Below are 71,307 nucleotides of genomic sequence, written 5' to 3'. Positions count from 1 at the left end.
GGGAAGCACCAGGACATTTCCCATCCTGTATCTGTGGTCTTCTTGCTCGTCATTCATGCCTTTCTGTCCTCTGTTTCATTGGTTTTACTTCTCGTTTCCAGCCTGGCCTCTGCCAGTAGGTGATTCCACATTTTTCTAGCAGCCCATGGTTTGGCTGCCCCCATCTCATTCCCAGACACCAGGCCAAGCGGCCCAGCATGTGCAGGTGGGAATGTCTAGTCCCAGCTTCCCTGCCAAGTTCAAAAGGCAGCAGCTGCATCCACAGGGCCCAAGGCTGTGCAGCCAGTGCCTGTCACTGTCACTGCACTAATGAGAGTTTCCACTGGGTGGACCTGGGGGTGACAGCTTAGGGTGTGGAGGGGCTAGCGGCTGAAACTGGTGTGGCAACAGCACCTGTGGGAATCAGCTGGATCACTCACCAGCAAGGCTAATGCAGACCCCAGGGCATCAAGGGTTGCTGATCAAGGTGAAGCTTAGGGGCTTCCTGAACCCCTTTGGAACCCGAGGACTTGGGTTCAAATCCCAGCTTGACCACTTCCTAGCTTTTTGATCTTGAGCAAGTTAACCAGCTTCTTTGCCTCAGTTTTCTCATCTGCGAAGTGGGAATATTAATAACATCCACATGAAAAGGGTGGCCGTGAGGTTTAAATGACTTAGTCCATGTAAAGCATTTAGTTAGAGCTCAATAAACATTATCTGTTCTTTTCTGGTCCTCTGCCACCCCTTCCGTGCCCCATCACCCTTCTGCCTGCCAGCCCTCACAGATACTATTCAAAATAGTTGTTTCCCATCACCGGTCTTGCCTGACTGTCCTAAGATGCCTCTCCTTCTTCGTGTGCCTCCCCACGTTTCTAGAATTGAATTTGCAATCTGTACTCACAGGGCCACACAGATCATGTTCTCTGGGTTAAGGGATGTACCCATGGAAAACAAGAGGGAGAAAAGGCAGCCACTTCTCTAGGCTTGGCTTCCACAAAAACACCAATGTGATGAGGCTCTGGTATCTTGCCCAGTGGTTCAAAATGCCCAAGCAGCCCTCCTGCCTGGAGGGTGTGGGAGCAGGGGTGATATGTGAAATATTCAACAATTCAGAGGGGCCCTGACCAATCAGAGTGGACTCTGGCCACAGTGCTGGATCACGGGGTACTGGGGGCTGGGGTCTGTAGCTCTTGACCAATTGGCAAGGAAGTAGTTTAACAATCGACATTGCCGCACAGGTGTGTTCTGGGTCTATAGCATCTCCGCTGGTGGGAAGAGTCAATGAGGAGCCTGTGAGGAGTCTGGGTGGAAGGAAGGCAAGTCCTGTTCTCTCTCCATGACCACATGGTAGAAGGTTGAGAGAATTAAGTGGTCTTGAGGGGCTAGCAGGGTGGGCTGGTGTTAACAGTGTTGGCTTTGACATCAAACCATCCACTTATGAGTTTTGGCATCTTGAGCAAGTTTTTAACCTCTGAGAACCTTGGTTATCTAATCTGTGAAATGGGGACAATGAAACACACAGGGCTATTGCTAAGGATAAGTGTGATAGAAATCACCAGAATGCAGGTCCTAGCTGAGGAAGTGGGAGCAATCTCTGTTCCTCTTTAGTATGCCTTGGTGTTCTTTCCATTAGGTGGGACTCCTCCCAACTTTGGGGATCAACGAGGTACAAGTCTTTCTTCAAAGCACTCACACACCTGTGCAGCTCATGCTCGTTCTTTCATTCATGCAGTGGGGGTTTACTAAGTGCCTTCTCTGTGCCGGGCACAGTTCCAGCAGTTGGAGAGGCTTCAGGGAACACACCAGACAGGGCCCCTGTCCTCATGGAGCTTGCATTTTGGAAGGAGAAGCAAGCAATATGGCAGCCAAGCCTTTCCTCCTGCATCAAGCACTCAACAGTCCTGAGTCCTGGACGTGACTGACACAGGAGCAGCAACAATAAAACCTGCCAACCTGAAATCAAGGAAGAAAACCCTCAGAAGCCATAAATGAAAGCATGGCCTCCAACCAGAGGCCTGAGCTGGGCTGCTGTGGAAGAGGTGCCAGGGTTCAGGAACTGGGTCTGGGTCGGCACTTTCCAGCTGGGGCTGCACCTCAGCACCAGCTGGGGAGCTTCTGGAGATGCACAGGCCACACCCCAGACCAATCACATCAGAATCCCAGGGTGTGGGGTCCAGGTACCAGTGGGTTTTAAACTCCCCCAGTGGCTCCAATGTGCAGCTGAGCTGGCCAAGGTCTTTGGAGTGGGGCTGGGGATGAGCCTCCCATGTAGGGCAAGAGTCATGAAGGTCTCTGAGTAGGTGGAAGGAGACTGGAAAAACTCCACCCACCAGCTCAGCTAAAGGGGTAAAATGCTGGTCATCTACCTGCAGGGGCCACAGGGGACAAAGTGTCACTGTGAAAATTCAGAGCTCGTCTGTGCCTCCTGAGAGGGCCAGGAAAGTGGTCACACTGTAGTCTGTTGCCAGCGCCCCAAGAAAAGACATTAACCATAACCGCAGAGGGTGACCACTTCTGCCACCCAGGGCACAAGACACTGCTATGGAAAACAAGTCCCCACTGAACAGTCTAGAAGGGCAGGCAAACAATAAACAGGGGAGCAAATATGTCAGTGTTTCCCAATCCTGGCTGTGCACTAGAAGAAGTTTTTTTTTTTAAATACTTATGTCCTTCATTTGTTTCTGGAGGTATTGATTAAACTTGTCCCCATTGTGGCCTGGACATGGGGGTCTTTTATGAATTTTCTCAGGGTTGAGAACTACAAAATAAGTGAGATAATTCAGATGGTTTATAAGGACCACCTAGCAGGATAATGTGTATGTAATAGAGAGTGATTGGCTGAGAGAGACCTGGGACAGACTCCCCCGGAGGTGACGTTCAGTTTGAGACTTGAAGGATGAGGTAGGTGTGTCCTGCAAGGAGCTGGAGAAGAAGCTTTCCAGGCAGAGGGGACAGAATGTGCAAAGGCTGGAATGAGTCTGGAAAGTACTAGGAGAAGCAAAAAAGCCTGTGTGGCTGGTGTGTAGTGAGCCAGAGGGGAGGGGAGCATTCAAGACTACATAAGCCATGGTAAGATGCTTCGAATTCTCTTCCAAGGGTGAAGGAAAGCCACTGACAGGTTTAAACAGGGCAATTACATGAGCAGAATCCTAAAACTCACGGCTGCATGCATTTCATTGGCTCACACTTACCCCCACCCGACTTTTCTCTCTGCCCCATCCTTTATTTGCATTTTCACAATTACTCTGGGAAGAAGGTAGGTAGCTGTCTTCTCCATTTTATAGCCGAGAAGGCACCAGTGTTGAGTGACTCATCCATGTCCCCTGGGCTCTTGAATGGAAGGCTTCTGGGCCATCTGGTACCCGTCCCAGAGCTCTTGCCCAGAGATACTCCTGAGCACGAGAAGTCACAGTTGTTGTTACAGTGAGTCCCCTACATATGAAGCTTCAAGTTGCGAACTTTCAAAGATGCGAATGTGCGTTCGCGTGTCCAATTACGTAAGTTAGTTCACGTGTCTGGCGTACATTGTCACGTGTGTGCATCCTCTGCAAGTAGTTGTACTTTTGTGTATTGGGTTAGCCAAAATGTTCATTCGTTTTTTTCCGTCAGATGGCTCTAGTAGCACTTAGTTGTCTTTAAATTCATTTGAAACGATTTTGTTAGATTGTATGTGACAGCTGTCATATCAGCGTGCATTTAAAAAAAGACTTATCAAACTTGGTGAATTTTTGTGTAGCCATTTTAATATTGAAGAAAAAAAAGCAACATTTTTGGCATATTATTCTTTATTATTTCAAGAAAGGTAAAAATGCAACCAAAATGCAAAAAAAAAAAAAAAAAGATTTGTGTAATGTATGGAGAAGGTGCTGTGACTGATCGAACGGTCGTGTGAAAAGTGGCTTTCGAAGTTTCATGCTGGAGATTTCTCCTTGCTGAACAATGCTCCATGGTTGGGTAGACCAGCTGAAGTTGATAGTGATTGAGACACTAATTGAGAACAATCAATGTTATACCACGTGGGAGATAGCCAACACACTCAAAATATCCAAATCAAGTGTTGAAAATCATTTGCACCAGCTTGGTTATGTTCATTGCTTTGATGTTTGGGTTCCACATAAATTAAGCGAAAAAAACCTTCTGGACTGTATTTCCACATGCGATTCTCTACTTAAATGTAATGAAAACATTCCATTTTTAAAACAAATTGTGACAGGTGATGAAAAGTGGATACTGTACAACAATGTGGAATGGAAGAGATGGTGGGGCAAGTGAAATGAACCACCACCAACCACACCAAAGGCCGGTCTTCATCCAAAGAAGGTGATGTTGTGTATATGGTGGGACTGGAAGGGAGTCCTCTATTATGAGCTCCTTCTGGAAAACCAAACAATTAATTCCAAGTACTTCTCCCAATTAGACCAACTGAAAGCAACACTCGACGAAAAGAGTCCAGAATTAGTCAACAGAAAACTCATAATATTCCATCAGGATAACGCAAGACTGCATGTTTCTTTGATGACCAGGCAAAAACTGTTACAGCTTGGCTGGGAAGTTCTGATTCATCCACCATATTCAACAGACACTGCACCTTCGGATTTCCAAGTATTTCGGTCTTTACAAAATTCTCTTAATGGAAAAAAATTTCAATTCCCTGGAAGACTGTAAAAGGCACCTGGAACCGTTCTTTGCTCAAAAAGATAAAAAGTTTTGGGAAGATGGAATTATGAAGTTGCCTGAAAAACAGCAGAAAGTAGTGGAATAAAAGGGTGAATAGGTTGTTCAATAAAGTTCTTGGAGAAAATGAAAAATATGTCTTTTATTTTTACTTAAAAACCGAAGGCACTTTTTGGCCAACCCAATACTTTACTGTACAGTACTGTATAGAGTACAGTAGTACGGGTACCTTTATTTCAAGCTCAGGATGTCTGGAAGCAAGCGTAAAAGCAGTGGTATATAGCCGATTGTGTTCGTTGGGTACCTAGGCTAACTTTGTTGGACTTACGAACAAAGTGGACTTATGAATGTGCTCTCAGAATGGAACTCATTCATACGTAGGGGACTTACCATACATTGAGTTACATTCACTGCAACCCTGGCTGTGGGGATGGGAAAGCTCAATCTTGGCTTTCCTTGAGCAAAGCAGCTCACCCCAAAGTGGTCTTCTTTGCAACAACCAACTTTCCATAAGTGCTGAGTCAGGCATCCCATCACAAACACTGTCCTGCAGCTCTACCGTGACAACTTTGTTCCAGAAAATGAAGGCGCTTTGAAATAAATCAAAGGGGTGTTTTGCGGCACCAACCTCACCTTGACTTACCTCAATGTTCCGCCCTGGAGTCTGCAGTCCTTGTTGGCTGGGCCTGCCCTGCAGGGTCCACGTGGGCCACGGGGCCATCTCCCCACCACCTGGCTGTCAGCTCCTCATATTCTATTACTTCCCCAAGGATTGGCTGCTGACAGCTAGTGCTAGATCAGTTTTAGGGAAGCCTCTTTAATACTTGAACACGTTGTCATGGCTGGAGTATTTGGGGTTTTCTTGACACACGTCTTGGAACCCCTTGGGAATCCCATTTCCCACCCCAAGTTCTAGGGGGAGGTGGGATGGCTGAGGAAGTGGCAAGGAAGACGGAGAGAGGCCACAAAGGACCTTCAGTGTCCTTGCTGGGTGGTTCTGTTAGGCTTTCACTACAGCCAACTGGGGTGATTCTAAACACATGGGATGACCTGGGGTTGGAGAGCTCAATGCACTGTATGTGGAAACTGGTCCCACCACCTGGACCACTAAGGATGGAAATGAAACTCCTACCCTCGTTATGAAGCCCAAGGGCGACAAAAACATTGCTTCTAGACAGTAACCATGGAAACCTCTCATTGCTATGGATGGCCCACCACCAGAACAGCTCCTTGTTCTATGGCATAGAGTGCCCCCCTGTCTCCTCCCCTCCTGCCACTTCACTGCATTGCTCCAGGCCAGGGCTCAGGTCCCCAGGAAGAGCTATAACTTGGCTCTCCAAGGTTCACCCTGATTTTGGTGGGTGCCAAGGTAAAGAGCCCTGGAGAGGAGAAAACGAAAGGATGGGGATAAAGATGGGAAAAGATGATGACATCCGGAAGTGCTGGTGAGAGACAGGCAGGCTGGGGCAGGCTGTCAGTGTCATTGGGGATGCTATTAAGGGCATTCATGAGGCAGCATGCGTGTCTGGAGTCCCATCTGACTGGCATCATTCATTCCTGTTCCTGTTCCATTCATTCTGGAAGGGGAGCCTTAATTAGGCATGAAGAGATTTATCAAACAGCAGCCCCTTGGAGCTGGTAGTCTCTTTGCCATCTGGACGGATGGTTTCTACCCTGTGACAACAGCAGTGGGAATGATTTATGAGGTCCCACAGCTCCACCCCCTGGGCCTGGTAAAACCTGAATGGCTTTTGTCCTCTCCAAAAAAGAGCGAGATTTTGCCTGTGCTGATGGGCACATGAGCAGGGGTTCACAGTAAGGTTTGCCCGACTCTGTGAAGTTGATGCCCAGACCTGTGGCAGCCAGGACCTTGCCTAGGGTCAGTTTTCAGTTTACAGTGACTCAACTGCAAGGATGAACAGAAAAATCCCTAGAGTGGGGACCAGAAGACCTGGATGCAAATTCTTTTGGTGAGCTATGTGGCTTCATGTGGTTTTTGCCTCAGTCTTATGACTTATACAATGGGGATAATGATTTCTGCATCTTCCCAACTCACATGATTCTTTGGAAGTTCCTGTGACACTATAAGACACAAAATGACTTTCTTAATTATACAACCCTTGATAGGCATTGAGGATTTAATCCAACAAACATTTATTGAGCAATTGCTGTGTGCTATGCACCACCCCTGGTGCTGTGATGGACATGGATGAATAAAACACGGTCCCTGCCCTTGGCGAGCTTACAGTCTAAGAACGGTCATAAGACAAGTGCACAATAACTATAATACAAGGCAGAATATGGTAAGTGCCATGAGAAAGGTACAAATAAAGTGCTACGGTGGTTCAGCGGAGGGAGAGATCCCAGTGGTTGGTAGATCGGGAGGGGGCTTCATGAAAGATGTGGTTTCTGCATGGGCCTCGAAAGAACCAGAAGAGAGTGTTCCAGGGGATGAGAACAGCAAGACCAAAGGCACAGAGACAGGAAAACCGGGCATCCCTTCCAGGAATGACGGCTATTCTAGATGGACTGGTACAAGGTGTAAAGGAAGGATGGGGCTTTACTGGATGGTCTGTAATGTCAGGACGAAGACTTGCACATTATTTTAAAAGTTTGTGAATGGCTGGAGATTAAAAAAAAAAAAGTCTCTATGAATGTTTAGAATGGACTGGAGAACATGCAAGCATGCCCAGAGGAAATCTGGGAGAGGAGACTGCTGCTGAAATTGAGAGACCAGAAGGCAAGGATAGTGCAAGAGTAGCAAGGGAATGCATGGAGAAGAAATGAAGATGACTTTAGGGTCTCAGAATTGGGTGGTTGAGAGGATCATGGGTCTTCTAACAGTAAAAGGAGAGATTGTAGAGGAAGGGGAGGCAGAGATGATACACTTGGCTTCAGAGATGTTGAGTTTCTGGCGCTGCCGGAGCAGATGGGGTGAATGACCAAGGAGCAGTGTGCAATCGAGCCTGGAGCTCAGGGGAGGCGCTAGGCTGCAGGAAGTGGAGGATGGCTCCAAAGGAAAGCGGGAGGTTGCTGACGAGTGTGCAGGGATGTGATGGAAGGGGCCGACGAGAGGACGCCAAGGTGGGGAAGGTCTAAGTGTGGGGCAAGAAGGAGAGAGGGAAATAATGGTCGGATCTACATCAACTACTTTTTAGATTAAGGTAAGGGTGTCAATAAATAAATCATAAATACATAAATAAATAAATACATAAATAAACAACAAAGGGGCATTGGCAAAGGAGAAGAGTCACGAGAACGTGGCTTCCTGGGCACCAGGGGGACAGGGAACGTCCAGGAGGAGTCAGTGTAGAGCCAAGCAGTGCAAAAAGCTTGGTGATGAGAAAGGGCTTTTGACGTGGCAGCTGAGTCTCTGGTCCCAGGAGCATGGGGGCCACGAGGGGGTCGAGAGGAAAGGCGGTGCCAGCACCAGAAAGCCCCCCACCCCCAGGTCTGCTGGTGAAGGGACGAGCCACAGGAGCCAGGATGGGTGGAATGAGTGCCTGTTGGTGGAAAGAGAGGACAGAGGCGGCAGAGCGGCTGAGGACCGGTGAGAGGATGAATGTCGTTTCCTCAGAAGTGGGAGGAAGGAAGTGAAAGGGGAGGGGAGAGATCAAGAGATTTTGAGGAGAGACTGCATTTCAGATGATTCCATCTCTTCACGGAAGGAGGAGGCTAACGGTGGGAGTCATTTGGGGGTTTGAGGCGAATGGAGAAGATCTGAGGGGCTTCAGGGTGGGTGATGATGGGGTGACTGGGGATTGACTGATGGTCAAAAGGAGGTTGGCTGACTGACCACTTGCTCCCGGAGGCCTGTGGCCACTGTTATTACAAGGCAGCAGATCAGGGTACCGGGTACCAGGTACAGGCCGGGACTCCGTGGGGCTGCCCCAGACTAGCTGGGCTGCGTCAGAGGCTGCAGTGGAACCTCGGGCAAATTGAGCTCTAAATAGGAGAAAAGGACAGGCTGCCTGCTGATCATGGTGCCCAGATGGAGAGGGCGAGGGGGGAGGGGAAGCCGAGGTCTCTGGAACTCATGCCATCACAGGGCCAAAGTGTTTTGGCAGTACAGGACCTGCGGGTTGGGAATGGTGATTTGTGGATTGTCCTGGGTCCCCAGCCTTCTCTGGAGAGAACCCAGAGGCAGGTTTTAAGAGTTCCTTCCCTTTCCACTCCATCAATTTCAGTTTAAGGAACCAAGACCAAGAAGAGACAGAAAGAAAACCGTGTTTTCCAAAGAGCTCTGGCCCCTTTACTCCCCTGCAGGTGGGCACTGGCAGGTACGTGGAACGCAGGGCCAACTCCAAGACCTGACATCGGGTTCCTCTCTGCATTCACCACTGGAACCTTCTGGAACCCAAGGCCTTAGCTAATCCACTGAGGCCCCACTGGCAATTTTGCCTGTTCCCCAGGGCACTGCAAGCTTCAACAATGAAATGTCTTCCAAGGCCTCTGAGATCCTCATGATGAAAGGCCCTGGAGAAGTGTAAAATATGATATTAATTATTTCCACTTCTTGTGAGAAGTCCAAACCATTCTGTTCCCATAGAGCCTGATAGGGCTGTTGCTTTTTTAAATATTAATTTTATAATGCAAATCCCAAATCTCAGACTTCAAGCGTCAACAAGAAGAACAACAAGGGAAGAAACACGGAGACGTAGTATCGTGATCTTGGTTTGGAGCTGGAGCGTCCGCATGCAGGGTTAATAGGTTCTGAGCATCCTTCCACTGTCTCCACTGGCTTCCCGTCAGGCATTAATTTAGAGCAAATGTCCTGCTTGAATTGCCATTGATTAATTATGTCCAGTCTCATATGCTTGGGAGCAGATCTTGATCCCTTTTCTTAACCCCCTTCACCTTCAAGATAATGTTTTTTTACTTATCTTTCAAATATATTTTAAAACATTGTTATTTATCAGGCAAGGGAATGAATCTAACAAATCAAGCTGGCTAATACTTGTCTACATGTGACCTGTCATTCCAGCCCCTAAAATATCGGCATCAAGCCCAGGTTTCCCTGGGGAGATTATGTCCAGTATTTGGATACTACATTTGGCTTTGAGTTTTAAAAAAAGTCTTAACTCTTAATCTTAATAGGGGGGAAAAGGATTTTGCCAAATTCTAAAATCACTGCCTCTGTGAAAAGAGGGAGGTGGGGATGGACATTGGAACCTCTCCCCACAGAGCTGAAAACCTCAGTGTTGGAGCTCAGTGCCGGTGAGTGTGACGATCAGGGTAGGAAAGTGACAAGAAGGTGACATTGACACAGCAGTCTGGATGCAGAGACGCCCCCCCTTGGAGTGCACGATGCAGAAAGCAAACACAGTGGCTGTAGAGAAATGGAGCTCGACACTTAACATTCTTCCAGGCCTCACACTCTGGGGCTCCTGAGGCACCCAGAAAGGCAATCATATATATTTTAAAGGGATGACATTTATCTTTGTGGTGCCCTTTCAAGCTTTTGCAGCGGCTTCCCTGGAGGCAGAAGGGAATAGTACAGTCCCTCCTGTGACATTCTAACAGAGCAGGAAGGAGGTTAACCCTGAGGATGAAAGCCCAGGGTCCCTTCCTCCTTGATAACTCAAGTGGCTTTAAAGAACAACCACCACATTTTGGACACTTTTGCCTTATTCGGGGCTGGAGTGCTGACTCTTAGTAGGAAGCTGCGATTTTTCAAAAACACGATTTGGAACACCCTAGCAATCTAGTGTCATCTGCCTGCTCCGTCCCAGGTTCTTGGGGGTTCTTGCAAAGCCAGGATAGGACCTGTCCACCATGTCTTCTCCAGCCTTCTCTCCAGAGCTATGGAGGCCGGTCTGGAACAGGTGGGTCAACCGTGGTTGGTCCTGCGGGCAGTTCAACTCTAAGTTCATGGAACCAAGTCCTCAGCTCTGACGTGGTCTCTGCTCCTTGGTGACCTTGTGCTCCTTGGCTGGGCTGAATGTTCCAACCTCCCTCTTCCTGGAAACAGCACCATTTTAGACTTGGGTCAAGTTGTCCCCTCTGGTCTTGGCTCACCCAGAATCCACATTTCTCAGAGGCTTGGGGCAGCTGCCAACAGGTGGTTCTCCAATCATCCATGAGCCCAAAGATCCCTCCAACTTGGGAGGCGGTGTGTCATGGGACTGACTTCTCTTCCTGTCTAGTCCTTCTGCCTCCAAAGATGCACTGAGTCTCGATCTGACCCAGGTGGGTTCTCCACACCTTCTTCCTGTGGCTTATCTGCCTAATGCTAGATGAACACCACACAGTTATAAATACTCAGGTCAATATATATATGCAGGTATAGATATATATATTCTGGTCACTGTTTTACACTTGAACAAAGAAAACCACTAGCCTGCTTGTTCTAGAGTTTGTGCCACCCCGACTCCCATCTGCCTGTGGTGTAGCTGGCAGGAAATGTGAGCCACTGAGTCCCACGGGGCGCTCACCTTACGTGGCCCCGTCGCACTGGCCGACAGTCAGTTTCAAAGCCCCCTGCTCGTGCAGGCTCTTCAGGGCCTTGAACTCCAAGGGCATGGTATGGGGGCCGGCCTGGGAAGTGTAGCCGTACTTGAGGCTGTCATAATAGTGGTACTTGACGGGGTTCTGGTTCTGATCTAGCGGAAAGGGCCAGAAGCCATAGAGGTAGATCTGGTTGCAGAAACGCGTGGCCAAGGTGTACATCAAGAGGCCCGTGGTGGGTCTTTTGATGTGAACTTTGTTAGTCAGCCAGTATCTGGGGGAAAAAAAAAAAAAGTGAAACAAAGAAACAAAAAAGAAACCTGAGTTTGCGAATTATCCTTTCCAGGAAGGGGAAGATTCTGTCCTGGGCCGCAGCCTGCCTCCTGCGAGCTGCAGACATGAGGCTGAGAGATGAAAGGGGCTTGCCCAAGTTCACCTAGGTAGAAAGGGCAGGACCTTGACTTGAGCTCAGGCTGGTTGAAATCTAAAGCAGGGGCTGGCAAACTTTTTCTGTAAAGGGCCAGGTGGCAACAATTGTTGGCTTTGCAGCCATACTCCTGGCCTCTGCCGTTGTAGCACGAGAGCGCCACGGACAGCACACACGGGTGTGGCTGCGCCATAGTTTGCCGACCCTGATAAAGGGCCGCCTCTTGCATGGTGCCCACCGCCTATTGCCACCCCTGACTTTGGCAGGGGTTGACCTCCTTGTCTCCTAAGCATCATCAGATTTCTTTCCCATCCCTGCCCACAGGCCCCACCCCCCACCCCCTTCCGCCTCTGATGCAGGCTGCCCATCTCTGAGCGTATGTGGCTCCCCTGGAGGGCAAAGCAAGCAGCAAACAGCGGCCTGCCCTGTGAGGCTGGGTTCTGCAAAGGAATCTGTCGGGAGTATGAGAGGAAACACGGGGCAGGGGCAGGGCGGGGAGAGCAGAGCTTTAGGCTAAGGGCTTCCTGTGTTGAGTGAGGTGCTGAGCTACCTTTGTACATAGAGGGCCTTGGTTTACCTTAATCGAGAAAGAAGTGAGGAAGAAACCATCTTCATTTCGCAGGCTAAGCAACAGAGGTTGAGAGGGGATTTCGGTGACAGTTCTGTCTACAACTACCTGTGTGCCTTTAAGCAAGTTGCTTCTCCCTGCTGGACCCACTTTTTCACATTTATGCAATGATGGGGCACAGACCAAGGGATCGCCAAGACAGCCTCCAAGTTCCACCACAATCCAGAAGTGTCTCCAGAAGTGGGAAAATAGACACTCTCTTTGCCATCATTTTTGTTTTCCATCATGGTTTTTCTCCTGCTTGGATTTAGAACCCACTGGGATGCGTGGTCCAACCTCTTTATTTCTAGTAAAACCTTCCACTTACCCAATGCTGAACCCTTTTAAATGTAATGCGTTTGCCTTGGTGGAAAGCCGTACTTCCCTATTACAAACTCCTTACTACTGTGTCTACACCAGACAGTGTCCATGGTTTTCTGTACTCAAACACACTCTGTGGGCCCCCATCCCACGAGCTCCCATTTGCCACTGTGAAAAACACCCACTCCCAATCGGAAGCACAGGCCAATGAAGTTCCCCACGGCACCTCGGCACAGTGAGGTCCGAGACTATAAAGTCACACATATCAGTTAAATTCATGCCAGAAGGTAAAACGATGCTGGACAGAACACTTACATATTGCTGAAAGTTACAACCGTTTTACATTATTAACAGTGCTTCTAGCTCAAAGTTTGGGGGCAGCTTCTCTAGAAGCCCAAGTATACCCTTCCTTTTGCAAGAGGATCCTTCTGCAGCTCCAAAATAGGAACACCCAAACATTTCAGAGACTCAAGCTTAAATCCTTTAGCTATTGAGGGAGGCATTAGCCTTTGTATCAGACAGGGTTATAGATTCCTAATAACCCATATAATTTCAGTAAATCATATACTCTTGGATATAATAAAATTTATTTCAAGGCTCCCTCCCACCCCATCCTTTCTGTCAGGCCAGGGTGATCTGAATTTCCCCCCTAACATTGATGATGGAGTCTGTGGTCCCCAACAGCCAGAATCAGAGTGAACATGATTCTTCTGGGCACTGCAGGTGGCCCCCTTTCACAACTGCTGTTGTTTCATAAGCCTGTCAGTTGAAGGCCCCTTTCTTTGTACCCTCTCCTTTTTCATCTTGTCTGAGCCAAGAAACTTCCCTGCAGCTGAATTTTCCAACCTGGAATCAGACAGAGGGGTAGAGGCAGAGGACAGAAGAATGGCTCTAGTAACTGCAAACACAATAAAAAAATAATAGGAAAAGAGTTGGTGGACATACCATGGAACTTCATCATTTCTGTCCTGCATGGTTGAGAAGTTTCATCCCAGCTGATATGTAAGAGGCATGGTGCTGGCTCAGGGGGATGCTTGATGCTGAGACTGGGGCTTATTAGATAGGGAGCCCTTCCTTAGACTACCTCAATACTCTATACGCTCAGTGGGGTGAGCTGAGCTTGGGAGGACCCTGGGGGTTGAAGGCAGGGAGAGTGCATGGAGGAGAAGAATCCAGAAGAGCAGCAGCTGACCCTTACCAAGTGCTTATCCACCTCGGCTTAACTACATCTAATAATGGGGAGCTCACCCCCTCTTGAGCTAGTCCATTGCACTTTCAGCTTTAACTCAATGGTTCTCAACCTAGGCTGCCCCCTGGAATCGCCTGGAGCTTTAAGAGGACCCATCCTGGGTCCCACATCCAGGTGCAGCCTGGACGCTGGGATTTTTAAAACCTCCCCCAGTAATTCAAATGTGCAGTCAAGGCTAAGAAGCCCTGCTCTAACTGGTAGGTGGTTCTGCCAAAAGAACCTAAGAATGAGACTTACTTAGAGAAAAGAGGGGGAAAAAGTAAGCATAAGGGATAGTCATCGAGTTTTAAAGACAATTGGGCCTGGAGAACTCATCTAGCTCAGCGGCCTGGCAGGGGATATAGCTGAGCGAGCTGGGAGTTGGGACATGTGTGTAAGGAAAACTGACACTGGCCTCTGTGTTGCCAAGGCAATAGGAAGTGGTGGGGACTGTGGCATCTAAAGGGGTAGCTGGTTTTATTGTTGTCTTGTATGGTCATGTCAAATTTTCTGATTTTTTCAAAGGTATCAGAAATCTGGATTTTAACACAAATTCTCCAAATTTTTAAATGTTGGCAGCTACTTAAAAAAATTTTTTTAAATCCGGTGAGTCCCTATTGGGTGAGTTAACAGACCATATTTATGGGTAATCCACGGTTCTCCTGGATTGAACTTGTCCTCTTCTTTCAATTTACAGAGGAAAAAGTGAGAATCCAGGGTGACTTGCCTGAGAAGAGGCAAACCTCTCACGCAGCTGGTTAGATAGAGCTTGGATAAAATGCAGCCTCCCCACTCCTGGTTCTTGGGCTTCTTTCACTCCATGGTGATTCTGGGGGGTGGGGGCATTGTCAGGGCTGGGGATGAGCTGGCTGCAGCTGCTGTTGACACTATCCAGGGACACACGAGCCACGGGCTGTGTCCCCTCATGAGAGCATCTCAAAGACAGTTCACTTCCTGAGAAATTCAAGCCCTAACAATGGCCACATGACAGATTAGGGATTTGCGGTTTGTTTATTTTCTGATTGCAAGGGCTTAGCAGGGTAAGGCTTTCAGAAATAAATTTCTTTTCAAGCCATCGATGCTCTGCCCAGAGAGAGGCAGGGAAGAATTGAATCAGTGGGGAAACGTCCAAGTAGCTCATAGGTGGGTCTGAGTTTACCCAGACGCGTGCAGTGCCCTCCCCGTAGATGTGCCTTTCCCCTACATGTCCTCTTGGTGAACTCTTTTTTTTTTTCCCCTCAAACTGAGCACGTGAATCACGTCTTCCTGGAAATGCTCCCTTTGTTCTACTCTCTTCTCAGCTCAAACTGAGTTAGTCATTCCCCCCTTATTATTATGAGTTTTGTTTCCATGGATCCTATTGTGCTTATCAACCCGAGCTGATCCTTCATTACTGTATGGGTTGGACTCCCCCTCAAAACTGTACTGTGATCTCCCCAAGAGCGGAGGCCATGCCTTACACTCCTTTGTGGGGTCATCAGAGGCACCTGGCTCTGTGTGTGGTGCAGCCAAGGCACTATGGCAGAGACAGCATCCCTCAACCAATCCTGCATGGGTTTGCCTATATCTCTCAGCATCCCTTGTAAATGAACTGGGGTCACATGACCAGTTCTGGCCAATAGACTGCAATAGGAAATGGTCCCTACTGGACCAACTGTTCCCCGAGAGCTTACTCCTGCCTTGGAGAACCTCAGTGCCTCCTGGAAAGATGATGTCAGCCTAAGATGAAAGAAGCCTACATCCTAGAATCACAGCTCCAACCAACCTGTATCACACTTTGGGAGGATGAGAAATAAACTTCTGTTGTGCTAAATCACAAGGGTTTCAGGGATTGTTATTGTAGCATAAACTAGAATTGATTATCCTGGCTTCCATGGCACTTGGCAACGTTGAACTTAAATGGAATTGAAAAATGGGAAGAAGTAGAAAAGGAGAGAGGGGGAAGCTAGCAGTGCATGCAGCTTTGTGACTCTGGCCGGCTAGGACAGGAATAGAAACGCCCAGACTCTCAGATCTGCTGCCCAGAATCGCTCACTGGGAAAGGTGTTAACAGCAAAAGAGGCTCCAGAATGAATTGAGAGCTCAGTGGCAGGGAGGGACCCTCTCATTTCCGATTCTGCCTCTGTGGGTAAACAAGAGCTCCTGAGTGAGGTCTGACAGGGACACGGGGGCGCCGTTTAATGAGCAGCTTGTTCTAGAAGCTGACAGTTATGCGGGAACAAATCACTCTCCATTTCCTTTATCGCTCCTCAGTCGCCCTGGCCAATTTAGAGACTGTGTGCATGGCCGACTTGTAGACGATTTCTTTCCTTGAGATAACAGCTGGGTGTTAAAACACAAACTAATTAATTTTGCCTTCCTAAACGAGGTTAGCTGGGTGCACCCAGGATGCTGTATTGACAATGCACCTTTAATATCCCAGTCTGGAGGCTTTAATTAGAAGGCAAAGTAATCTCCAAAAAGGCAGTAATTATTTTTCAAATTCGTTACCCCAATTGCCAAGACGATTAAGTGCCATATTTTATGAGCATGGACGGCAATAAATGAAGATTGCCAAAATCATCACCAAAGCACACTTGTCCTTCTCCCTGGATTCCTGTGCTTGGTATGTGGCAAGCATGGTGGCTGCCATGGTTGGAAAAAGTGACCAAAGGGGCTTTCTCTAAGAAGCTGAAAGCACTTTGTGGGATATAGCTCATATCATCCTTAAGGAACAGGAATGCCTCACAGGTGGTCATTGAGGGATACTTGGTGATGCTTTGCACAGATCATCAGCAAAGCCAGAAACAGGGCTCTCAGACTCCTGGTCTCTCATCATCTACATCACCAGCCTGGGCTCTGGTCCAGGGGCCTCAAAGCCCATTGCTGTCTTTCCTTGGGAGCACGTTAGAGCTCTGGTGTCTTGGGGGGCATCTCAGGATGTAGCTTCCCAGCTTTGTGGAACTGGAGATTGGGGGGTTTGTTTCAGAATTTGGGGCTGGTGTGCAGAGCTGGTTAATCCCTGGGGATGCTTGAGGCTGATTCCTGGTCCCCAGACCTCCATGCTTACCCAAGCCAGTGCTCTCACTCAAGTAAGCCAGACTAGCCTCAAGTATTACCATGCCACCAAAAGCTCCCCCATGACTCCTGGGGTCCACAGGATAACATCCAGCAGCCTCAGCCCAACTTGTGAAACCCTTGAGATTTGGGCCTGAAATCCCTCCCATCACCTGGCATGCACAGCCACACTGCCACCAGGGACTTCTGGTTTCTTCCAGGACACCACCACCTCCTACTTCTCCTGGCTGGCAACTCCTTCTCAGCTTCCCTGAAGGAAGCCTTCTAGGACCTGCCTGGATGGTTTTGTGTCCTGTATGTTGTTCTTTTCCTATTCTAGCACTGATCATGCTATGCTCTAATGTTTACTTGTCTTCCTCCTCCCCTACAACTTAAACTTCTATGAGCAAGTGGGTTGACTTCTTGCTTCCATGTAACCCCAGATCCGAGCATAGCTCACCCACAGAGTGGGTGCTTCACAGATCTTTGTTTAATGAAGCAGTGAGTGAAGATTAGCAAGTAGGGGTTAATGTCTCCCTTCAGGGGCACTGGCAGGAGAGGTGGAAGGAGCCTGGCCTTACCCTAAACCCTTCTAGGCAGCCACTGGGCTCTCACATGTGAAAGGTGGGCTAACAGCATCCTAGACAGTATGTTGCCAAAAGAAAGAAGGAAAAACCATGATGCCGGTTACTTAAGGCGTTCCTCCTGCTACAGGCGGGGGTGGGGGTGGCCCCAGGGAGTCTAGAGACTGCAGCTCCCGCACAGGTATCGCTTCTGTCACCAGAGGCCCTGCAGGGACCCAGCAAGACCATTTCTTGGGGGTTTAAACCTCCTGGCTAGATTCTGGAATCTAAACTGAGGCCACTACAAACAGAAAAAAAAGTTATATTTAACCTCATTCATAATTAAAGGAATTCAATTTCACACAACGAGATGCCATTTTTCACTGGATTGGCAGAGATAATAGATGTTGATAATACATCATGTTAGGGAGGTTATGGGAAAACAGGTATTTTCAGTAATCATAGGTGGGAGTGTAAATTGGTACATACCTCTGTGGTGGGCAATTTGGCAATCTCTATGAAAACAATGCATATAGCATATATCCATCTCTCTTTTTTAGCAATGGCACATCTAAAAAGCAAGACTACATATATACATATGTGTGTAGATGCCAGTCCAGGACAACTGCTGTAATACTGATCATACCAGCAGAAGACTGGAAAAACCTGTGATGCCCACTGATGCCTTCTGCTAACAGAAATTATGGTCCAGACACAGTGGAGTGTTAGGCAGCTGTGAAGGAGAATGAGGTGTTGCATGTCGATATGGAATAATTTCCAGAATTTAGCAAAGTGCAGTACTTAAAACATGCTCCCTTAGGTTGAAAGTGGATATTTCTGGAAGGATGCACATAGAAAAACCAGTTTAATAGGCTGCTTCTGTGGAGGAGGGCTCACTTTTCACTTGAAATCCTTCCATACTATTTGGCTTTTTCTTTTGACTATGTCCATTGCTATTTAAAAAAAAATGGAGACAATCCATTAAAAATGACCAATGCCATCTGTGCTTTAACACCCCAGACCTTCCTCCCTTTCTTTAGGTAACACCACCATGCAATGCACTTCCACACTCCGTGTCCACTGGAGGAGACTGGGCCTCAACTCCTGTGACCGGCCCTGGAGATGTGCTCTGTGGACTCTGATAGGCATGTCTGGGAGGGGCCCCCTCCAGCCTGAGCTGGTCTCTCCCCTACCGCCCTGCACTCTGCTTCCTCTCACCCCCTGGACCTGCCCTCCGGCCTCAGGTTCTGCTCCCCTCTGACAGGCAGCAAGGCCTACTTTGCTGAGCCGCTGCTCCAGCCCTGGCAGGGGTGCCCGCTGGATCAGTGCCTTCCGAGGGCCTAGGCTCAGCACTCCTGATGCCTAATTAAGCATGAATTCACAGGCCTCCTGTGCCCTAGGCTTGTGGGCTGGGCGGCTGGCTACACAGGCCAGCCAGAGAGCTGCTTTCTTGCCCGAGGGCAGCCCTCTCTCTAGGTCCCAGCCTTCCGCATTGTGGTAACTGAATTAGAGCCATTCACTACCAGCTGCTGACCAGAGCTTCCCACTTCCTGCAGCCAAATTCAATTGCCTGGGTGTCCTTCCCCTCCATTGCTCACGCCCCTTGCCAACAGCCAGCCAGGGCACTGTGCCACCCTGAGGGCCGGCAGAGCCAGAAGCTCCTGGAAGCCAGGTTGGGTCAGGGGCAGTGAGTGTCAAAGGGCAGCACTTCTGCTCAGTGTCTCTGCCCCACGCTGCCCACTTCCCTGCAATATCCAGGACCGATAACTGCCACAGATGGCAGGAATCTTGAGAGTACATGGTGGGTAGAGATCCTCATAGCACAGGTGTGTTGAATCAAAGGCTCTCTGCGGGGGGCGGGTACTATCTAGCCCAACTGTTATAGGCTGAATTGCATCCCCTCGAAACTCATATGTTGAAGTCATAACTTCCAGTACTTCAGAATGTGACCTTTGGAGATAAGGGTCTTTACAGACATAACCAAGTTAAAATGAGGCTACTAGGGTGAGTTCTAATCCAATATAACTGATGTCCTTAAATCTGGAGACAGACAGGCACACAGGGAGAATGATGAAGATGGCCATCTACAAGCCAAAAAGAGAGGCCTGGAAGAGATTCTTCCCTCAGAGGCCCCAGAAGGATTTCTAGCCTCCAGAACTGTAGGGCAATACATTTCTGTTCTTTAGGCCACCCAGCCTGTGGTACTTTGTTACAGCAGCCCTAGCAAACTAACACCCTAACTGTATAATACGTATTTCCCTCTCCACAGCCCAGTAAGGGGCATCCCTTGCTGTCTGGACATCTCCAAGAATGCAGAATTCATCCGTTCCTAAGAGGCAACTATGCTCATTTCAGATGATCTTTATTTGTTGGAATGTTCTTCCCAGTGTCCGGAGGAAACTAGACTTACTCTAGATCCTTTCCCGACCCTAGTTCATACCTGGAGACTCACAGCCCAAATCTGCGAGCCCTTCAAGGGCAGGAGCCTTGATTTATTGATTTTTGTGTTCCCCCAGCACAGGCCTGGAACCCTTGAGGTGCTTGTAAGTATGTGCTGAATAAGAAAGATTGCTCTCATACTCCTTGGAGACTTCTCTTCCCAAATCCTTTCACCTTTTGAATTTCTTTGCCATTGTGGCCCCTCTCCAGCCTGGTACCCAAAACTGAATGTGGTTCTCCAACAAGGCCATTGCTGACCTCCCTGACTCTCAAAGATGTTACCCATCCATCCATTGCTGTGGATGTGTAATGCTAAGATCACATTATCCCTTTGAGCAACCACACATCTGCTGATGGTTGGTACTGTTTATCCCTCTTTACCTGTACAACTGTTAGGAACCCAAGTACAGAATCTTGCATTCATTCATATGAAATTTCTTCCTCTTAGATTGGCTCGTTGTTTCAGCCTGTCAAGAGAAATTTGGATTCAACTCTGAGGCCCCCAATATTGGGAATTCCCCAAAAGTCACATCACCTGTGAATTTGCTAAGCAGACAATTGATGCCTTCATGTAAGTCACTGGTAAAAATGGGGACAGTTGGCAGGACAGGATGCTGGTGGCCTGTTCTTAAAGATCTCCATGAAGTCAACATTAATCTAATCAATTAGTGTCTTTGGGGCATCAGTGGTCAACAGACAGTGGTCAGTCTATGTGTCAAGGATATGGGAAGGCGGGTGGCAGTGGGAAAAGCAGAGACTTTGAAGCCTCTACATGTGGATTCTAATCCCCGTCCTCCCATCTGAGTGATCTTGGGCAATTCTCTTCACATTCCTGAGCCTGTTTCCTTATGAGTAAAATGGGGATGGAAATAGTATCTATCTTATAAGGCTGTTCTGAGGTGTCCTGACCTTCCCGCTTGTTCTGCTTGGTGGGGAAGCTGCCCTGTGCTTGCGATAACGGTGCTGTACAGGTGGAGTCTTGACACGCTGCTATCCACTGCGGTCTCCTAACACCACGTCTTCAGTGCAGCAGCTCCCAGCCCCCTGAGCTCATAGCACCCCCAAATCCAGAACTGGGTGGGTGGGAATTTCTGCTGCATCTGGTGCATTGCATTAAAGTGAGACAATGTGGTTAAATTCATGGTTGTGACTCTTACTGGCTGGGTGACCTCATACAAATCACCCAACTTGTCTGGTCATCAAGTTCTTCATTTGTAAAATGAAGACACTAGGGTGCTCAAAGTCAATTCCCACTTGACATTCTGATCAACAAGCACAAGGATTCTAATTTCCTCACACTTGTTATTTTCCACTGTTTTGATAGTAGCCATCCTAGTGGGTGTGAAGTTGTAACGCATTGTTGTTTTGTCTTATATTTCCCTAGTGATTAGTGATGTTGAGCACCTTTTCATATGCTTATTGGCCACTTGTATATCTACTTTGGAGAAATGTCTATTCAAGTCCTTTGGCCATTGTTGAATTGGGTTGTTTGATTTTTGTTGCTGTTGTTGAGTTATAGGAGGTCTCTATATATTCTGGATATTAATCCCTTATTAGATAATATGATTTGCAAATATTTTCTCCTATTCTATGGGTAGCTTTTTAACTCTCTTGATATATTGTCTTTTTGGCACACGAAGAGTTTTAATTTTGATGAGGTCCATTTTTATCTATTTTGCTGTTTGTTGTTGTTGTTGTTACCTGTGCTTTTGGTGTCATACTTAAGAAACCATTGCCAAACCCAAGGTCATAAGGAGATTCCCTGTGTTTTCCTGTAAGAGTGAATTTCTTCTAAGTGAATTGTACCCTTTAAAATGGTTTCAATGGGCTATACTATCAAAAAAACAAAATAATGAGTGTTGGCCAGGATGTGGATAAATTGAATAACAAGTGTTGGATGAATGTGGAGAAACTGGAACTCTTGTACACTGTTGGTAGATTGTAAAATGGTGCTGCCACTATGGAAAACAGTACGGAGGCTCCTTAAAAAATTAAAAATAGAACTATGGTATTATCCAACAATTCCATTTCTGAGTGTATATCCAAAAGAATTGAAAGCAGGGTCTCAAAGAGCTATTCGCAGACCCATGTTCATAGCAGCACTATTCACAAGAGTCAAGAGGTAAAAGCAACCCAAATGTCCATTGATGGATGAATGGACAAACAAAACATGGCATACACATACAACAGTATATTATTCAGCCTTCAAAAGGAAGGAAATTCTGACACATGCTACAACACGGATGAAAATTGAGGACATTACATTAAGTGAAATGTCAGTCACAAAGAAGCAAATACTATATTACTTTACTTATATGAGGTATCTAAAGTAGCCAAAATCATAGAAACAGAAGTAGAATGGTGGTTACCAGGGGTTGGATATATGAGGAAAAGGAGACTTGTGTTTAATCAGTACAGAGTTTTGGATTTGCATGAAGAAAAAGTTCTGGAGATCTGTTTCACAACAATGTGAAAATACTTAACACTACTGAACTGTACAGTTAAAAATGGTTAAAATGGTAAATTTTATGTGGTGTATATTTTACCACAATAAAAAAAGTGTTTATCCTGTCCCACCCCATAAATGGGGTGTTTATTGGACAACAGATTTTTAATAAGGAAATAAGATTATTCTGCAAACTACAACCCATATTGGAACTTTGAGGTAAAGAACTCCTGACAGGTGAATTTGACTTGGTCCATTGTTCTGTAGACTCCTTTATTAAATGGAGCCTAAATAAATTTCCCTCCCAGTGATTTCACCCTCTGGTCCTACTTCTACCTCTGGAGTCTACAGGACAAGTCTAGTCCCTTGGTTGGTGGTTGGTGGCAGCTGCCATGATCACAGTAGTTATGACTGATTGTCTGTCTCCCCTGTGTTGGCACAGGACACACATTCTGTCGTAGGTATTGCTCCCCAGTATAAATAGAGAAAGCAGGGCACGGGAGACAAGCCACTTGGTCAAGGATGTTATACAACCAAGGGAGTAACGGAGCTGGGATGTGAACCCAGGTGTCCCTACCTCTAAAGCTCATGTTCTTGATGCTAGGCCAGATTGCCTCTTAGCCAGGTTCCTCCTCAGCCTTCTTCTCTATGACCCCTTGCTGTTTTCTCAGGAGCCTTTGTTCTGCATCCCTCACCAGCTCATTCTTCCTCTTGCAGTAAACACCAGTAAGTTCCCACCTGGTGGGAACAGAGGCAAGCCCTTCCTCTCAATACAGACATTGCCCACCTTCTCAGTGATGCCCTACTGGACCCAAACCCTACAGGGCCCAGTGTCCGCACAGAAGGAGGGGGCCATTGTCAGAAATCCATCCCAAGGCCCCTGAAGCCCTCATTCCTGCCCCCTCCCCTTGCTAAAAGGAGAACCCCTTCCCATCCGTCTCTCCTGCAGTATTTCCTCCCGGGAGTTGCTGCAAAGGAAGATGTTGCAATCTCAGGATTAACAGCCTGTTTGTTTAAAGGGCTTATTACTGATGCTTAATGCTATTTTGACAGGTGAAAGTGAGTCAATTATAGCTGGAAATAGCTCCGGCTGCATAGTTTCTTCCAGGTGGTTGCCCATTCCCTAGCCAAGGGACTTTTTTTCTCTTTACCAAAGGGCACTTCGTCTCTTTCCCTCATATCCTCTGACCTCCAAACCACATAAAGACTTTCCTCCTTCCAGGAAGGAACAATGTTAAAGGCATGGAGCCTAAATCCATGAGATGGGGGTTGCTGCAGCAGCCCCGCTCCGTGAGGGGGTGAAGTGGGTGCTAAAGGGAGGCTTGACAGGTCAACCTCCAGGATACAGAATGCAGCCCCAGCGAGCCTGGGTCCATACAGGTATCACTCTTCTCCATCAGCCACGAATGTGGCTGCCTCTCATTGAATGTCTCTCTAGGTCTTTCTTGAGGGCCATGGGTTTCTGTATTGATACCCATCCTAATTAGACCAGTGCTGGTTGCAGGCTTGGGTGCCTCGGGTCGGGGGTCACCTTTATGAAGACGGCAAGAGTCCTTTCTGGGTGGCTCAGAGGACTTCCTAGGGTCACACCAAGTTAGGCTAAGGCCCCAGTGAAGATCATTCCAATGTCCCCCAGAAATTGTCTTATGTCACCAGAGCAGGACTGTGAACTGCCAGGTGGTTGGATGGACCATTGGATGCAGGGCCAAGCTGGCAGTCAGGAGTGTCATGGGATGTATTTGTAACAGGTTACCTCACACTTAACATGCCCAAGAAAGAGCTCTCTTCCTCAACATGCCCAAACACACACAGACTTCTTCCAGACTCTCCCATCGCAGAGAATGGCACCACGGTCCACGCATATGCTCCAACTCTAACCCTGACAGTCATCCTGGATTTCTCTCTTTCTCTCACCCCTTGAGGTCCTTAAATAGAATCCATTAGCAAATCCTGCTGCCTCTACTCCAAATGTTCTAGCAAATCTGACCAAACTGTTGCATATCTACTACCACCATCCCAGTCTAAGCCACAGTGATTCCCAACCTGGACTCCTGCAACCGCTTCCCAACAGATATTCCTGCTTTCGTTTTTGCCCCCTTATGGTTTCTCCTCCACACAGTGGCTGTCCGAGGGTCATTCTCCACACAGCTCTCTGGGTGGGGGCAACAGATTGCTCAGAACTGGCACGCCACATGCCACACATTTGCCAACCTACTTCTCCAGGAAGGGGGGCTCAGAAAGGCCAGGTGACTTGCAGAGGTCAGACAACGAGTGAGTGGTGGAGCTGGGCTGCAAATGCACCTGGGAAAGGAAAACTGCCTCTCAAGCACCCCCCGCACCCCGTGGCTGCTCACCCGCGGACGGCGTGCAGCAGGCGCAGAGAGGGGTATGCAGTACGCACGTTGACGCGGTGCTTCAGGATGAGCTCGTTGACCCACTCGACCCGCTCCTTGCCGCCCCTGGCCATGAAGGCGGGGATCCACAGGATGCTGCCGTTGAGGCTGTGCAGCCGCTGCAGCAGCTTCTCCCGCCACGTGGCGTTGACCAAGTCCTCGAAGGCCCGCTGGATGACGGAGGGGTTCATGGTCACCAGGTCTGTCTTGAGCCCCACATCCCGGGCGTACTCCTGCACCGGGGCCAGGTTGCACCTGCCGGAGAAAAAGGCAGCGATGGTCCTTTTGGGAAAGCTGAGGCACTGCTGCTTATATTTAACTTTATCCCTCCTTTATCTCTCCTCGCATCCTCCTCATCCCCAAACAAAGACCCAGGGCATCTTCCTGAATTTACCAGGCTCTCCTGTCATCCCTGTTCCTTCTTCTCCTGACACACATATTTACTGGGCCCTTAGCACATACATAGAACCTTGCTGGGCACCGGGGTTATACAACGCCTGCCTTCTGGAGTTCAGGATCTCGTGGAGAAGAAAGGAAGCAAGTAAGTCAGCCCTCAGCCCACAAGATGACCATGCTATAGGCAGGTGTGACCTGGTCACATTAGGTGACAGAGTGAGGGCTCTGAAGACACACTCCTGGGTTCAGAATTCAGCTCTGATACTTTCTACCTGTGTGATTCTAGGTAACCTGATCAGCCTCTCTGTGCTTTCTGAGAGCTTCCTCCTGGCTAAGGATCAGCCACAACAGGTTTTTTTAGCTATGACGGAGTTCACAACAGCATCCCCTCCCAGGGATTAAGGCAGTCCCTAGACACCCAGTACTTAGAATGCTGCTGGACCACAGTGAGAGCTCAGTACATGTTAACTGTTATCATCATCCTCACAGGGAGGAGGAGCATCGGGTGGTCTTCCTGAGGTGGTGACCGTCACAGGAAGTCTGGAAGGATGGAAGAGCAGAAGCCCATTTGTGGATAAGGCACCTCAGGAGAGTGTTTCTCCAGCTTGCAAGAGCAGAAGAATCACCTCAGGCAGTGGTTAAAAATACAGAATCCCCAGGTCCCTCTCCTGGAGGTCCAGATCCAGCAGGTGAGCTGAGGAATTGATATTTAGTCTTATAACCAGGCAGCTTAGGAAACATCATGCTATGGCATTTTAGGCCCAATAAATGTATCACAGGGGCCTAGGGGCATGAAGCAGTGTGGGTATTTAGGGGAAGGCAGGTGATTTGCTCTGATGGGGGCATATTGTGTGGAGGAGATGGGGTGAGAGAGGCAAGCAAGGTGAGATAGCAAAGGGCCTGTGTGTCAGGGATGCTGCCACCTGGCAGCCAGTGGGGGTCTGCACACAGTGGCGCCATATGACTTTTGTCCTGAAAGACCACACAAGTCGGCCCCACAGACATGCAGATCTGTGAGAGCCATAGAGTAAAGGTCAAAGTACAGCCACACATTGTTGTAAGTGGCTCTCGCCGTGGTGTGTTAGGTCCCTCTGTTCCAAGTGCGTGTGGACCGTTGCGGATGTGAGTCCTGGGAGAGGCAGAGCACGCTGTGGCCGTGCCTCTCAAAGTGCGGTCCACTCATTGGCACAAGGGTATTAGAAATGCAGAGTCTCGGGCCCTACCCCAGACCTGATGACTCTGCATCTTGATAAGCTCAGGTGATTCATACGCTGGTTATGTTTGGAGACACTGGGCTAGAGCCTAACGGAAGGACTTCAGAGACCTCCAGCCCAACCGCCCAGGTTACAGATGATGAAACTGAGGCCCAGAAAGGGGAGTGACACACTCCAAGTCACGTGACAAATGGGCAGTAGAGCCAAGACTGGACTCCAGACATCATACCACTCATCTTGCTGTGCAAGTGTCAAATAAACAAAACAAAGCAAAACAAAAAACTGTTGGTTAGAATCTGCTGTGGCCCCTGGAAATCCTGGGGCCGGACTGGGTGGAGCACTGAAAACTCAATATGGAAACCAGGTCAGGAGGGTCGCCTTCAACATTGCCAGTCTCCCCAGGAGGTGATCAGACCCTGCCAGGGTCAGCTTTTGCCCTCTGACCATACCTTTAACGCCCTCCCCAACTACCCTCACCCCTTCTCTGGCTTCTAATCAGACAAACCTGCCACTTCCCTTCTCCTCTCCCCTCTCCCCTCCCTCCCCAATTTTTCAACTGGAGAGCTTTGAGAAACAGGACTGAACCACTGGGTACGCCAGGCACAGACAGAACCTGGCAAAGGACAACAAACTAAAACAAGCGTGGCTGCTGGGCTGCAGCAGCTCGTGCATCACAGTGGATGCAGGAGTCAGCACACCATCTAATCCCACGTCCTGAGGTCCAGGGAGCTCTGTGATAAGGCCGCTTCCCAAAGCCTGGGACAAGGCTCTCTTTGCGTCAAGAGAGTCCCGATAGAAACGTCAGATGCGGTTCTGCCAGTGCTGGGGCACTGTTTGGGATGAAACTCGAGGCTCTGTGTGCCCTACTTTTGACCAGGGGACAGCAAGGCCTTGTTTTTGTGTTGGGTTGGGGGTCAGGTTTCAGGGCCATGAGTAACTGTGTCCAACTGTGTCCCCAGGCGACTGAAAAATGAGAAATGAGAATGAGAGCTCATTCTCTCTTTGGAGAGAATGATGGTCAAGTACAAATCCAAGTTTCTCTGTCGCCCCCTCACTTCCTAGATTTTGTCTACAGGAGAATAAAGGTACAAGTAGAGTACACCTTAAAAGAGTTTTCCAAACTTGGGCCAAGAACTGGCCAGCCCAGGAGACTTTTTTAACCAACCTTTTGTACTGGTCTCTATCCAGGGGTCAGCAATCTTTTTCTGCAAAGGGCCAGATAATAAATATTTTAGGCTTGTGGGCTATATGCTCTCTCTGTTGCAATTCTTCAACTCTGTACAACTAATTCAACTCTACATTGCAGTGAGAAAGCAGCCACTGAGGATATGAGAATGAATGGGCATGGCTGTGTTTCAGTAAAACTTTATTGATAAAAACAGGTTATGGGCCATAGTCTGCCTGCCTCTGTTCTAGACCAACGGTTCTCAGTCTTGGCTGTACAAGATCCTTTTTGACCCACCTCCTAGAGAAATGGAAATAAAAACAAAAATAAACAAATGGGACCTAATGAAACTTAAAAGCTTCTGCACAGCAAAGGAAACCATAAACAAGACCAAAAGACAACCCTCAGAATGGGAGAAAATATTTGCAAACGAAGCAATTGACAAAGGATTTATCTCCAAAATATACAAGCAGCTCATGCAGCTCAATACCAAAAAAACAAACAACCCAATCCAAAAATGGGCAGAAGACCTAAATAGACATTTCTCCAAAGAAGATATACAGATTGCCAACAAACACATGAAAGGATGCTCAACATCACTAATCATTAGAGAAATGCAAATCAAACTACCATGAGGTATCACCTCACACCGGTCAGAATGGCCATCATCAAAAAATCTACAAACAATAAAAGCTGGAGAGGGTGTGGAGAAAAGAGAACCCTCTTGCATTGTTGGTGGGAATGTAAATTGATACAGTTACTATGGAGAACAGTATGGAGGTTCCTTAGAAAACTAAAAATAGAACTACCATATGACCCAGCAATCCCACTACTGGGCATATACCCTGAGAAAACCATAATTCAAAAAGAGTCATGTACCACAATGTTCATTGCAGCACTATTTACAATAGCCAGGACATGGAAGCAACCCAAGTGTCCATCGACAGAGGAATGGATAATGAAGATGTGGCACATATATACAATGGAATATTACTCAGCCATAAAAAGAAAGGAAATTGAGCTATTTGTAGTGAGGTGGATGGACTTAGAGACTGTCATACAGAGTGAAGTAAGTCAGAAAGAGAAAAACAAATACTGTATGCTAACACATATATATGGAATCTAAAAAAACCAAAAATGGTTCTGAAGAACCTAGGGGCAGGACAGGAATAAAGATGCAGACATAGAGAATGGACTTGAGGACATGGGGAGGGGGAAGTGTAAGCTGGGACGAAGTGAGAGAGTAGCATTGACATATATATGCTACCAAATGTAAAATAGATAGCTAGTGGGAAGCAGCCGCATAGCACAGGGAGATCAGCTCGGTGCTTTGTGACCACCTACAGGGGTGGGATAGGGAGGGTGGGAGGGAGACACAAGAGGGAGGAGATATGGGGATATATGTATACGTATAGCTGATTCACTTTGTTATACAGCAGAAACTAACACAACATTGTAAAGCAATTATACTCCAATAAAGATGTTTAAAAAAAAAAATCTTGGCTGTACACCAGAAGCCCTCAGGCTCCCTGGGCTACATGCCCCCACCCGTCAGACGGATTTAATTGGTCTGGGGTGCAGTCTGGACATGGGAACTTTCCAAGGCTACCGAGCAATTCTAATGGACAGTCAAGGTTGAGAAAGGGGACTAACCCAACTAGTCTTGTTTCAACCTTTTGGGACAACAGGCAATGCTCAACTTAAATATGCCTGTCACTTTGTGTCCAGGGCACCTACTGCGGTTACCTGATGACAAAGCTGTGTGTGTCAATCTCCTGCCCGCAGCCGCTGTTCAGCAAGACCCCGGAGTTGCCCACGATGGCACAGGTCCCGAAGTGCTTGTTCTTCAGTGGAGAGGTTCTGGGGAGCAGCTCATAGAGGTTCTGGGACACGTTCATTGTGCTGTCTCGGTCGAAGATGTAATGAATAATATCTCCGGGTTTCAGGGTCCCCTTGAGGACAGAAATGTCCTTTTCAGCATCCAAGAACTTTAAGATTTGCTTCCTATGAAAACCAAACACACATGAGGGAAGAAGTTTCCTGTTGCTACCTGCCCTTTGCCAACCCGGCTTTTCCTCTCCTTGGTCACCCTGCAGGGCTGATGCAGCCCAGCACACAGGGGCAGCTAGAGGTCAGATGCCCTCCGAGGATCTCTGGTTACACAGTTTTTAAAGTAAAATCTCCAGTTAGGATCCTCACCTTCCTAGGGGCAGGAATAAAACTTCCCTGGTAATTCTGAGAGGATTTCTATCCTTTTTCTGACCACATCTCATCCCGTCTATGTGTTTGACTGGAGAATCTCCAATCTCTGGTTCTGGGCAGAGATTGGCAACACGGCCCAGAGGCCGATCTGGTCTTCCTTCTAGGAGATAGGATACCTGCCCTGGGAAATGACTTCATCAGGACTGAATGTGAGCACATCATGAAGGGCCCTGGAAGGAAGGGTGACCTGCGATCCTGGTTTGCCTAGGAAAGCATGGTCTTAGACTGAAAGCCTTGTACCCCAGGGACAAACTGTACTTTAGTCGTGGGCAAACCCAGACCATGGTCGTCCTATGTCATACTCCCCTCTCTGAGTGGGATTCAGGGCCACCATCTGACAGGCAGTTCTGATTTAGGACCTGGAAACCGGAATGACAGGTGTCCCTCTTTCCTCAGGGGCCTATTTTCTTCCCTGGAAGCCTTCTCTGGGCACAGGGGCCTCCCAGGGGGCGAGGGGGTGTGTGGACACTGTGAGGTGTGTCAACCACTCCCCGTTTGCAGGACTGCGAACATGGCCTGCCGTCCGTGCACTGGTCCTTTCTGTGCTGTGTGCTCCCTGGCCCTCCTCACTGCTGTCTTGTTTGGAGTTTGTAAATATTGCTACCTCTCTGGTCCCACAGAGCAGCGTTGCTTTGTGTTGTTTCAGAACAAAGGTGACCAAAACACAGCTCTCTAGGCTTCAGCGTGACTTTGATTTAGGGGGAAAGCTCCAGAATCATCTAGCAAAGCACATAGATGGGATGGAATGTGGTCAGAAAAGGGATAGGAATCCTCTCAGAATCACCAGGGGAGTTTTATTCCTGCCCCCAGGAAGGTGAGGATCCTAACTGGAGGTTTCACTTTAAAAACTGTGTCAACTGCCCCAAAGATTTTTAGAAATGATTCAAGTCATCCAGAGAAGGAAATCTGGTACCCAGATCACCTGGAATTAATTTCATTTCCTGCAGCTAGTGAGCCCCCATCTAGAACAGACACAATGATGCTGTTGTTTTCCACCAAGCCCCAGAGGAACAGGACCTTCATACACTTTGCAAATGTGAGAACTTGCAAGGTGGCTGCCCCATTGCACAGATGGTAACACTGATCCCTGAGAGACTGTGTGATCTGACATGGTCACAACCTGTGGTGTATCCCAGCAGGATGCACATTCAATTATTTGGGGAACTATAAAGAATTCAGAAGCTCCAGGCTGACGCCTGAGAAATCCTGATTCTGAGTGTGGCCCGGGTCTCAGCACGCTTTCAAAGGCTCCACAGGGGACTCTAAGGTGGGTCCAGGTTTGGGAGCCTCTGGCGTCACCAAGGGGCACCTAGAATGCTTGACAGGGCACAATGCTCCTCTTCCACTGGTCTTGTCTTATTAATAATCTGGATCTCGTGCTTTCATGCAGGGGAAACCACTCTTGATGAATAATTTGTATCTCTTGATGGAAAACAGAGATACAACAGAAAACATCGTTTTTATTTATAGTGCTTTACCCGGGATTACACAACTTTACAAACTAATATGGTTTGGAAATTGCTGAAACCTTTGCAATTACTTACCCCCAGAGTATTTAAAAGCAAAGAGAGCCCCCAGAAAGCCCATAGATAAACTCCTCTGTGGATGGATTAATTTCTAACTAATTATGAGAAATTACTACTGATTATTAAACATCATTCCAAATCACTCAAAGAATCTTTATTATGAATAATTTTGGTGACTAATTGAAGGAAGATGAAGGAAATCCTTTTCCCCCCTGGGTGAAGGCACATTGTTCCTGCCGAGGTAGCTGTGTGTTTGCAGGATCCCCATGCCGGCCACAGTCTGGTCTTCTCCGAAAGGGGAAAATATCCTTTTCTCTACCCAGTGGTGGGAGAAGGAGTGAGTGGAGATTGAGGTGGGCTTGTGCTGGCAGGAGGATTTCACTCACAGGTGGTGTAGCGGGGTGAATAGTGGCCTCCCAAATATATGTTCACCTCCTAACCCTGGAACCTGTGAGGTGCTTTATTTGGAAAGAGCATCTTTGCAAATTTATTTAAATTAGGGATCTCGAGATCATCCTGATTACCGTGATGGGCCCTAAATCCAATGACAAGTGTCCTTATCAGAGATAGGAGAGGGGATACACAGACACAGAGCGAAAGGCTACGTGAAGACAGGGCAGAGACTGGAGTGACACGGCTACACGGCAGGGAATGCCTGGAGCCAGCAGAAGCTGGAAGGGGCAAGGGCAGATTCTCCCCTGCAGCCTTCAGAGGGAGCACTCAGAATTCTGGCCCCCAGAACTCTAGGGGAATACATTTCTCTTGTGTGAAGCTACTGAGTTGGTGGAAATTGGTTACAGCAGTCCGAGGGCTCGTGCTCCACAGGGCTGCTGACCAGGGGTGAGTAACGCAGGTTGGCAGCTGTTGGGGTGTAAGACGAAGGCCGAGGGCCCAACCAGGGGGGCCCTCAGAAGAGGCCCTGAATGAGGGGAGGCAGAATGGTGGTGACAGGAGTCAGCTCCTTCAGATGCTTTCTCAGCTGCTAGGGCTCCAATCTCACACCTCTCTACTCCCCACACTACCTCAGGCCCCAAATCCAAGCCTCAAGAACCCGGGGGTGGGGGCATTTTGACAGTGAGCCCACCTGAAGGGGGAAGCTCCCTGCTCTGTATGGTGACACTGTTGGTGGCTATGGTCAAGGCTGACTGCCATGCCCCAGCCCCCTGTTCTCAGCTTCCTCTCCGTGATGATGGGCTGGGAAGGCGGACTGTGATAGTCAAGGCTTTCCCGTCTGGTTCTGGTTACTGCACTGACCTCATCACCCCCATTCCCTCCTCCTGATGGGTGCTCCAGCAACACAGCACAAACACCAGACTTCAGGCAGCAGCTTGGCATGCCTGGCAAACTCCTAATTATCCTTCAAAACCCATTGCTCCCGGCAAGCCTTTCCTGGCCAGCCCACTTAGTTCCCTTACAAGATGGAGTACTCACCTCAGTATGATCTATCTCCACCTATTTATATGAGGCAACACAGCCTAATGTGTACCTCACACTGCCCTGCTCTATCTTTGTTACGTTTGTGCCGCCTGCCAGCATGTCTGATTCATGTCAGCGCCCCTGGCTCCCAGCACAATGTCTGCAAGTGAATGGTTGGGTTATACTGACCACTCTTTGCTGCGTCTATCACAGCTCTGTCAAAGTCAAGTGGCCAAAGTGCTGACATTGGAATCCCTTCCTTACAGCTCCCCATTCCCGCCACCCAACAATGACCGCACTGCTCTGGAAACATCAGTCTGCAAAGATCAGGACAAGAGTTGCTCTCTGGCTAAAACAGACCTCTCCCTTTGTGGTTAGGTGTCCCATCGGCTCCTGGGTCACCTGATGCCCAGTTGTAGCTTTTCTTCATGTCATCAGGGAGTGGCTGCCTACTCAAGCCACACGGGCTGTGGAAGGAGACAGCTCTCCAAAGACAAACGGGAGGACCATTGCCGCTGAAAGGGGATGGATGCCAGGCAAGGACTGCTGCTTTGGGGTCCTCTGGGAGAAGCCATCTGTGATCCCCGCCCCCCTGCCCCAGGCTCTCACTGCTGCTGACCCAAGAGCCTCACTCCCTCCAAACCCAGGACCTCAGCCAGTTGCTCCTGTCACTTCCCCGGCCTGAGTCGCCACACACATGTGCTGGGCTGCCGGGCTTGCCTGGGGTTTTTATTTCCAATTGATCTCTTAGAGATGAAACCTGCCTCAGCGGGAGGTAAACATTTTATTCCTATCCTGACTTCTTTAGATGATGGAGAGTGGCAATTTGCCAGCTTGTGCCGAAGAAGGCCAAGTCTGTCTCTTGTCCTAGAGGTAATTACCACTACCTGATCCTCAGAGAGAGCGTTTGGTTGTGTCTCCATTTGGCCGAGGCTGGTTGGATGTTGCGCTTAAAGCCTTCATTACTTCTGTCAACAACAGCCGGCGACGAGGAGCCATTTATTACAACTTCAGCTCTGGAAGGGGGGAAAAAAAAGAGGAAGAGGGGAGACATGATCTGTTAGCAAGCCAATGACAAGTCTAATAGTTTTGTTTTTGCACAAGCTTGAATGTAAACTTCTTCGGAGGAGCAAAATTGCAGTTATTACCTGAGAAGGGAAGGAAGTCTATTTATCTTCTAGAATGCACCAACTCTCTCCCTCAGGTATTACCTACATATATTCTGGGAGACAGGAAGGGGGTGATGAACTATCTTTCTCCCCACCCCCAGACCCCGATGTTTCCTCCCAGTGAAACCTAGCCGTCACTGTCGTAATAGTAATACTTCTTCAAGCCGCTTTTGTGAAACGCCGAAGAGCAGTTGCATTAACAACCAAGTATCATAAGATGGTTTACAAACTTAATAAAGAGGAAACAAGAACTCATATTGGGGCAATGGGATGTAGCTTTATCTCATTATCCCTCGTTTGTAAGATGCCACTTCAAACGTCTGTCTAGTTCCAGAGTTATCCGTGCTGTTTCTCTCTCCCACTAGACTGTAAGCAGGGGAGTTCCCTCACTCATTTCTATATTCCCCAATGGTCTAACATAGCAGGCGCTAAATAAATAAGTGTTTGTTGAATTTGAATTTGAATTTGAATTTGACCTTGGTGGTTGCCTGGATGGATGAAGTTGCTGGTTGGCTCTGAATGCCCGGGGCCAATCATAATTCTGGGTGCATACCATCTTTCCACCTGACTCAGGCATTACAGGACCCGCTTGAATTCAGACGTTTGAAATCTGTGCTAGTAGGTTTCTATGAAACTAGGTTACAATTACATCTCTAAAGGCAGTATAAGAGCCAGGCTGCCTCTGCCGGATGCACACAGATGCATGTGGGTCACATCGCAAGTTCCTTTTGTCTGTGCTGACAGCAGATTCTCTCAGTTAGAATGATAAGTGGATTTCTGATGCCAAATTCTGGAGCTTTAAAGAATTCAAACCAAACAACTATGTCCTCTGCATTTATCTTGGAACAGCCAAGTTAAAAAAGATGAAATCCTTTTAACAGGTCTAAACCCAATGCTCTATTTTGCTTTTTTGTAGGTAGAAAGGAATTTATTTGGGGGTGCACTTTCTCCCCACATACCTCCATTCCCAATATTCCTGACTCCTCTGGCTGATATTACTTGTCTGGGATTCAAAAATATGTAACTTTTGCAGAGAACAGAAAATTCAAGGGTTTTGAGTAAGGTGGATGTATTCCTCCAGCCTGCAGGCTTAAAGGGAACCTATGAAAGGAAACAAAAGACCTGACCCTTTGCAGTTTTTGCTGTTTTCATGAACAGAAGCAGAGGGTGTAGTGGAAAGATTTCACAAGCTGTGTGACTATGGGCAAATCACTTTATCTCTCTGAGCCTCAGTTTCCCCATTTATAGAAAGAAGGTATAGAAGAGGAAGATATCCTCCCCTGGATGGGGACTGGGCATGGTCCAACCACAGCCAGTGTCAAGCCTGAGTCTGTTGGCTTGCAAAGCATTTGCTCACTCTCCTGTATCAAGCTGTCTTCTGGCCAAAGACTGTCATTCGAGGAAACACTCTTAGAATTTAGAGCGTGCCTTCAGTAATCAAGGTTAACATTTCTGAATTGACTTCCTAAATATTTTTAAGAGGTCTCAGCAAAGTTCCTGAATGCTCTATTTTCCATCTTTACCTCCTGGACAAGCCATCTACCACAATGAAATTGGGTGAAAGTCCTGATTCCTTTCAGAGTCTCCATTATTCGGCAAAAATTCAAGTTATGAATAAGCTCATTGGTGGCTCAAGTGCCTCCAAGTGAGTGGGCTCTTTTTCAGAAAGAGACTCTTACCCATCTGAATTTTCTATCTCTGCAGCCTCTAGACCTTGGGCCATTTCACGGGCTCTTCTATCGACAGCTCCCCCCCAAAAGTGGTTAGGGAAATGCAAAGCCAAAGTGAAACGAAACAGATCTCTTTGCTAAGTAAGAAGGGCACCATCCAGCAAAGAGGAGAAGCAGATTAATAGCTGCCTTACAGCAAAAACAAATGAACACAAAATCTAATTTACAAACCTATTAGATTTGCTATGTAAGCTGTTCACAGCTGATCTGATTGTACCTCTGCCTCCAGAATTCCTGCAAGACAAAGGAAATGCATTATTTATAAACCCAGCTCTTCTTTGCAAAGCCCTCTTCAGTTGCCAGGAGATCTCACAGCCCGCCTTGGAGAACTACAGAGGGACAATGAAATCTCACCTAGGCCTCTCCAGAAATGGGCAACCTCCTGGCCCAGCCACAAACCCAGGCATTTTCAAGGAAGTAGACCTCCTAGATCCTCCCCGGCCTCTCACTTGAACATTGTTTCAATTCTCACCAAGGTTTCCACTTGAGAATTTCATTTGAGCTTTGAGACAAACTCCTTTGCCTCCTCTGGTTAATCCCATAGGCTAGCACGCTTGAGCCTGACTCAGCACCTGCTGTAGCATGACTCAGTATTTCCTTTAGCCTGACTCACCATTTGCCCCTGGTCTTCGCTGGCCGTCACTCACCTGTGGTAAGACATTGTCCATCATATTATCTCCAAACTTGAGACATCAGAAGTCCAACAGAGGCAGCAAGACTGACTCAACCAGTGCCTCCAACCAAATGTGAGAATGATTTGCTTTTTGGGGGCAGGAAAAATAATATTAAGTGGTGTCACTTTACCGGGGAGCAGGAGATGGGTGAGTAATGGGGTCCTTTGCTTCTTCCTCTGGAGGAAAAGTTTTTGGAGTAAAAGCATTCTAAGGCCCTTTCCAGCCCCACCATCTCTTCAGTTCTGTCAGATTCCATTCTGGTTGGCGGCCATGAAGTTTCACCCTGCTTTGCTAATCACACTGGGCCAGGGGAGAGATGAATCCATTTGCCCCTGGTACCCAGCCCACTTTGTGCTCTGTGTGTTTTTTTAAAAGTTGTATGTGAGACTAATTATTTTTATTAAGTTAAATAATGTTTTCACCACTGATTTATAGGATATGTGGTTTGAGGAGATATTTCTTCACACTTTTCTCATTTTTTTTTTGGAGAGCAATAATTTTTTTGTGATTCTATTTTATTTTTTGAATTAATTTTTATTGGAGTATAGTTGCTTTACAATGTTGTGTTAGTTTCTACTGTACAGCAAAGTGAATCAGCTATATGTATACATATATCCCCTCTTTTTTGGATTTCCTTCTCATTTAGGTGACCACAGAGCACTGAGTAGAGCTCCCTGTGCTATACAGTAGGTTCTCATTAGTTGTCTATTTTATACGTAGTATCAATAGTGTATATATGTCAATCCCAATCTCCCAATTCATCCCACCCCCCTTCCCCCCCTGGTGCCCATACCTTTGTTCTCTATGTCTGTATCTCTATTTCTGCTTTGCAAATAAGACCATCTATCATTTTTTAACATCTATCATTTTTTAAAAGTTCCATCTAGCCTTTCAGCCAAGGTGTTGGTACACTCCAAAGAAATAATTAAAATCACGGCAAAAGCTGTATATTTAAAGAATCCTGTGATTTAATAAGAACTCTTTGGGGGAAGTTAATGCCTAACTCCTCACTGGTTTTAAATCTGGATTTTTCTACCTGCTTTCTTTAGGATTCACATACTTGTAGTTATAACATTGTGTGTGTGTGTGCGCGCGTGTCTTTTCCTGATAGACTGAAATGTCCTTTCAACATTATTTGGCAACAGGAAATATTCTGCCTCATAGCTGGATGACCAGGCAACAGGAAGCGTGCTATGACTCACCCAGTGCCTCATCTCAGGTCTCCCTTCAGGTCTCAAATTTCATTACACCCAGTCTAATTCTTAATTACACAGAGTATCATTGGTTCTTCACATTTAAATCAATGCGTAATATCTCTTTTTCGTCTCTCTTCATTTACCCTTGGGATGGCGGCATTCTCACACTTCTAATTCAAGGGTCTGGGAATATCTGGCCATCTCTGGCCTGTAACCATAATCTACTTAGGTCAGCGCCCAAGGGCTTTCCTGGGCCCGCTGCTGTCCACATGACACTGACCTTTCACATGTCCTGACCCTGACCCCAGTCCTCAAAATCAGCACTCCTTGGGGGAGGGAAGACTTGCTGGGCCAGATATTAAGTCAAGTACAGTAATTAAAAGTGTGGTCATAGCTCAAGACTAATGAAAGGTTAATGGAACAAAAAAGATTGTCTAGAAATGCTACACATGAGAATTGATGTATGATTTTAAAAAATCATTATCAACGAGAAATTCAATAAATGGTTTGAAGTAGTTGATTAATAATCTGGAGGTGAGTTGGAGGGAAATCATGTAAGTGTTCCCTGACTTATAAATTTCCACTGGATTTAACTAGTGTTTCTCAGACTTTAGTAATTCTCATATTCCTATCAGCAGTTTGCCATATTTTATCACCCACACTACTATCTACTTAAGTTTTTAAATTGACTCATCTTTTAAAAACTTCTTAACCTACACAACGCCATCTGTGAAAATATGGGTTTGATATCATGATTATATACTCATTTGAAAAGAACACAAAACCATTACCACAAAAATATTTATCAATGGAATTCCTAAAATCATCTTACTTATTACCAAGGATACTTATAGCACCTCTGGGGAAGACTGAATTAAACAGTTAAATTTTTAAAGAAGGCAACCCAGACAAAATTGGTAAGAAAATGGAAGAGGATATTTATCAAATCTTGATGAGGTATGAGGAATATATGTGAAGGACTTTTAAAATTCAGAAGTGGAAGAAGAAATCCTAAGAGAAAATACAGACAGATTTAAAAAAATCTTCATAAAAATTTAAAATTCTGCTTAAACAAACAGGAAACCTCAACAAACTCTGTTCAGCTTCTTTCTTGAAATCTGAGAGGGCTCCAGGTGAGGTGATGCATCTGTGCATCTATCTGGTTTAATGCAACCAGGGGTTTGGAGAGGACTCAATGCTGAGCAACAACTTCCTCCTGCTTTCTCTTCCCCTGTCTCCAGGCCAGGTCCTGGGGAGCATCCAGTCCTGCTGACTTGGGCACCACAAACCATGCACTTTTTCATACCAATCCTTCCTCTAACTCTGGGTTTCCCCACCTCGGCACTATTGATATTTCAATGTTGGTGTTGGGGGTTGGGCAGCTATCTGTGCACTGTCGGGTGTTCTAGCTGCATCCCTCGCCTCTACCCACTTTATGCCAGGAGCAGTCCTCCCCACACCCCCAAATTGTGACAACTAAAAATGCCTCCAGACATTGCCAAATGTCCCCTGGGGCAGGGAGGCAAAATTGCCTCCATTTGAGAACCTCTGCTTTGACGTTTGTTTTCTACCTAATGCCTCTGAGAAGATGAATCTCCTCCATCAGCCAACCCATCCCATCACCTTCCTATACTAAACCCCAAGCCCAACACCTGTGCTTCCCCTCAAAACCATCTTAGTTTTCAATTCTCAGCCACCTTTTCCTTCTCTTCCTAAAGCATTCTATTACAGTATTTGTCACCTTTTCATATTTAATTATTTTGTGGAATCACAGATGGGAGACTTTAAAGAAATTTTGTCATTGACATAGTCTAAACTCCTCCTCTTATAGTTGAAGAAACCAAGGTCTAGAGATTTGGTTCTGGTTTCAGCTTCCTCAGCTGCTCGCCACACTAGAAGGGAAGCCCCTGGATGGTGTGCATTAACCATGTCTTTTATTTTCTTTATCTGATGCCTTGACATCTGGGATCTTGCTGACTGTGGAGGGACAGCTCCTCTCAGGGTTAGCAAATTCCTAGAGATAGTAAACAACTGGCCTGAGAGTGCACCTTTCAAATACAAATCAACTAATCTAGAGCCCATACCCCTGCCACCTCCCTTAGTGGGATCTTATTCTCTGGGCCACTATCCACCTGCCATAATCACCTGGAGCTAGGTACCAGACATCTATGCAACTATCTGGTTTAATATAACTAGGGGTTACAGTTGTCCCAGACAGGTAGGACAGCTCCTATGCCCCAGAGTCTGCTGAAGTTATCCAAACTAGCCAATCCTAAGCCTGCTTACCCTGCCTCACCCTTCCTCCCTATGGAAACCACAATAAAGGCTTTTGTCCACAGTTCCCCCGCCCCTCCCTCCTAAGTGACCTGGTGCTACTCCATGTGGCCCTGCATGATGTGGTGTGCCACCCCTCTTGGAATCTGGGAGTATAACAAACTACATTTTCAATGGTGGTCATCTCCTGATCTGTTGGCCTGACCATACCTAAATAATAATAAAACTTATATTAAAACAGGGGGACCCTGTTTTGTTCACCTTCCCAGCCTTGCATAGTACTTTGTCCAACTGGGGCTCAGTGAATCAAATCTAACTTCAGAGCTAAGTGGGACTTTTCTTCCAAAGTCTTCCCTGCAGTTTGCATGCTGTGTTCACACATATTACTTATACCTGTACAAGACATAGTTTCACCTCTCAGATACCCAGAGAACGGGGCAGACCGTCATTCAAAGAAACTCAGGTTGCAGATGTTTGGCTCAAAATGAATCACATGAATTGGCAAGGGATTTTTTTTTTCTAATTAGGTTTTGCCTCCATTGCTATTAAAATAAGGTTACATCCCTTGTGACTGGGGAATGCTGATACCTGCTTGGTTGAGTGACAGAGGAAGAGGATCAGGTGAGAAAAATTTGCTAAAGATAATTCATCAACTTCTGAAATCATAGAAACAAAGATGCTTAGGTCATCCAAATGAGAAAATATATGGGAAAGCTCTTTGCACACTATAACTAACTCTATAAAACAAGGTATAATATTAGTAATAATCACTGTCTGCTTGACCCTGCCCAATATTCTCAGCCATAGTGAGGGTGGAGGTTGACTACTCCAAAGCTCTACATTTTAAGATGTCAGTCTCCTTTCCACCATGAACATAATACTCTTTCCGAGCAGTAAACTAAGACAATAAATAAAGATAGCATGTTTAAACTCCTTTCCACCATGAACATGATACTCTTTCCGAGCAGTAAACTAAGACAATAAATAAAAATAGCATGTTTAAAAAAATAATAACAGGGACTTCCCTGGTGGTCCAGTGGTTAAGACTTTGCCTTCCAACGCAGGGGGTGCGGGTTCGATCCCTGGTCGGGGAGCTAACAGAAGCAATGTTGTAACAAATTCAATAAAGACTTTAAAAGTGGTCCACATCAAAAAAATCTTTAAAAAAATAATAACATGCATAGTTGGATTTGTTTTCAGTGAAAAGCAATTAGCAAACCTGAAAACTGCATTTCTGTTTAGCCTCTTCATCCAAGCCCAGTTGTTTTATAGGTAAGGTCATGTTTCAGTGTGCTGGGGTCTCATAGCTGTGTTAGAATCTCCCACATCCTTGGTTCCTCACTGAAGAGTCAGGCTCAGTAAGTGAACTTTCAAGAGCTGAAAGCTTTAATTAAGAGTCCGGACCCAACTTAAACAGTTGATTAGTCCTGAGAATAAAAGATTAAACTAAAACACAATTCATGAATTTGCAGATGATTCTTCCTTTACAGTTTTGGGAAGATACTGAACGTGTGCTTTCAACTTGTGCATATAAACCACTGGGGTTCCTGCCTGTTGATCCTCCAAGGGCACATTATGAGTATGTGGCCCCACAAACACATGGTAGGGAGAAAAGAAGGAAAAGGATGATTTGCAGTCATTCACGTGAACAGAGCAAGGGATTCCAACAGGGTTCAAGGGTCTTTTTTTAAAGACTTTTTCTTTTTTGTGGTAAAATATACATAACATAAAATTTCCATGTTATCCCTTTTTAAGGGTACGATTCAGTGGCATCCAATATATTCACAATATTGTGGAGCCATCACCAGCATTTATCTCTAGAATTTTTTCATCACCCCCAACAGAAACTCTATACCCACTAAACAATAACTTCCCAATCCCTCCTCCCTCAACCCCCTAGTACTCTATTCTATTCTATTCTTCTATCTCTGTGAATGTGCCTACTCTAGATATTTTTTGTAAGTGGAATCATACAATATTTGTCCTTTTATGCCTGGCTTCTTTGACTTAATAAAGTATTTCAGGGTTCATCCATGTAGTAGCATGTCGGAAGCCTGGCTTTGGATGTGCCATTCTCAGGAACTAGAATATCACAGAGACGGGGGAAGGAAAGTCCCTTCCAAAGTGTTTGTGTCTGGATCATTGAGCACCTGTGATTAGGACAGGGGCAGCGGTCCCACCAGCTGACAAGTGCTTGGGGCTTAAGAGCTCAGGGGCTCTCCTGCCCAGAGCATACTTGACTAGGAACTTCCTGAAATTTTTGCTGGCAAATTGAGCTTTGATGCCCATTTCCTCCTCCATTTGAAGAGCTGGTTGTACTTGGCCAAGTGCTCAGACGGGCAAGGGGGCACCTGGCTTGGTTGGTCCAGTGCAGATCCAGTCACAAGGCTGGCAATGAAAGTATCTTCAGTTTCCCTGGCACAATGAGAAATATGGTGCCCCATCCTTTGGACTGGGCCAGTTTGAACTCCTGAAAAGACTCTGTCACAGGGTCTTTTTCATTCACTCTGAGCAGAAGGTAGTTGCACAGAGTCCTTGCCCATAGGCTTGGGAATACGTTTCAGGTTGGTCACTGTGCAACCATCCCATACCACCTGGGCACCACCTCCACTAGTGGAGAACTTCCAAGCTTCCCAGTCATACTGGTCTAAGGCGTCTTCAGTGGATGCCGCTAGGTAGTCCTTGATGAAGGACTTGTACTCATTCACCAACTCATCAGAGTGATGTAATGGCTGGGGTCATCAGGAGACCCAAAGTTCAAGGTCACACTTTCCAAACTCTGTTAGATGCTGTTGCATCTGTGCCATTCACCAGCCTTTCCCATCACATTCCACAGCAACTCCAAGGCCCTGAATTCTTTAGGATATAAGTTGGCAAACTTTTCCTTAAAGGGCCAGACAGCAAGTATTTTGGGTGTTGTGGTCCAAGAGGAAAAATTGAAGATCTTATGCAGATGAAGATACTTAAACAACAAAAGAGAAAACAAATTTTGACAAAGTTCTTATTGATGAAATTAAAAATATAATAGTAATGATTGAGTATATTATTTTGGGTAGCAGGTCTATTAATAAGAAGAATGTAATTCTTTTTGGGGGATAAGACTTTAGTTAATTGAGTTTCAAAGTTAGTGTTTCTGTCATCATGGTAGAAAGGTGGCCTCATTCTTCTATACAGCCTTCCCTTGCTTCTCTGAAATACTGTTACCTTCCCTCTGGTGAACTCACTGGATTGTGTTACCTGAATTTCTCTTTTGGACTTATACTCTATCCACCCTAACAGTGTTGGAGAACTTGTCATATGGGGAAGCAAGTTAAGAGCACAAGCTCTGAGATAAGACTCCCAGTGTCTGCATTCTAGCTGAACTAATCATTAGCTGTGTGATCTTTGACTACTGCTAACCTAACTAGAAGCTTCCATTTGTTTCCTCATCTAAAAAAATGAGTAATAGTGTCTACTTCATGGAGTTATTATAAAGATTAAATGAGCTAATGAGTGCAGAGATTAAAACAGTGCACGACATATTATAAAGCACTTGGTATTAAAGTTATACTTATTTTGATTTTTTGCAACCCTTTAAAAATGTAAAATCACCTCGGCTGGAGAGCCACATGATAAAAGGTAGTTGCCCGGCTTTGACCTGTGAGCCATGCTTTGCTAATTCCTTCTCTAGGATGTTAGGAGCAAAATGCCCCTCCACAAAGCATCTTTGCCACATTTCTGATGACATCCTTCTGGTTGAGGTAGGCTTCTGCTGCCATGAGCACGGCTTTCCTGAAGTCACAGCTCCAACAGTGAGGATCACAAACTCCTGTATTGCCGGCTCGTTACCAGCGTGAGAACTACCCTGGATCACAATGAAAGCTGGAACCAGCCAGTCACTTCTGCACTGCCAGGCAGGACTCAGTGTGACGGTACAGGGGGCCCCCTCTCAGCAGCTTCAGCTTTACAGGCAGCAAACGACACTTCTGGTATGATGTTCGCACCAAATTTAGGTTTATTCCCAGTGCCACCCATGTCTGACACCAGTTTGTTACCCTCCTCCAGGTCCACTCACTCAGCTTCCAGCTCTTCAGGCCAGGTCTAACACCTTTGTTGATGTGCTCAACCATCTCTGAGATGCCTTTTCTTATTCAGCAAGTCTTATCATGGCACTGGGGCTCTTGGACCTCACAGACACTGAAACACTGCTGGGCACAGAGCTCCGAAGAGACCAGTGTAGGTTTCAGCCTTGACAATGGTGTTTCCATGACAATTGAGATCTCTGGCTTCTGTGGGTGTTGTAGGTGCTAACAGGAGGGTTACAGCAGCAAGCTCATGGGCTTCTGTCTTCTTATGCCCACCTCCCTGAATGCTCAGCTCCTTCTTCTGCCATCCCCTCTTCCTTCACATTAAATATTAGCTTGGTCTGATGTATCCGCTGGCTGTAATTTCAGCAAACTTTTGTTTGTTAATCAGCTTCCATCAGTGTACAAAAAGGTACCAGCTCACTCTTGGCTCTTCCCTCTGCTTGACCTCAGAAAACATTCATGAGAACGGAGGGCTTTGATTCCAGCCAATTTCCCCAGCCTCTTATACTAGTCATCTGCACATCAGAAAAGTAAACAAGCCACTTGGATGCCAAGCATTTCCCATAACACTTATTCCTGATCTTTTCTCTTTCTCATCATGACCAACAACCAGGAGAGAGACCATATAATTTATCATCCAGACCAAACACTTTCGCAGTAAACCGAAGCACCAACCAGAAATGATACATGAACTGAGATGACCAATTCATGTGGTACTGGTCCTCCTCCAATCTACACTCATTTTATAAAGGAGACAGACTTTATAATACAAAGACTTCTAAGAGAATGCTGCATTCCATATCCAGACCACTCAAAACCCCAGAAACCAAGGCAGTTAAAACTCAGAGGCGATACATATCTATGCAGTTGGTTGAACAGGAGCTGGTGAAAGCTGTCAGTAGAGAAGACTTCTCCAGTAAGTAGTTCATGGCTATAGAGCCTTTTCTGAGTCTCTCCCGCCCCCATTCTGAAGACCCTTCTTTACAGTGAACCAGCGTCCCTTGACCTGCCTCGGTGTCCTGGTCGCACCTGCAGCAAGGTTCTCCCTACACTCAGCTACCAATGCAGCTTCACCTAGCACCTAGCCCCTAGACTGGGGCCAAGCCTAGGACAGGGTCCTACTCATCTCTGCATTACCACGGAGGGGTGGAGGTCACGTATCTCCTGCACATCCAATGTGCTCCAAAGAGGACTGCTGAATGAATAGATGAGTCAAAAAAGCTGAAGCCATCCCTTCGCTGTAGAGAAGAGGATTCACCCTCTGCCGGGAGCGTGTCTCAGGGAGGAAGAAGGGAAACCCCAGCCTCACTCCCACCCCCACTGCCCACCTACCCACACCTGCCAGGAGTGCTCCAGATCCAGGCCTTTGCACTGGCTGTTCCCTCTCCCTGGAACATTTTTCCAACAGATACCCCATGGCTCACTCCTCCCTTTCCCCCTTTTTCAAATCTTGGCTCAGATCGGACCTTCTCAGAGTGGCCTTCCCTGACCATCCCATTTAACATAGCATCTGCTGTCCTACTCCCCCCACTGTGGCCCTTCCCACTCCCATCTCCTTTTACCTTCTCATCACCATATCATGTATCTTGTGTACGGTCTGCCTCTGCCACAGGAGTGTGAGTTCCATGATGGAAGCACTGTGTCTATCTTGTTGATGGCTGCACCCCTAGTGCCTGGACATCATCAGAAGTCAGTGAATATTTACAAATAGAAGGAATCTGCCTCCTCCCGTCCTTTGTTACAACAAGAAGCCAGCTGTCCTCTTATCCAAACCCAGTACCTCCACCTGTGTTCGGAATTGCATCTCTTCCTGCCTTTGGCGATTCTTATTCCACCAACTACTTCTTCTCTCTTCTCCATATATTTACAGCTTCCTTTCAGCTGCATAATAATTCTGGTCTTTATCTTGGACCTTGTATACGTCAGACTCTGTCCTACGAATTTTATATTACTTCTTTTAAGCCTGACAGTAGCCCGAGAATGCAGAAATGATGATCCATTTCTACCTGTGAAGAAACAGAGGCACAGAGAAGGGGAAAATCCTGCCTGGGGCCACACAACTACTAAGAAGGGATGTCAGGATTTGAACCCAGCAGGCTGGCTCAGACCAGCGCCTTATGACTCTGCCATGTTGCTGGCGTATCCCCACTAGCATTTATATATATGTTTGCTTTTCTCATCTTCAATAAACGACCCAACCTTCCTTTCAGACACCCCTCAGCTACTTCTCTGTCTCTCACCAGCACTTTGCAAACTTCTACACTGTCTGTGATTCCTTGCTCCACCCTCTCCCCCTACCACTCCATTCTGGTTCATGTCCCCAACACTCTATCAAAAGCGCTCTTGTATGAACACCTTGTGATGGGCATGTCTGTCCCCATCTTATTTGAACTCTGTCAACATTTGGTGGCACGTCCTCCTTCCTGGATAAGTAAAGTCGGGACTTCCTGGTTCTGGCCACAGGGTGGCCCTGGACAAACCTTCTCCCTCTGGAGGAAATAAGCTACTGGGAAGAGACATGATAAACGATCCCAAGTGAAGAGAAGGGTTAGAGTGCTCAGGGCATCTTTAAGATTCCTTCTGGCTCTGAAAATCCATTATTTTAAACCACACTCCTCTCAACACTTTAAGGTTCCATTAATAATGACATAAAATCCCTCCTTGATTCTTTCTGTTCCCCTGACAGAGGGTGCCCCCCAATTAAAAATCTCAATTTTTCTCTATATTCACACCCAACAAGATTTTGTCCAGCATTACTTTCTATCAAAATATAGAAAATATTTTTCTTACAAAATATTAGTTTTATAAAATTTTCAGATACAAAACATGGTTGAATATTTTTTTTCAACAGCTTCCTGCCCCCCACCAAAATTTACTCCCCAAGAGCGATGACTTCACTATTGCAGGTGACAATCCCAGTCCCAGACGTACATGTTAACAAAACACATCCCTAGGAAGGGGATGTGGATCCCAAGAGAACAGTGAAAATTATTAATAACTTCATTTGCTTGAGATCCACCGTGTGCCAGGGACTGTACCAGTGCCATGTTAATTTTCATATGTTGGTTTTAAAAATAGGACACGCAGGCTCAAAAAGTTTAAGTGATTTGCCCAGGGTCACCCCCAGCAAATAAACTGGCAGAGCAGGGATTCGGTTTGCATGTAGTCAAACCACATGTCCCTGCAGAACACTGGCTCCTGCACCCTGCCCTTCACCTGCTGCATGTAAGGATTTAATACACAGTCAAAGAGATGCCAGAGACTTAAGAGGAAGCAAAGGTTGCTCAACAAGTAGTTGTGAGACACTTGGTGAGCTAATTGGGAAAATATTCAAGTCAGATTCTCCACTGGCACCACACCAATAAGGATAAAATGTGATCTAGCCATTAAAAACTATGCTTAGGAAGAGTTTTATATGAAAATTCATTCAATCCTATTTTAGTCCATTTGGGCAGCTAGAACATAATACCGTAGTCTGTGGGGCTTATAAACAACACCAATTGATTGCTCACAGTTCTGGAGGCTGGAAGTCTGAGGTCAGGGTGCCAGCATGGCCAGACGAGGGACCTCTTCTAGGTCACAGACGTCTTGTATCCTCACATGGCGGAAGGGGTGAGGGGTCTCTCTGAAGCCTCTTCTATAAGGGCACTAACCCCATTCATGAGGCCTCCACCCTCATGACCTAATCACCCCCAAAGGCCCCATCTCCAAATACCATCACATTGGGCATTAGGATTCCAACATGTGAATTTGCGGGGTGGAGGACACAAACATTCAAGCCATAGCACTTCCACTGGCCCATCACTTAGCGTCCACTATTGACAGTTGCTGCGGCCTCCTGCTGCAGACACAGTGTTAGCCTTGGCTGTCGTTTTCCGCTTTTTTATTGTATTAGAAATATACCACTGCAAAACCTTAACGGAGAGGTTGGCAGCCCTGAATACTTCTCATTTCATTCATGTCACACGGTGTGGATAAATCCGTGCTCTTTAAAGAGAAGCAGAACGTCTGTCCAACGTGCCATGCTCTGCTCTTGAACCCGCCTCGCTGGGACTTGAAAGCCCTCTGCCTTAAGCCGGCCTTTCTTCCCTCCCCTTTGTTCACTTCTTGACAGACCTGCATTCAGAGAGGCTGTGTCCCTATTAACACAGCTGCAGCCTTTTCCTGAGAAAACCCCTGGAGGGCACCTGGGTTGGGGCCAACTTTAAAGTCACTTTTCTTCTGGGTGTTTGATATGTCTTGTCCCCTTCCCTACTCTGCGGGAGCTGGATAAACGCGGCTCCCCCGACAGCCGACACCACTCAGGGAATGTCGCCGTCATCTGGAAGGAGGACGGCGGGACCATCAGTGAGGGGGCTGGAGTTCTGGTTCCCAACGTGCTCTAGCTTTGCAGCCCTTGGCCTCTCGAGGTCTTGAGGTCCTTCTCTGCAAAGAGGGGTCCTGTGGTGGGATTACAGCAAGAAGCCCCGGGCAGACGTGAATGTCAGTTGCAGTGTTGTTATTGAAGGTGATGGCTGCTGCCTTCGGGATCAAAAGAAACCACTGCTGTGTGTGGGCTCTGCCGAGCCCCTTCGGATCAGCTGTCCTCAGGGAAGCTCTCTTCCAACAGCGTGGTCCATTAGGGAGAAATAAGGAGCAGTGGATGGAAGAAGATGGAATGTGTTATCTGTGGCAGAAGTGTGATTCTCACCGCTGCTGCTGGTGCTCTGTCGGATGGCTCCGTGGCCGTCCAGCGGGGAGACCTGCCCGAGATTAAATTAGTGCGTTTTCTTTTCTTCAGCAAAGAAGTGCTCAGCTAACTAGCACGAGAGGCACATCTGACAGTCATGTTGCCAAGACCTGGGTGTGGTCCATCCACCGGCCACGGGGCTGTGCTGGATGGAGCCCCAGTGGGACCCACAGGGTGTGGCCTGGTCCCTGAGTGGGTTGACGACACATCAGTTCTCCTGAACGAGACCCTGAAATGTCCCTTAGGTCCTAGATTCCCTCCTCCTTTATCAGGTGTCAACACTCCTCGAGGTTTTCCTTGAAACTCTTCTCCGCTGCTCCCTCCCAGCCCTTCCTCCTAGGCCCTTCCCCTAGATGTCAGGGTTGCTCAGAGCCCACCCTTAGCCCTTGAGAAGCCCCGGCTTCCATTGTTCATCTACATGCCCACAACTCCCTATGCACTTCCAGGTTCCAGAATCACAGAACGGCCTAGTCACTGCCACACAGACCTCAGACCTGACCAGCACTCACACCCCCTACCCGCTCTCCCCCAGGTTTCTCTCAGGGAATGGCACCCACCCAGTCATGCAGAATCAGGGTGCTGTGGACACTCCCCATCCTCTCTCACCAGGTTTCCCCTCCAAGATCACCCAGCCTTCAGACTCTCCCACGTGAGGACAGCAGGTGCCGTACCCTCATGCCTTCCCTCAGGTTCCCCGCCGTGGTTTCTGTCTTAGCTCCCTGTCTGCAGAGAGTCATCCTTTGCCAAACGCTCCCACGTGGGACCCGGATTTCCAAAATGCAAAGTGCAACATGGTGCTTCCTCCTTGAAGCTCTTCTGGGTTCCCTCACCGAGACCCATTGCTTTCAAAATAAAGTTCGGGTTCCTTAGCATAGCACAGAAGACTCTTGCTGAGCTGGCCCTCTTTGTCCTCATCTTCACTTTCTCACACATCCACCTGCTAACTCCACCAAGCAATGGGCAGTTTCTGGAACGTGTGAGTCAGATCACAAGATTGTGCCTTTGAACATTATCCTCTCTCTCCAGAACCCTTTATTCTGTTTTCCATTTACTTAATTCAGAGTTTATGACTTGCCAGCCCCAGGTCGTATCTGACCTAAATCTGTATTTGGGGAGCTTGCATAATGTTAAATCTTTTAGGATTAAGAGGCCAATGGTAAAAACTCAAGGGATTAGTCATTATAAAATATCTTAAGTTTTGGCTTCTTTTGAACAATCAGAAGCACTGGCAACCCTGAACCATAGTAACTGGTGGAGATGAGAAGCAGCTGTACCTCACGTTGGGGGTGGGGTATAAACTATATTTTCCCACAGTCCACACCACTCCTTATTGTCTTACACTGAACTGTTTCACTTATTTATGTGACCTGCCTAGACCTTGAAGGCATTTGAGTTTGAGATCCCTAGACTCACTCCTACTCAGGTAGCAAAACTCAGCTCATGTCACCTTCTCCATGACCTTCCCTGACTCAGAAGCTCTGCTTATGCCAGGTACAGCAAGGCTACAGGACCTGAGGGTGTATAGGAAGTGGCAGGGGGTACTAGTTCCTTGCTCCCTTTCAATGACAACTGACAAGATGCTTATTGATAAAATCAACCAGAGCAGAAGAGGAACACCCAGAGGCACCGTGGTCCCCACCCCACACACAATATTCAGAAGACAAAAGTTCTGGAAAAGAAAATTTGGGAGCTCCATTCTCCCTAAGATGTGGCACGAGGCTGCTTTCTTGGACTTGCTGATTGACTCACCAACTGATAGACTAGTAAGAGAAAGCCAGCCCTGGCTCTGGAAGGATACTCAGCCCTAACGCCTTAGGTGTGAGCTGTGGTCTCCATCCCCACTCCCCAGCGCATGTTCTGTGGGAGTCCAAGGCTCTGGGGAGGAATTGGGGGGGGGGTTCGGCCCTTTGGGTCCCCCTTGTGAGCTGCTTTCTGATTGCCTTTGAGAAAAGCCCCGAGATAGTGCTCAGGGTGGAGAAAATGAACTCCAGCCCTGTTGCTTCAGGGCACGGAAAGTGACGTCAGCCAACAAACATCACTGCAGCTGGTAGCAGGTGGGGGGGTGGGATGCGGATGGGCATAGGGAGGATGGTGGTACCCAAGGCTGTGTCCAGGTTGATGCCAGAATCGGGTGTCTGAATGGGGACTTGAGGAGGCATCTGCTGGAATGGATAGTGGAGAAGCAACCATCACCAGAGTTAACACTGACTGGGCACTTACCACGGGACAGACACGGACCAAACCCTCACTGTGGATTTTCTCCTTTTGTCCCTATCGCAGCCCTAAGAGGTGGGCCTTTTTATGACTCCCATTTTGTTTAGGGATGTTAAGCATCATATCCAAGGGTTTACAGGGAAGAGGGAGCTGGGGCAGGATTTGAACCTGGCTCTGTCTGACGGATTATCTCCAAATCAGGAACTTGGTGCAAGAGGTTGGGGTGGAGTGGTGGTGAAAGTCTGAGCTCAGTCAGAACTGGGGCATGCTGTAATGGGAGCAAACCCAGAAGAGAAGCCAGAGAGCAGGGCCAGGCGGTCATCGTACCTGGGACTCTACACCTGACTCCAGACATGCCCGCAACTCCAGCTGCCACACCTGAGAGGATGAGGAGGTGTGAAGCCACATCAGGACAAGCGGAGTGTACAAGTGACCTGGGGTCGTTCCATACCTCTTGATTCCCACCCCTCATTCTAGGAGACTTTGACCCTAACACTTTGAATATTTCCAGCAGCTTCGGACAGGAAGTTCAGGCTGTGCAGAAGGCTGGGAACCTGGTTCCTGTTCTAAACAAGCACAAGGGAGAGGAACAAAGATGGGTTAACAGGAAGCCCCCCTCCTTTGATTTTCCTCTTGCCCTAAGCATCAGTCCAGACGTCCAGGGTGGGCTGGGGCCTGATGCGGCATCACAGTCACAGGCCTGCCTACCTCCAAGGTCTGGGCTGGGGGCTCTGGACGGTGCCCAGGGGACAGTGCCTCAAGTTGTCACTGAGGGCTCTGCATCTCGGGGCTGCTTCAGAGCCTCACCCTCTTCCCATTTCTCCTGCCATCACATTCCTGTAGAAAATGCCAGGGGAGAAGGCTAGGGTGAAGGGGGACACCCCGGCCCCTCCTTGAGGTTTAGAATAATCAAGAGGCAAAGAGAATTCTCTACCTCCCGACTTCTCGTGTGACCGCAGTGGACTGACAGGTGGACAGGAAATTTAACCCTTTTTTTTTCTAGACTGTAGAACACCTGCACATGCTTTGCACGGGCACATTCAGAACCAGGTGATGCTGTGGGCGGGAGCAGGGAGAGGATACACAGGGCCTACCCATCCCCTGGCAGAGGGGATGGGAGAAAGGGATCTAGTCTCTTGTTTTCTTGATGGAAATGCCTCTTTGATCCAACACTGTCATTAACACGGGCTTTGGTGAGATCCCTAACTCCACCCTCACTAGCGGAATATGTAAAACGAAGCTTCCTCACCTCTTAAAATGAGTAAACCGTGAAGAGTAAAAGAGATAATGAATACGTACAAACAGCTTGGCAGATGCTATTTTTATTTTATTTTTATTGTTGTTCCTATTAAACTTTTCTGAGAAGAGAGAGTAGGTCATGGCTGAATTCTTCTTCCTTCTCTTCTTTTTGTTCTAATTAATGTGCGTTAATTGAGCACCTACTACGTGATGGGCCCTGGGCTGGGCTCTGGGGTCACAGTGGGGGATGGACACGGTCTCCAGTCTGAAGGTGCTTAAAATTGAAATTTGGAGACAAGAAACACTCACATACATACACATACAGGACACACTGCAGCAAAGGAACAGAATCATAACCACCCATCCATACACTGGGCGATGCTAAGAAGAAACCAGGAGAAGCAGTGATTAGAGACTGAGGGGATACTTGGGAGTGGGCAGGGAAGAGCTGTTTGAGGGGATGGCATTTTGTCAGAACCCCAGAATACGAGGAGGGCAGCCTCGAAAGGGCGGTGGGAAGAGCATCAGGCAGAGGGGTCTGCACGAGCCATGGTCCCAAAGCAAGAGGATCCTGATGGGTGAATGGATCCCAATCTTCCCTCATGTAAAATTCATGTTGTTTCTGGGCCCTCCTCGCCCCATAAGATGGTCTCTGAATCTTCATCCCCACCTCTGTTTATTGGTCCCATTTTCTCCTCAAGATTGTGACTTTCTCATATAACCTCTCCCTCTTTCCTGCTCTCCCCTCATTGTTTCTTTACCTTATTTTTACAAACACACTTTTTTTAATTTTTAAAATATTCTCCTCCTGCCTGGTCCTGCTCCTGACCTGCTTCTCTTTGCCTCTCAAACCTCTAGCAAGGCCAGACTGTAATCACGGCCCCCTTTTATCAGGGACCTCTCTGAAATCTCGCATCACCTCACCACACCAAGGAAAGAGGTCTCTCAACTGTCACCCAGAGCCCGCTGATGCCCCAGCCAATGGCCCTGGAGTATTCTCATCCCATGCGCCCTTCTGCCGGGGGCGCTTGCCCCCCCTTGGTCACAGCTTTGGTCTCTCTGTTCTCCCTTCACTTCTTTGTCCTTCTCCATGCCCTTTGCTCCCTTGGTTCCTCCTTCCAACTCTCTAAATGAGGGCAAAGACCGAAGCTTAATCCTGGGGTCTCTGCTACGTTAAAGATGGCCACACTCATGGCTTCAACCGTCTCCCTCCAAATGGCTTCTGATCTCCATCTCAGCTCTGACCTCTCTCCTAAATATTATTCTCTTACGTATTGGTTACAGTTGCCCACCATCTAGGTGACCATGGACAAGTCCCTTCCCATCTTGGGGTGTCATTGCTGTACCTGGAAAATACAGGGGAATGGGCTGGCTGGCCTCTTTTGTACCTACACTCCAATAATTGGTGATTCAATGATTTTTAAATGTCTTCATTCCTACATAGATGAACTCTATCCTCTTAAAATCATCATGTTTAAAGTCAAACTCACCATTGGACCTTAAGGCACAGCTTTCCCTCTGGATTCCGATACCCACAGTGGGCTCAGCCATCACTGACCATCCCAGACTACTGTCATTTCTCCTCTGTAACCAAGACTCCCTAGCTCTCTCTTCCTTTCCATTTATAGCCCCCACCCCCCAGCCCAGACCCTCCATGCTGCTCCTATAGATGACCTGGGTGGTCTCCCTAGCTTCTGCCCCTTCCAGCAACATACAGTCTACACATTCCTGTTCAAAACATTTCAAGGGTCTCAATTGTTCATAGCCGCTCCTCTTCAGCTTTGTGGAATCCTTTAAAATGTATGGATCCTCTGCCCAGAGAAATGCCTAAGATTTCAAGAGGTTCATGGATCTCCTAAAACCCATCACAGACTCTTTAGAGGTCTTTGGACCCCAGATTAGACCAAAGCAACCCCCCAAAGAATCAAGTGTGAGTCTCTCAGCCCCTGACAGCCTGGCTCTGCACCCCCTGTCCTATCTTATTTTCCTCCACCCTCAGGTCCTCCCGAAGCCCCCCACTCCAGCCAAGCCCCAAAGGTAGGAACAGCTCCTTGATGTGCACTTGAACCTTCTTTGTCTCAGGCCATTCTCCCCATCTGGATCATCAATTTCATTCTTCTTCCAGCTAAGTCTTGGACCATTCCTTCAAGTTCCTACCCTGATCCCGCCTCCTCTAGAAAATGTTTCTCTTGCCCCCGCTCTTTGTGGGGACTCCCTCTTTGGAGCTCCTACAGATCTGAATCATCATCACTAGGAGTACAATATTGTCAATTTTTGTTTCTATGACATGGCAGGGCTTACCACTGAGGACAGGGACGCTTACTAGGTTGAGATGCTTGCTGGTGATAATGAATCTTCCTGATAACTGAAGGAAGAAGGCTTCCGAAATCCTCCAACTGAGCTATGACTGATGCCAGCTTTTCTATATTTTATAACATACACTCACATGCTTTTCTAAAACGTGGTATATTGAGCATAATTTATCTGGAACACCCATCCTGCTGTAATAGAATGATTCTCCAAGTGGTACTGAGAGGCGGGGAATAAAGATGCTGCTGAGCCTGTCTTGCCAGTTCATCAAGAGGCTTCGTTGAGATGTGAAAGCATCCACTGTGATGCCTGGCATGTGGCAGACCCTCAGTGTGTAAGTTTGCCTTCCACTTCCCTTAGAGTGGCTTTTTCCCCTTTTAAATGTAGAGCAGGTGGTAGGTGAAAATAGCTCAGCACCTATTTATTGCCTTGCTCTAAGATTTCAGGGCAAGGAATTTAGAGGCATAGAAAAAGGATTAGCTATTTCCAGTGAGTCTGGACTCACTCAACAGGGAAGGTACCCAGTGGTGATGCTTTGCAGCTAGAGAAGACCTGTGGGTTTGTTGAACCTCATTTACAGATGGGGAAATTGAGGCCCTGAGAGCTTAGGGCCTGCCCTTGAGGTGGCAGATCTCCCAGCTCTCACTCACCCCAGACATGTTTCTCATCATCACACAGGATGAGGTGTGATGCACATTCCTGTTCAAAAAATTTCAAGGGTCTCAACTCTTCATAGCAGCTCCTCTTCAGCTTTGTGGTATCCTTTGAGAATCCTTTAAAATGCATGGATCCTCTGGCCAGAGAAATGCCTAAACTTTCAAGAGTTTCTCCTCCATCAGACCACAAACTCCTCAAGCACTTTTTCTGTGCTGGGTTCATCTTTGCATGTCACCAGCATCTTGCACAGGGCTTGTGAGCCCTTGTGTGTGACGAATCAGATGCATTTTACTCACACAGCTTTGTGATGACCACACAAGGCTCGTGGTAACAGTCATGGAAACCAGGTACCAGGGAGCCTTCCTGAGGCTTTTCTCCAGGGGCACTGGGATGCCTTGTAAGGTGGCTATTTCTGCACCTAATTGGGAACAGACTGACTTTTCCAGCAGACTTGGCCCACGGCAGAGAGTGTGCTGGTTACACTAAAATGCTGTACTTGAGATATAGTCATTGAGCATTTACTGGGCGACATGCCCTGGGTATATGGAGATGAACAGGATAGAAATGGATGTTTCCCTCATGGAGAATCATCTTGTGGAAGATGAAAAAAAGAAGAACAGAAGTAAATATACCATCTCCTGGTCCAGGCAGAACAACCCTCTCCAGAGGTTAATCTCCACCTATTTCCAAGACAGAAAATAAAAACAACACTACACAATGGGACTCTGATGAAGACCCCAAATCCAAAAGTCAACACAGTTTGCTTTATTTTATCTCAATTGATCTCAACTCTCAAATATTCCAGCTTCAAAAGGTAAGATTTGGTACCATTAAGCCAGCCAGACCGGCATTGATTTAAAAACCCTCCTTGATACTACAGGATGGAGGAGGTTACAGACCCTTATTAATCTCCTTGTTATCAGCATGATCTCAGCCTGCCAGGAGCCAGCGCACCTGATTCCCAATTCTGGCCACATCCACATCCCTCCGGTCCTCTGGCTTCTGTGTACCAGGCCATGGAGCTTATATATAGCACCATGAATTACCCTGTTAAGAAAACTTTAACAGTGGGCTGGTCTTTTCTCCAAGGAATCAGGGAAAAGGAAAAGTGTGTTTCATCTATAATCAAGATGGAACTCAATGGATTTCAAATCAGACAATTATGTGGGAGCTGATATAAACCACCGTATTTTCTCTCCTTTGGCCATGGAAAGGAATATATAAATGATTGCAGAATGTAGATGGCAGGAGCTGTTCTGAGCTTCTCTCTGGAACTAACTCCCTTCTTCCTGCCCTCCCTCCTTTCCTTCCTTTGTTCTCCAAACCAGCACTTACTCTCTGCCAGGCACTGTGCAAGGGGCTGAAAGTACAACGCAGCACAGATGTGAAATGGTCCTAGCCCTCCTAAAGCTACAATCTACCAGGCAGGAAAGGCACCATGCAAGATATATGAACTGTGAGGAGGAAAACATAGAGGGTGCCGGGAGACTCTAAGATGGGGGTCTCACCTAGTGGTGTTTCTGGGAGTTGGTGGCAGGGCTCAATCATCCTTGCCTTTTGAGTCATCCACGAGGTTGTTTCATTGGAGAATTATTTTTTTGAGCACTGGGCAATTTCCCAGATACAATGAGAAATCGTATCTGTAACTAGGTACTTTTTTGGAAGATTAACTGCCTTACTCTCTATAGAAGTTTTACAAGGACTTATCGTGGCTTTGCTGCCAAGGGGGCAGATAATGGTCACAAAGAGAAGTAAACCAAGCACATCATCACAGCATCGACTTCAGTCATTTTTGGGGTCTACCTTTACGTGTTTTGCTAATCCCACTATATTGACTTAATCGTTTTCTTTAAATCGACTCACTTAAAAACTTAAATGAATTAATCATCAAAGGAACCTTTATATCACTACCATACATAGAATACCAATATCCCTTGCCCTAAATAGAAAGTAATGGCAAAAATAAATACAATTAAATTCTTGGCTTCCAGCCTGCCCAGAGGCTGTCTTTATCTGAAGTAGCAGATTGGTTTTAAAAGGCTCCCCTCTACTTGCCTTCGATCGCCCCTAGAGGCCTCCCCCATCAATTTCTCTGCTTTTTATAACTGAGAATGGAGTTTGGAATTAGATTGCTGGCTGGGCAGGCCACCAAAACCACTCAGGAACCCCAAGAACTCTAGGGAACTGTAACCGCGTGTGCCAACTGTGAAGTGGGGCCATTGGCTGTGTGAATGATCACATCCAAACCAAGCTCATGAGGGGACTTAATGACACAGTCAAGGAGTACTTGGCTGACCAGCTTCTCTGGAAATTTCCATCACATGCTCCAGCCCTCGGTCAAAGTTATTCTGGTACAGACATTGTGGCCTCCTTAACCTCATTTAATAAATCAATTCAACCCTTGGTTAAGATTCCTCCTTGCCTTGGGACTTCCCTGGTGGTCCAGTGGTTAAGACTCTGTGCTCCCAATGCAGGGGGCATGGGTTCGATCCCTGGTGGGGGAACTGATATCCCATATGCTGCACGGCATGGCCAAAAAAACACCCAAAAACCAAGTTTTAAGACCTTCTTGGTCAAGAAAGTTGCAAAGAAAGGGTAACTCTGAAATCAAGATTAAAAAAAAAAAGCCTCATGGATGAGATGAAAAATAAACTGCATTAAAAAAAAAAAAAAGATTTCTCCTTGCCTTACTTCATGCCTCAGGCCTCATTTGTGGGAGGGTGAAAGGGGGAGAAGTAGGTTAATCCACAGGCCTAAACCCCGGCACCCCGGAAATGGCCAGGTAGACCTTGATAAAATTCAGTTCTTTTTTCTGTGTTTATCAAGCAGTTACTTTACCTGAGTCTCAGTTTACTCGTCTATAAAATGGGTTTTTCCAGGGTTTTATAATGAAATAATGTATGAAACCCCCTGGTGCGCACACAGACATCCAGCTGTAATAATAACCATTACTGATTTTTCTGACATCCTTTTGAGAGTCAAGGCCAACTCTGATGGGCAACAGGGATCCTCAGACAAGTTTCCCCTGGTTTGATGGGCCAAGGTCTTTGCCTTGGGCTGGGGCTCTGCAGAAGACCATGAAACCAATTATTCCCACCAGTGCAGGGAGTGTGTATGCAAATTACCTGGGGTCTTGTTTCGATGCAGATTTCATCAGGTGTGGGTCTGGGGTGAGGCCTGAGATTTTGCGCTTCTACCAAAACTCCAGGTGAAGCCCATGTGGCTGGTCCAAGAACCACACTTTGATTGACAAGGCCCAATGGTTCTCCAAGTGTGGTCCTCGAAAGGGCCAGAGATATCAGCATCACCTGGATCTTGTTAGTGATGCCAATTCTCAGGCTCTACCCCAGACCTGCTCAATCAGAAACTCTGGGGTGGGGCCGGCACTGCTTGTAACAGCCCCCAGTTTTGGCACTGCCTGCCCCTGGAAACCACAGCACTTGCTCACTCCAGTTGTCTTCTGGGAGTTGCCTGGCACGAGCCTAAATGGGGAGAGTCAGCTGTATCTCAGCAGGTTCCAGGCCAGCAAGAGCCAAATCTCTGGGGATCAGCATTTTGGGACTCCCTTCTCTGTTCCCTTGAGCCAAAAACACTAACCATGGCTACTCTGATGCAGATGGTAAGAAAAGCGCAGCTAGGAACCCGGATCTGGGAGGGAGGGGTGGTCTGGGTGATCTGCACCCTTGGCCTCCCACCTCTCTCCCCCCTGCTTCCCTCTCCCACCACTCCCTGACTTCCATGCAGTTTAGACTTTGACGAGACCTTATGGGCCCCTCCACTGAAGTTAGACAGGAAGGCAGGCCAACGAGTAGTTACAGAGAGTCCACGAAAAGTATATGTTTGCACTTTCCAAGGTCCTAAATCCCAGGTGTTGGGAATTTGGGCCCCCTCCAGCAAGTGTATCCAGATATGCTCACAACAAAGAAATGGTTTGTATATCTCTAATTCTAGTCTACGTCCCTTTCTCTTTTTCTCCCTCTACTGCCTCCCAACCATGATTTTTGTACTATATTATTTTTTGAATTAAATAGTACTCACATTGATGTTGCTATGTTAATACCACAACCATGCTCTTCAAATAAATCAATGTGTCTTGAGCACCTGCCAGGCACTCTTCTGGCTGCTTTCATTTGTATATGTGTGTGTGTGTGTGTGTGTGTGTGTGTGTTTAGTTGTGGTAAAATACACCTAACATAAAATTTACCATTTTCACCATTTTCAACTGTACGGTTCAGTAGTGTCAAGTACATTCACATTGCTCTGCAACCAATCTCCAGAGTTCTCATCCTGCAAAACTGAAGCTCTGTGCCAACTGAACAGCAACTCCCCTCCCCCAGCTCCTGGCAACCACCACTCTACTTTCTGTCTCCATGAATTTTTGACTATTCTAGTTATCTCATATAAGTGGACTCATACAATATCTGTTCTCTGTGTCTGGTTTATTTCACTTAGTATAATGTCCTCAAGGCTCATCCATGTTGTAGCATGTGTCAGAATTTCTTTCCCTTTTAAGGCTGAGTAACATTCCATTGTATGTACATACCACATTTTGCTTATCTATTCATCTGTTGATGGACATTTTTTGGCTATTGCAAATAATACTGCTATAAACATGGGTATAAAAATATCTGTTCAAATCCCTGCTTTTGATGCTTTGGGGTATATATCCAGAAGTGGAATTGCTGGGTCAGATGGTAATTCTATTTTTAATTTTTTGAGGAACCACCCTGTTGTTTTCCACAGCAGCTGCACCATTTTACATTCCCATGATTTATAATTTACTTACTCCTCAGAACACTGTGAGTTGGATACTAGTAACTCCATTATACAGATTAGGAAACTGAGGCTCAGAGAGGTGAAGCCACCTGCCTGAGGTCACGCAGGTAATAAGTGTTTCGTCAGCGATTAGAGCCTCAGTCTTTCCATAGCAGCTCCCAGGGGCTCCAAAGGTGTGGCCTAGTGTCCAGAGGCATGAGCAGTGAGTCTGGCTCGTAGGGAAGACTTGACAGTCCTTACTGACCGGAGAAAAGGAAGGCCCCAGGCTGGCAGCTTAGAGAGATTTACACAGAAGCCCTAAGGGAGTCATTCTAATGACGCTGGAGGGTAGAGCTTTGGTGGCGGTACCCTCTGGGGAAGGGGCTGCAGAGCCTTAGCTGGCTCCACCCCCAATGCTGGATGGTCCCGGTCTTCTGGAGGCTATTTGTCAAGGAGCTGCTGCTCTCGTGCTGCAGTCTAAGAGGCTCTCTGCCCGGGCCAGGACCTGTACACCACTGTGGGTTTCTCTCTTGCGCTTCTCTTTGCCTGTCCTGGGAGCTAAACCTATGGACTGGGGTATAGTTTGGACATCAGGCAGAGTCCGCTTAGAGCCAGCTCCCAAACTTAGGAACCTCAGAGGTGCAGTAGGAGGGGCTTTGCTGCTTACAGGAGAAGAACAAACGAAAGTCGCCTGATCTATCAATTTACCAGCTCATTTTCTCCGGGTATCTTAGCCTCCCCGCTTCATTATTTAAGCCATGCTGGCATTTACTAAGCAAGAAGGTGTGAATTAATCCTATGTAGCACTCCTCCAAGCATGGCCAATATTCTTGTTCTTGAAATTGGAGATGGGAAACCTAACAGCAAGCGCCCACACCTCGCTGGACAGAGTTCAAGGGTGTCTGCCCCTCCTCAGCATTGGCTGAAACGTTACACCCAAGGGCGTGGTCGCCATAGTGCTTGGGAGGCTCATCTGACCTGCCACGAGTCTTTTCTGAAGTCCTAATGTTTCCAGCTTCCCTTTGCAAACTATCTTTGTGGTACAGAAAATGGCCCAAGGCAGGAGATGGGAGGCAGGGGGAACAGGGGCAGGCAGCCCGGGGATTCGGGGACACAGAAGTCACTATGAACAGCGTGGGTGATGGAGCCAGGCAAACTTGGCTGGCACCTCATTTCCTTGTTACTGGCTGTGTGACCTTCGCAAGTCTCGGCACCTCTTTGGGCCCCTACTTCCTCATCTGCAGACGAGCAAACATGGCTGTTGTAGGCTTAAGAAAGTGCCCCGTGCAGCTCTCAGCACAATGTCAGCTCCGAGGAAACGGGCTCCCTGGGCCTGTACAGTCTCCCTGCAGAAGCCTGTCCCCTCCCAGCCTACTTTCTTCCTTCCTTGCCAGTTTCCAGGAAGCTGACTGCACTAGCCCTTCTCTCTTTCCCCAGAAGAAAATTCCTCCAGGTCTCAATCGTCTGTGTTGTTTTTCTCTCCCATCAGTGTGTGTGTACGTGTGTGTGTGTGTGTCCACTCTAATGAGTTGGTCAAACAAATATGCTCCAGAGCCACTCTGATGAGACCTGGTGGGGACGAGGTGGGGGCTGGACGGGAGGGAAAGGGGGAAGGTGGAGTGGGGGGGCACCATTCCAAAACAAGATGCTGCGGATCTGGCGACCCTAAATTGCATGGATCTTCTGGGCTGCCGTATTCCATTACGGCCTCACCTCTAGTTTCCTGTCTCCTGAGCTCTCTTCCAGCGTTGCTGCTTTCCGGGTTTCTCCCTCCCACAGACCTCTCTCTTTCCAAGCTTTACCCTTTGGAAACACGAGCATGCATATTTTCCCCACTGGATGTCATTTCGTACGTCAGTTTTGGATAGTTCTACTGATTCCCTGGAACCTGGGTTCCCATCCCAGCTCTGCAACTGACTAGCTATGTGACCTTGGCCAAGTTACTTAACTGTTCTGTGCCTCAGGTTCCTCATTGTAAAATGGAGGTAATAACAATATGGACCTCATAGGATTGTTGGGAAGATTACAGGGGCGAACAGAGCTAAAGTGCTTAGGCTATCATATGGCACACAGCAGACCCGCAAAAAAAAAAAAAAAAAAATGACTGTTGTCACTCTCTGCTGGCGTCAGCCTCCACGGAGAAAAGATGTATGAGGAATGAGCCCCTGTTTCTAGAAGCGATGCCCTCTGTTTACTCTTCAAGGTAAACTGAGACCCCAGACTATAGATTTCAGTGATCAGTAACATTTCCAAAGAATTGGGGTTGGGGACTCAGTTTAGGAAAAAGATCACAAATACTATCTACCATCAGCCTCTTTCAGGAAAGAAAGGACATCAATACCCAAAAGAAAAAGAAGAACATCATCTCAAAAGATAGAGAGTTCTCGGGAAATGACAGTTGGCATACTTGAAACTAACATAATTGTCATGGCTACATTGTGTTTTTTTTTTTTTTTTTTAAAGATTTACTGATTGATTGATTGATTGCTATGTTGGGTCTTCGTTTCTGTGCTAGGGCTTTCTCTAGTTGCGGCAAGCGGGGGCCACTCTTCATCGTGGTGCACGGGCCTCTCACCATCTTGGCCTCTCTTGTTGCGGAGCACAGGCTCCAGATGCGCAGGATCAGTAGTTGTGGCTCACGGGCCTAGTTGCTCCGCGGCATGTGGGATCTTCCCAGACCAGGGCGCGAACCTGTGTCCCCTGCATTAGCAGGCAGATTCTCAACCGCTGAGCCACCAGGGAAGCCCCTATATTGTGCTTTTTATTTTTATTTTTTCTTTTCTTTTTTCCTTCTGGATCACCACCCATCTGCAGATCAGCACTGGGAACTGCTGATCTCAGGGTCATTTCAACCTCCAGCCATCAACTAAGAGAAGGAGGAGAAATTGTAGCCCTGAGCCTTAAAAGGGGACCAGGAAGCAGAGCCGAGTGTCTCCGTGTTTCTCCAACAATAAGAGCAAAGTGCTGAGGAAACTCTGCGACAGAGCCAAGAGCTTCCTTCTCACAGAGCAATTTCAGAACTCAAACACACACCCACACAGCAAGGCAGGACGCTGGGTTTCCAAGAGCAGCGACTCAGGATTCCAAGTGCTAGAAGTGTCCGGAGCAGCTGCTCCCTGCCGTGTGTAATACAGACACCCTTGGAGCAGTTCCCTTTGCCACTGCGAAGTCAGTGACAGCTGAAGCTAAGAAAATGCTGTGACAAACAGGTCCTGTCAGGACACTGGGCGGCTTCTTAGCCGAGTGACGAATTGCAGGAGATTGGGAGAATTTAAATCCAGCCCAGCTGCCCCCCAGGAGAGTGACTAATCTCAACACTTAAGGACAAGCCCCAGACCAGCAGTCACTCAGACACAGGGGACGGTTTCCCTGCGTGCAGATGGCACCCAAGCATCTCACCTTGGGGCTTCTCCTGTAGAGATGGACCTGTCCCCTGTTCCCTGGCGGGAGGCGGCCACCTGACCAGCCCCCTGGTGGCATTCATGTTCCTGCCCCTCCCTTACTCCTTTCACTGTATCTTTCCATCTGCCTCTTGAACTTGTTTTCGCTTGAGGCAGCTGAGAGGTGCGAGGCTCCTGAAACCCATTGAGGGTCCTCGCAGCTGCTGTGAGTCTTGGTTGATCCATCACGATTCCCTGGTTTGACCAGTGTTTGAAAATCGTAACACCACTTAAAAGTGCTTAATAGAGAAAATCTTTGAGATGACACACGTCAACCTGACCTCTTACTTCTTACTCCCTCAATGTTTCAAACACACAACACAGCCTTTCTGTTCAGCATCCTTTCTGGGGACCAGCCCTTGGAAGGAAACAGTTGGCCCCAACTTAAGTCTGCTCTTAACGCCAGTGTGGAAGCCGTTAAGGTGATAAAGATGGACAGAGCGGGCACTTCCTCTCCAGGCAGAAGGAGGATGGGGGAGGCGCTGGCACTGCTGGCAGTGGCAGGGCTAGAAAGGGCTCTCTGGAGAAAATGAGCTGGACAGAGGCTTGGAGGTGGGTTCTACATCTTTGCTTTTTATCTGAACTGACAGTGGGAAACTTATCACTGGGTCCTCCTCTTTTACAAACCAGAAAGGTGCTTTCATTCCCATTGGCCTGTTCTACAACATTCTGAGACAATGAAAACTGTGCCCTTAACTGGGCTGTGGCCTCCATGTTGGGAAAAGCAAGGGGCTTTCTGAGCAAGTGGAGGGTGTTTAATTGTTATTAGAATCGTGTAGACCTTTGGGGGCAGAAAGGCTGAATGCTTATTTTTGCCATGTGCCAGGCCCAAATTTGTTCATTCTAAAAATACTTTATGGGCTCTATTTACTAAACCATATACTTATCACCAGGGGCTGGGGGTTAGGGAAAAAAAAAAACAAAATTGTTGAGTCCGTCTCCATAGGATACTGTCACGATGGGATGCTAAGTGTACACACAGGAGAGGCAGCTACCCCAGACTGTCCAAGGAAGGCCTGGGGTCCTGGAATTCTTTGCAAAGGAGGTGATACTAGCCTTCGCCTTAAAGGAGGAGGGAGGGGAAGTAAGGACGGGGGGGGGGTGTGGGGTTAAGAATAGTGTGTGCAGGGAGGTTGTTCTAGAAAGCAGTAAGAACATGTGCAAAGGCACAGAGGCATGAAGTCATGGTACATTCCAGGTAACTGTGAGCAATACAGAATGGCTGGAGGCCAGGAAGGCTGAAGAGAGAGGCAGGGGCCAGATTTGGTATTACCTTGTACGCCATGCTAAAAGCAATGGGAGCCTTTATAGAATTCCACTATCTCTGAGAAGTATTTATCATTTGCGATCTACAACATCCCCAATTTGTAAAACCTAAGCAATTAAAAAATCTAGCAACCCTGCTTTACAAGGGGAAAGAGGCCCTGAGTGGTGAATTGGTTTCTAAGATGGATAGCTATTTGCAATTTAAATTTGATGCTAGGAACAGTTGGCAACAAGGGCTTGGAGCAAGTCAGTTAAACACCAGACTTTCTTTCTGTCCTATTTTATCCTCCAATCATGTTTATACTTGAGTGAAGTACATGAGGACTGGGGCGAAGAATGGGCTTTAAAAAAATGTTGCATGGTCTTGTGCAAATATGTGTGTTTCTTACAGAGTGCCTGGACTGCAACTGCCCAAGGTCATTTCCTTTCACATCCACCTGGACTCATCCACTAAAAGGTGCACCTCACCTCATTCTCAGCTGATGGCAGTAGTTGCCAGCTCACGGATCTGATGATCAGAGCTAGCCCCTCCTTGTCTATTACCTTCCCAAACAGTGTCTGATGTTTGGGGTGCACCAGAACCCTGACCATGGTGTACTGGACGGCATCAGTTCTGACCAGTCAGATGTCCATTCTAACAGGTCAGTGCCTGGGAGGGACCAGTTGTTAAGCATCTTTACTATCACCTAGTCCAGGTTCCTGGATGCCCAATCATATGGTGTGTAGAAGTGAGGAAGGCGCATTCAACTGACATCAGAATCAGGGTTGCAGTGGAATGGGAGTTTTCTCTCCTTCAGAAGCTTTAGCCCAAAGCCCCACCTATAAGTCTGGGATGCTCAGGCCCATGGCCAGTGAGCTTGTCTGGCAAACCAGGGTATAGCGTCACACTGAACTTTGATTGGACCAGAGGGGAATTTTGGGGAGACGAGCCCCGAGTCCTTCTCCAATCCTCATTACTCACCTTCCCTCCTTCTAAACCGCTGAGGGCAGGGGGGCGGGTAACTACTAAGTCAGACCAGGCTCTTAGGAAAACTGGGCCTTTGGAAGAATGCGGGGGGATGAGTTAGGAAGGCTAGTTCTGAGACCTATTATGTAATGTTACTGCAGGGGGCAAAGAATTCAGAGGACAGGGCAGTCTAGCACAGCAGTCAAGACAGGGGCTTTGGCTTCTCATAGAATTAGGGTCATTTGCTTTATCAGGAGCAAGTTATACAACCTCTCAGCCTCAGTTTCCTCACTGATGAACTAAAGATAGCCACGCTACCTAGCTTCAAGAGGTTTGGTGAGGACTGAGTGAGCTAGTGCTTTAAAGCAGTAAGCACGGTGTCTGGCACTATTTGTGCTCAACAAATAGTAGCTTTTGGCGCCACTAGTAGGTGACCATTGGGTTGCCAGGAGGATGACATGTGTTAGCGTCTATAAAGCACTTGGAATAGCTCTTGGTTCATAGCAAGCACTCAATAAATAAATGAATGTTAATGACCACCATCATCTTCATCTTCACCATTGCCATGATTTCTGTTATTACTAGCTACATCCTCTTTAACAAGAGTTCTGTAACTGTTTTATGATTAGAGACCTCATTTGGGGACTAGGGCATTGGGTTATAAATGAGGAGACCTGTGCAGGCTTGCCCTGTCCCTAACCAGCCAGGGTGTGATCTTGGATAAGAGATCCTACTTCTCAGGGTCAAATTTACCCTAATTGTAAAAAGAGAGGAGGTTTCTTAGGGGGACCCCTGCACTCCTTTCCCATCCTAAGGCTCTGTGAGTATCAGCCTTCCCTAAGGATGCCGTGTATGCCCATCACTGGGCCAGACCCCAGAAAGATATTTATCCAGTAGATGTTTCCTGAATGCCTTCTGTGTGTCAGGTTCTGAGGGCACCACGGTGGGCAAGACAGCCATGCCCACAACTCTCTTGAAGGTTACACTCAAGACTAAAGCCCAGGGGATAATCAGAAAAAGAGTTTTAGCTTACGACTTGGTCCAATTGACTCTAAATTTGGGGTGCTGCATGAGTTGATGGGGGCTGTTTTACCAAAGTTCCACCCAGTCTCTGATTTAGAATTTGAATTCACTCTTTGAATGCTTTGAAGAGCATTTTACATTTTTTTTTTCTCATTCAGCCCCACGGAGGCATTTCCCCAAGCAAGCAAGTTAGAAACGGAGCTTTGAAAATCATCACTTAGGAAGAAACGTGTCTCTAGGGAAATAGCCCCTGGAAGAAAACCCCTGCCCTTCATAACCCGTTATATGATTCCTTGGGCAGGACAGAACTTCTGAGATCACCACATCAAAAGTCTTATTTTATAATAAAAGGAATCAAGAGTTCAGAAAAAATGTATCTCAGTTTTGTTCCTCTAGACGATACACATGAAATTGTCTTTCCTCTTTTACTTCTCATTTGTTAATCCTTGGAAAATTTACTTCAAGAAGAGATTTTTCCTTCCTTCCTTCCTTCCTAACAGATCACAGGGTGCCACCATTGCCTTCCAGAAACAGCCATCCTTTCACAGAACCATTGTCTTCTCCCAGGGAGTGGTACTGGCAGGTAATTTGTAATCTTCCCTAGCACAGGTCAATCTCAAATTGGGGAAGGGTGGGCAGGGCTGGTGCAATAGCACCATGGTCTGGAGTATGATCCCAGGTCTCCCGGGAAGGCAAAGCATAGGGTGAGGAAGATAAGAGTCCTGCTCCTGGCGCCCCTCACTGGCCACTGTGCTAGGGCACTGAGCCCCTGCTGGCTGCTCAAAGTTGGGGGTGCTTCCAAGGATTAAATAAGTGACTGAGCTTGAAACTTGGCTTGAAAAACAGATATAGGGGGCTGCGGGGATTCTGGTCCTCTGCTTCATGTCCTTCCTCCCCCAGTCATGGCAAATCCCAGATGAGTTAACAGTGTGTGGGGCAGACTGGGGGTGGGACTGGAGGAGGGGCTGAGGGAGAGGGGTCTCAGGCCTGGGTCAGGACTGGTCAAGTCAGGGGTCAGCCTGAGGACAGGGGCACCAGAAGGGGGGATAATGTCACACAAGATGACACAAAATTGTTAGACAATTTTCCCCAGTGTGGGCCCAAGCAGGACCCCCTCCCCCCCACAATGAAACATATCCATAGCACAAGAGCCCTGGGATTTAAATATATATGTAAATGCCCTTCTTAGCTCAGGCCTTGCAGCTTATTTCTGGATATCATTAGAACAACCTAATGTGGGGAGTAGGGGCTTTACAACACACTTGCAGCATTATGTGCAAAGTGATTTCCTGATTGCATTTTAAAACTTAAAAGTCACTGGCCTATAGAAGAAATTCGGTAAAAGTTCAGTGAATGGACAAGCGAGGGATGCCTGAATGGGTGCAGCTCTTACGTTTTCGTAGCAGAACAATGGGCAGCTGCTGGTCCTTCCCTCACATGTCAAGGTCAGCAAGTGGTCTGGGCCAGGCAGAGCCCACATCTGGGAGAAGAGTGTGGGAGCCGCGAGGAAGGCCCTCCCCACCGCGTCCTCCATCACCTCAAGACTTGCCTGATTTCCTTTCCGATCCACGTTTTTGAGGCGAACAGTTACAGAACGTAGCGTTTCTCTATCTCCGCGTGGGAGCATGTCGTGTATTAACGGAACACTATTTGTGAAAGTTTTCTGAGCTCTTGGGGAAACCGAGAATGAGGAGGAGGCAGAGGCAGAGGCAGAGGCAGAGAAACGTTTGGTACTTGAAGAGCACTGGAGTTCACAGAAGGAATTCTGGGGTGGCCAAGATGGGAAGGGGCAAGGAGAAATGGAGAGAGCAGGTGGTGGCGCCTGCCCCAGGTTTGAGTCCTTAGGGCCTATGGCATCCTGGACCAGGACTGGCATTTCCCTTTTGAGGGATCTGTCAGCTTAGCGAGCCCTCAACTAGCGCCGACAGTGAATGAAATAACAGATGGGACAAAGGAGGGGCGCACGCGGTGCGGGACTAGCCCCACGGAGGAAGGGACTTTCTGCCCACTCTGCGACCTCACTTTCTCTCTGCCCAGGGCCAGGAGGCTCCCCAAAGGGCCCCTCAGAACCCTGGCTGCCCACTCCCCCCACCTGCCTACAGCGGGTTGAAGGCTCTTTGTAGCGCCGAAGCGGAGAGGGGCCGGCCCAGGGGCGGGGCGCGACTCTCAGCCTCCAGGACCCACAGCGGGTGCGTCCCGCGCCGCAAGCGCGCACTCTTGGAAGTCCAGCGGCAGGGCAGGGGCTCGCGGTCCCCCCGCTCCCCCCGGAGAGATCGGGAGAAAAGCGAGGGCTAGACCGCGTGCCTGGGCACCCGCCTCCCCGGCCGCCGAAGACGAGCGGGCGGTGGTACATACTTTCCCGAAAGGTCTCCATCGCCGCGCTGCGAGCGCACAGGAACCCGGGGGCCCAGGGCGAGCGGCGGAATTAGCTGAGCGTCCAAATCCAGGTGAGGGTGGGGAAGGGATCTCAGCTAACCCCCGAGCGCTCCGCCTCTCGCGGTGTCAGCCCACACCCCTGTGCTGGGCTCCCGGGCCGGCGGGAGGCGCGTGTGCGTGTCTGTAGGTACTGGGGACACTCGCCTTCCCGGGAGCCCGTGAAGAGCCCCCGCCCTCCGCCCCGGCCCGGGGATCCCCTCCCCCAGCACAGAGATCCCCGCGCGCCCCCTGCCCACTTTGCTCAGGCGAGAAAGCGGCCGAGCAGGAGACAAAGAAACTCCTGCCTCCTCCACTCTCGGCCCCTCCGCCCGCCCCAGACACTCCCGGGCGCCCTCCCTCGACCCCGGCGACAACGCGCACGGACATGCAGAGGAAGGAAGGCAGGGTGGGCGAGTCCGCTCCCCGACGCGGACCAGCTGGAGGCTGGCAGTGCCCCCTGCCCGGGCACTCCCAGTGGCAGCCGCGCCCCCACCCTCCGCCCCCCAAACAGTCCCGGGCTCCCGGCACAGCCACCCCCGGCCAAAATCGTCCCCCGGCTCTCCAGCGGAGCGACAGGGGGGCGCGGCGCACACAAAGCGGGCGTGAGGGAGGATGCGGAGTACCAGGGTGGTAAGAGATCCCGCCAGGGCTCGGCACGGGCCCAGGCGCAGCTATTTACCCGATTTCTTCTTCGATCTCCGAGATGTCTGCGAAGATGAGGAAGACCACGAGCAGCGTGAGCGCAGCCAGCATCCAGCTCCGGAACTGTAGCTGCATGGTGGGTTCGCGCCCACCGGGACCCGCGCGGGCCGGCGCGAGGAGCTGGGGCTGGAGGGCGCAGCGGCAGGCGCCGGAGCCTCCGCGCGCGGCGCCCAGCGGGGCAGACAGCCTGCGCTCCGGGCGAGTCCGGGCCGGCGGCGGCGGCGGCGGAGACAGCGGCAGACAAGGGTGGCTCAGGCGCGGCGAGCCGGCTCGCTCCCTCTCAGCTGCCGTCCGCCCCTCCTCTCTACTCCCCTCCCCTCCCTTCCCCCGCCCCGCGCGGGGCTCCGCGCGCAGTTTGACAGCTTCGCTCAGCTCTTCTGCCCTCCTCCTCCCACCCCGGTCAACTCCAGTGTCCAGCCTCCCGCCTTTGCTTCTCCCGCCTGGCTTCTTTCAGCTCCCGAGGGCGCTGGGATGTGGCCGGAGCCTGCCACTCCCCGCTTAAGGAGGGTAGGCTCGGGGCACCGCGTGCGTCCGCGTACAGAGCTGAGCCCAGGGAAGAGCGCGCACCGCCCAGCGAACCCCGCCGGCTGGCAAACGCCCTCCCTCGCTCGCTCTTTGTCCAGCGCCCTCGGTTTCTCACAAAGTTTTCCCGACACAAAGACCAACACCTGGGGACAGCCCCCAGCGCGCGGCGAGGAGGCCGTTTCAGCCAGGCAGATGTTTCAGCAGTTGACGAATTAGGAGGGGTGGTGGAGGAAGGGGAGGGGAGAAGAAATATCCAGGACAGGCCAACTTCGGCAGAGATGCAGATTGCAATTTGTGGGCGAGGTGCTCGACCGCCGAGAAACCACCGCCTCCAGGCGGTCATCTTGGTCTCCATTGACAGACCCAAGGAGACTGGGTCCAGAGAGTCCCCTGAGTTGACTGAGCTCTTGCAGCCTTGGCTAGAACTCTGGCTCCTGCTGGAGTGGCTGCTCTACCCACAATGGCAGACCCAGTGCCCGCCCTGCCTGGGCCCTCGCGGTGCTAATTCTGAGCTGGGCTTCATCTTACCAGCTCTTGCCCTCTCCTGGCAAAATCAATAATCCTCCCCCCGCCGCCCCCGCCCCCCCCCGCCGCCCCCGCCCCCCCCCCCCCCCCCCCCCCCCCGCCCAGCCCCGGAGTCCTATCTTGATCTAAAGGTCTGCTAGAAAACATGGCTCCCACAAGGGGTAATGCCCCCCGTGCTGAATATTTTATGCTTCCCCAACCTTAGACAGCTTAACTTAAATTACATTTTGCACCAACCATTAGCCTGGGGTGGGAAGGGCCCCATTAAGTTTTACTGGAATTAGATAATTACCCAAAGTTTCTTTTTCTTGCACTAATTGTAACAATCCTGAAATCAGGAAACTTCCCAGAAATGATAAGCTGGTTATGAAAGTGAGAAGCTATATGGAATGTCCTCTCTGGAAAGCCCTGGTGAATGAGTGGGAGAGGCAGATTGGCTGTGCCCCCGGGGCCACCCATACAGAGCCAGGTCCTAGAGGGGCTTGGAGAGGAGCTGGCAGTGTCTGAGCCCCTTCAGAAGAACCCTGGGTTGGTAAGAGGTCCTTTTTGATTTCCTCTCCAAAGCACGGGCTGTGCCCTGCCTCTTTGCCTTCTTCTACCTCTTTGTGTGTAGGAGTTGTATTTGTTATCATTTTGCCTTGTTTTTCTGAGATGAATGGTTGGGATTGTGGGATAGGGAGAGGACAGAACAGGATACAGCTGTTATGCTGCTTAACATTTCAATCACTCATCCATTCACTCCATCACTTGGCAGTATTTATTGAGCACCTACTCTGTGCCAGGCTCTGTGCTAGGGGCTAGAGATAGCATAAGAAGAGAGAGGCACATGTTTCCTGCCCTCTAGTGGGTCATGGTTCACGAGGAAGACAGACCTGGAAATTTGTAGTTGTGGTAGGGGCTGTGAGCTACAAT

General features: G+C 48.0%; 1 protein-coding gene, 1 non-coding gene and 1 pseudogene across 2 annotated transcripts; all 3 read right to left on the bottom strand.

Moving 5' to 3' along the window:
- Nucleotides 1–790: 790 nt before the first annotated feature.
- LOC133084592 (uncharacterized protein C15orf32-like) lies at nucleotides 791–5,374 on the bottom strand (annotated as a pseudogene).
- Nucleotides 5,375–10,928: 5,554 nt separating this feature from the next.
- On the bottom strand, nucleotides 10,929–69,590 carry ST8SIA2 (ST8 alpha-N-acetyl-neuraminide alpha-2,8-sialyltransferase 2). Its single transcript, XM_061181792.1, has 6 exons — nucleotides 69,323–69,590; nucleotides 35,610–35,672; nucleotides 33,427–33,555; nucleotides 29,082–29,339; nucleotides 24,522–24,815; nucleotides 10,929–11,374 (listed from the first exon to the last, which is right to left on the bottom strand). Exons 1-6 carry the CDS (start codon nucleotides 69,418–69,420, stop codon nucleotides 11,089–11,091), a joined length of 1,128 nt encoding a protein of 375 aa, XP_061037775.1. The 5' UTR covers nucleotides 69,421–69,590; the 3' UTR covers nucleotides 10,929–11,088.
- On the bottom strand, nucleotides 47,534–47,672 carry LOC133086093 (small nucleolar RNA U109). Its single transcript, XR_009699873.1, has one exon. It is a non-coding gene; the product is annotated as a small nucleolar RNA U109 (small nucleolar RNA).
- Nucleotides 69,591–71,307: the final 1,717 nt, after the last annotated feature.

This window comes from Eubalaena glacialis, chromosome 2 (genome assembly GCF_028564815.1).
Source record: "Eubalaena glacialis isolate mEubGla1 chromosome 2, mEubGla1.1.hap2.+ XY, whole genome shotgun sequence".
In the NCBI taxonomy this organism is placed as follows: Eukaryota; Metazoa; Chordata; class Mammalia; order Artiodactyla; family Balaenidae; genus Eubalaena; species Eubalaena glacialis.
The sequence above is the reverse complement of the archived record's forward strand: the minus strand, read 5'-3'. Positions and strand labels throughout refer to the sequence as shown.

Coding starts and splice junctions, on each gene's coding strand:
- ST8SIA2 (XM_061181792.1), bottom strand. CDS start 69,420: ATGCAGCTACAGTTCCGGAGCTGGATGCTGGCTGCGCTCACGCTGCTC. Junction 35,673..69,322: donor GAGATCGAAGAAGAAATCGG/GTAAATAGCTGC, acceptor TTTGTCTTGCAG/GAATTCTGGAGGCAGAGGTA. Junction 29,340..33,426: donor ACGCTCTCTCTGAGGATCAG/GTAGTGGTAATT, acceptor TGGTTTTCATAG/GAAGCAAATCTTAAAGTTCT.